Consider the following 72,089-nt stretch of genomic DNA (forward strand, 5'->3'; position numbering starts at 1 on the left):
GTAAAGAAGGCCATGCAATAGTACATTAAGGATGGAATATGGGCTTCTTCAGGTCGAGGTTTATAATGGGTTTTAAAGTACTGGTATAAAGAGATGATAGGAGGAGGGAGAATATCATTGGATAAACCCCTGGTTTGCCACCATTTTTTAAACCAGTTTGGAATTTTTAAATCAGTACGAAAAGACTGATCAAAATAAATCAACCACGAATGAGTAGCAGTGGGATTTTGAATATAAAAAACTTTTTCCCATGCTTCTTTATAGTCAAAATAATTATAAGTAGTACTATGCACATGCTTATATAAAACTTTGAATTTTACTGGAGTATAAAGGGATGGAGCAGGCCAATCTTTAGTATGAATAACTCTTTGGATTTTTGTGGAAGAATACAAAATAATTGATTTATTTTTAGAATCCAGATTATGTTTAATTTTGACAGATCCAGTATCAAGTAAAATATTATGGTAATACTCCTGAGGTTTTGAAAGATCATTTGGAGTAAAATACCAATCCTCAGGGTAATAATGTTTTAAAATTAACCAAGGATTAATATGATTATATCCATCCTCGATTTCAGTTTCATAATCAAAAATATTTTTAACAAACCATTTATGTATACTCGGAGGAGTATACTGGATTTTTGGCAAATCCACAGCCATCAACGGATTTGATAAGTCTTTACTGTCTACCGTTTGAGACAGACTAGCCGTACCATGAACGGGTACGATCGTTTTAGGTTTAGAGGACATACCTGCCTCTTCTGTAGAAGAAGATGCTATACTCTGCAATGCTTTTAGGACTTCAGGGGATTGACTGAGTTGTTCAATCCATTTTTGAAGATCTTTAGAGGTTTTAGTTTTTAAGGCTGGAGTTTTAGTAACATCTTCAGAATGCTCAGAAAGAGCTTTAGTGGGAGAGCCGGATTCTTCTTTTATGGCTTTACCCTTATCCTTTTTCTTGCCCATTGTTCTGTAAGAATTCACGAGTAAGAAAGTCTGGAATATTATTGGAAGTACCTTTAATAAATTCAATATCAAATTCAAATATACTTAAAAGTGCTTGCCATCGAGCAAAAATTTGTTTAGAGGCAAGATTTTGAACATCTTTTTGCAAAACATCCTTTGCAGATTTACAATCAATTCTGAGTAAAAATTTTTGATTTAGTAAATCAGATTGAAATTTATTTATACAAATAACAATACTTAAAATTTCTTTTTTAATAGTAGAATAGTTTAATTGTGTCGGAGTCTAATGTCCTGAAGTGTATTGGATAATCCGTTCCTTATTATCAATTTTTTGTTTTAAAATGCCCCCATAACCAATATTAGAAGCATCAGTCTCAACAATTTTAAAAGCAGTTGGATTAGGAATATACAAATAAGGAATTTCTTTTACTAAAGACTTTATCTGTTGAACTAATTGGGTATGTTTATCTGTCCAAGGACTAGCATTTTTACGTAAGCGATCATGTAAAGGTTTAAGCATACAATTTAAATTAGGATAGAAATCAATGACATAATTTAAACAACCAAGAAATCGTTGTAATTGGAGTTTATTAGTAATTTCATCGGGAAATTTTTCTCCAAATACTAAAGTTCTTTCTATGGGTTGAATTTTACCTTGTTCTATATAATGACCCAAAAATCTAATTTTAGTTTTAAATAAATCCATTTTAGTTTTACTTAATGCTAAACCATTTTGCCTTATGATCATGCAGAATGCTTTTAAATGTTTAAAATGTTCTTCAAGAATGTTACTAAAAATAAGTATATCATCAATATATACAATACAAAATTTAGAATAAGAGTTAAAAATATTATTCATGATCCTCTGAAATTCAGAAGGAGCATTTTTTAATCCAAAAGGCATCACATTACATTCGTATTGGCCAAATGGAACTGTAAATGCTGTTTTATATCTATCTTAAGGATCAATTTGAATTTGCCAATAACCAGATTTCATATCAAATTTACTAAAAATATTTGCATTATATAATTGCTTTAAAAGATCTTTTTTATTAGGAATTGGATACCTGATCCATTTTAAAGCTGTATTTAATGGTTTATAATTTATTACTAATCTGGGAACACCACGTTCTATCTCAGCATTTTTATTCACATAAAAAGCTGCACAAGACCATGGGCTTCTGGATTTAGAAATTAATTTTTTATTAAGTAAATCTTGAATTTCATTTTTACAATGATTTATTAATTCAGGATTCATTTGGATAGGTCTAGCTTTAGTTTTAATAGTTTTTTCATCAAAATCTTTTTCATATGGTAAATCCACCATGTATTGTTTACGATCCCAAAAAGCGTGTGGATGATCAGCACATAATTCTTTTTCCATTAATTCTTTTAGTGCTGTAATTTTATCTTGTATTTCCTTAGTTTCTAATTGGCTTTTAATTCTATTTAAACAAACATTATTTTTTACATCTTGTAGGTCTTCTTGTCTGGATTTTATTAAAGCATTAATTTCTAATTTTTTAATAGAATGAGCTTTTAAGAGATTTAATTGCTTCTTCTTAGGTTTTTCGGTGAATTCTAACCAAACTTTAGTATTTCTCACTTTAAATTTAATACAATCTTCTCTAACTGAATATGGTGTTATTAGGTTTATAAAAGGAGTTCCTAATATTACCATATAATTGATTTGTGGTGAAAGTAAAAATATTGTATTTATTTCTAAGTCTTGATTTACTATCATTGCTTCTGTTTTTCCAATAATTTCTAATTTAGATTTATTTGCAGTACTTAATTTTTCATGAGTTTTTGACCAATATCTTTTAGGGATTAAATCTGATTTTATACAATTTAAATCTGCACCTGTGTCAAACAGTGCAATTGCATTAATCTTAAAATTATTGATTTTGATGTTTATTTTTTCTAAATATTTTCTTGAAGTTATTTCTTGCAATAAATTCAGAAAATTAGAATCTACATCTTCATCTAATTGATTTATTTCATCTTTGTCTAATTCTGCTTCATCAGAAGAAGAGCTAGAAATAAGTTGAGATTCCAATGGTTTTATTAGTCTATCATGTAATTGAAATTGTTTCTTTAGTTCATCTACTTCTTGCTTTAAATTTTTAACTTCCTTTTTTAAATCTTGAGTAGAAACTTCTATGTCTGCACTTTTAATTTTATGTTTATTTTTATTTAATATAGTTGCGAGATCATAAGTGTTATTTTGAATTTTAGGAGTTATATCTTCTTTTACTTCCTTATCACCATCAAAACTTTTAATTAATTTCCTGAGAAGTTTTGCTTTAGTTTCCTGATCATCGATAGTATTTACTAATTCTAAAAGTGTGCTTTGGTCTTTAGTTAACATGTTTATAGAATATTCTGATGAACTAGTTGTTGTTCCTAATTCATCTATTTGATTATCACTTTCACTAATTTCAGGCTCGGAAGTATCAGAATCCAGATACAGTTCATAAATTTTGTTTAAAACTTCTTCTTCCAAATGTAATTCATTTAATTTTTGGTTAAATTTACAAAATTTAGAAGTATGTCCTTTTTTACCACAATTATAACAAGTTAAATCTTTAAAAGAAGTTTTATTGACAGTTTTAGATTGTTGCTTTCTTTTAGGCTTCCTATGGGGTTTATATTTTTCTTTCGAATAGAATTTATCTTCACTAGGTGTAGACCTATACTGTCTTTTATGATATTTATTTCTATGCTGTTTTTTAGGTTTAGGTATTTTTGAACATTGTCCATTACATTTCTGTGAAGTAGTTATGCTATAATCAAATTGTTTACAAAATGATCCTAACTATTTTTTGGTTTTCTGCATTTCATATTTTATTGTTCTCTGCAATTTTAAGTCATGACAAATCTGTAAGCCTTCTTTTTGAATTATACTAATTAATTGGCCATAAGTTAATTTAGTATATGGTATCGGTTGTCCATAGTGTTGTTTAATATTATTCCTAACTTTTTCTCCTAAGAAATAAGGTAATCCAGCCAAAAACTTTTCTTTCCAAAAGCTTTGGTTAGAGTCTTCCCTTAACATTAATCTAGTGAGAAAAGTCGTTTTATAATTTTGAAAATCACCTAAGTTTTTACATTTTAAATTACTAAGTAACTCTGCATTTTTATCTTTTAAATGAGATGGATCACCAATAAAATGAAGTGAAATAGTGAGAATTAAAGATGAAACTGCATCTTGAATTACTTCACCATTTTCATCATATAAAGGTTCACCTTCATCATTTATTTGAATTGAATTTAAGATTTCTAAATGTTGTTGGTTAGTGAGGTGATAATCCCACCAACCTTTTAATTGACCTGTAAAGCCAACAATTAGAATTTCTGCGATAGCTTTATCAGAGATAATTGACTGTGTTTTATAAGCATTTGCTGCCATTGTCATTTGTTGTAATATACTAAGAATATTATATTCACTTAAACCATCTATATTCCATTCATATATAGTGGTTGCATTATATTTAAATTGACTTATAGTATTTGGTTTATCAATTATACCTAAATCTGGGGCTCTATTTACTATTTCTCTATGATGATTTATTGGGTTTATTTCAAATTGTTTTACATCTTCTGAGTCAGGTTCACTAACGTCAGAATTAGAAGTTTCTTCTAAATTATTTATATTTCTTGATGCTTGAGGTGTGTCAGGAGCTACTTGTTGAGTAGTCGCTGCATGAAGTTCAAGTTTATTTAATTGATCTTTTAATTTGTTCACAAATTCATTTTGACTTGTTTTAGAAATCTGAAAAGGTTTAAACATGTGAGTTTTTACAGTTTCTTTACCTTTTATATTTTCTGTAACTAAAGGTTTATCTTCTAGTAGATGTTCTATACGTTTTAATTGTGAATTTAAACAAATTAAACTTGCATTACTAAAGTTATTTTGTTCAATGAGTTTACTATTTATATCATTTTCTCGAGCAACTTTATATGGTGCACATATAATTTCATTATCTTGATGTTTTAGTTTACTAATTGTTTTAGGAGGAAAATCACTTTTTATTGTTTGATTATTTACTATCCATTCTGGTCTTTTATCTCTAACAGTTATTGGGTTTAAACTTTTATCTGATTTGTTTTCTTTAATTAAGTTATACCAATCAAAGAATTTTATTTCAGTTTGGTTACTTAATTTATAATCTAAATATTCAGATTTTAATTCTTCAAAAGTATAATGTTTTAATATCTTTTTTATTTTAAGTAAATTTTTAGTTTTAGATATTTCTTTTATTAAACTTTTTTCAATATCATCTTTACTAAGAACATTTAATTCTCTATTTATATCACTAACATTTTCAGTTATAGCTGAAGCTGTTGGTGATTCTGGTGATGAGGTTACCAAATTAGATTGTTGATTTACATAATTATCTACAGGGTTATAAACTGCCTGTGGAATAGAATTACTATAATCAACACCCTTCATTTTACTAGGAATGTCCGAGGTAGAGTACCTAGGTTTTACCAGAGTTTGAATTATAGGTTTATGCTCAGGTTCTTTATATTTAGCATAAATCACAGAAGGTATGGAGGAACTAGGTTTATCGTTTTCATCTGTAGTAACAGAGGAAGATGACTCTGTATACCTCATACTTTGACTGCGATTGAATTTTAATGTGACTTTACCATCTTCAAATTGTTCAATTTTCTGTAAATTAACATTTGGTTTTACTGGGTCTGGAACAGGAGGAGGTACAACCCCTTCCAAAATCCATTCATCGGGAAGTGTGATATCCTTCCACTGAATAGTTTTAGGGATTACAGTGTTTGTTTTAGTTAAATCTGTTTGAAGAAAACGTGTTTCTCCAATTTTAGGTTGTAATTTATATTTAGTTCCAAAAGCTGAATTCATTGCTTTATAATGGATTTTATAAATTAAAGCTATAGGAATTGACCCTTGCTTCATCTTATAATTATGAGTTTTAATTTCCAAAACTATACTTTCCAAAATGTTTAAATCATTTAAGGAGACAGTCATATCTGGATAGACTTCAAAAGAAATCGGTCCTTCACTTAAACTAGTCTCAACAGATCCTAATAAAGAATCTTGAAAATTTAAAAATCTAGCATCTCTTACTACTGCAAGAATACTAGTGTTTAATCCTTCCCTTGTTAAAGGTTTTATTCCTACTTGAATTAATCCTATATGAATATATTTATATTTTTTACTTTTATGGTGTTGCAAAGTTTTAGAAGACAAAAGAGTTATTCTTTCAAAAGGTTTACTTAATTGAAAATCTCTTTCTTCGGTTTTAATTACATAATCGGTTTTAAATAAATTAAATTTAGAAATTTTATAAATTTGTTCTTTATCAACTTTAGAAATTTCCCATTCATCAATTGCTTTACTAAAATCTTGTAAAATTAATTCATTTCGATTTATAACCCTTTTAATTTCTGAGTTATCTGAGTCTTCAGATCTGTTACTGCTAGCCGATCTACATAGTAAAGGATCCATTTTATAATATACGATAAAGTTTTTTGACTACCTGGTTATACCCTTCTTGGTTATACCCTTCAGATGCCACGCACATGGGACTTACTCATGGGTTCAGTAGGCGTGGGTTCAGTAGGCAAAGCCAAAACCTTTTATTTCTATATCATAAAGTGAAGTCTTTATGTGTATATCTACCACGTAGAACTAAATCTTTTGGCTCTGATACCAACAAGGGGTGGGTCCTTTGCTTTTTGTTGGTATCAGAGCCAAAAGATTTAGATTTGCTTGTTGGTATACATATAAAGACTTCGTTTTATAATATATTATAAACAGTCTTGACTTTGTTCCGCTGAACCTATTTCGTCTGAACCCGTGAGTAAGACCCGTGTGTGTGGCATCGAAAGGGTATAACAGGAAGGGTATAACCGGACAGTTGTCATTAAGGTTTATAGTATCTTATAAAATGGATCCTTTATTATGTAGACTAGTTAGTAGTAATAAATCTGAAGACTCGGATAACTCAGAAATTAAAAGGATCATAAACAGAGAAGATATAGAAAAAGGTTTAATAAAAGAAATATCTAAAATAAAAAACTTAATAAAAATGAAAAAGATATTGAAAACTTATACTTTTGAAGAATTAAAATATGAATATTTAGACTATAAAATAAATGAACAATCTGACATTAAATTCTTTGATTGGTATAAATTAATTAAAGAAGATGAATCTAATAAAAGTTTAAACCCAATAACTATTAGAGATAAAAGACCAGAATGGATAGTAAATAATCAAACAATAAAAAGTGACTTTCCACCTAAAACAATTAGTAAATTAAAACATCAAGATAATGAAATTATATGTGCACCATATAAAGTTGCTAGAGAAAATGATATAAATAGTAAACTCATTGAACAAAATAATTTTAGTAATGCCAGTTTAATTTGTTTAAATACACAATTAAAAAGAATAGAAACTTTATTAGAAGATAAACCACAAGTAAATGAACAACCAGTAAAGGGTAAAGAAAAAATTCAATCTCACATCTTTAAACCATATCAAATTTCTCAATCTAGTCAAAAGGAATTTGTAAACAAATTAAAAGATCAATTAAGTAAACTTGAGGTACGCTCAGAAACTACTCAACAAGTAGCCCCTAACACCCCTCAGGCTTCTAGAAACATAAACACTATAGAAGAAAATAGTAATTCTGAGATTAGTGAACCTGACTCAGAAGATATTAAAAATTTTGAAATAAATCCTATAACACATAATGCAATAGTAAACAGGGCACCAGACCTAGGAATCATTGATAAACCTAATACTATAAATCAATTTAAATATAATGCTTTAACTATTTATGAATGGAATATAGATGGTCTAAGCGAATATAATATACTTAGTATATTGCAACAAATGACAATGGCAACTAATGCTTATAAAACTCAATCTATTATTTCAGATAAAGCTATAGCAGAAATACTTATAGCAGGCTTCACAGGCCAATTAAAAGGTTGGTGGGATTATCATCTTACTGACCAACAACATTTAGAAATCTTAAATTCAATTCAAGTAAATGATGAAGGTGAACCTATATATGATGAAAATGGTGAAGTAATTCAGGATGCTGTGTCATCTTTAATTCTAACTATTTCATTACATTTTATAGGAGATCCGTCCCACTTAAAAGATAAAAATGCAGAATTATTAAGTAATTTAAAATGTAGAACACTAGGTGAATTTCAAATTTATAAAACAACTTTCCTCACTCGATTAATGTTAAGAGAAGATTCAAACCAGAGCTTTTGGAAAGAAAAGTTCTTGGCAGGTCTACCTTATTTTTTGAGTGAAAAGGTAAGAAATAATATTAAACAGCAACATGGTAATCCTATACCTTATAGTAAACTGACATATGGTCAATTAATTAGTATAATTCATAAAGAAGGCTTACAAATATGTCATGACTTAAAGCTTCAAAGAACATTAAAGTATGAAATGAAGAAAACTAAAAAAGAATTAGGATCATTCTGTAAACAATTTGATTATGGCATAACATCTTCTCAAAGATGTGATGGCCAATGTTCAAAGACATATAAACCTAAAAAACATTATACCCATAGGTATTCTAAAAGAAAATATACTTCTAAACCTAGTAAAGAAGAATATTATCATAAAGATAAACCAAAAAATTATAGAAAGCATAAAGGGAAACAAACATATAAATCTTCTTTAAAAGACTTAACATGTTATAATTGTGGTAAAACAGGACATACATCTAAATTTTGTAAATTTAATAAAAAATTAAATGAATTAAATTTAGATGAAGAGGTAATAAATAAAATTCATGAATTATATCTTGATTCTGACTCTTCAGAATCTGAAACTATGAAAAGTGATAATCAAATAGATGAATTAGGTTCAACATCTAGTTCATCAGGAAAATCAATAAACATGTTAACTAAAGACCAGTATACACTTTTGGAAGTCGTCAGTAAATTAGATGATCAGGAAACTAAAACACAATTAATTAAACAATTAATAAAAAGTTTTGAAAATGAAAAGGAAGTAAAAGATATAACTCCTAAAATTCAAACTAATACTTATGATCTAACAGCAATTCTAAATAAAAACAAAAATAAAAATAAACCAAACAATGTGGAAATATCTAATCAACAATTAAAAAAAGAAATGAAAGCCTTACAACAAGAAGTAAGTGAATTAAAAGCTCAACTTATAAATAATAATCAAAGAATAAAGTTACTAGAATCTCAACTCATTTCTAGTTCTTCCTCAGAAGAAGAACCAGATGAAAAGAATGATATTAATCAATTAGTAAATGGAGAAATAGATAGTAATTTTCTAAATTTACTTCAAGAAATAACTTCAAGGAAGTATTTAGTAAAAATTAATATTCAAGTAAATGATTTCTTTATAGAAGCAATTGCACTGTTTGACACAGGTGCAGATTTAAATTGTATAAAATCAGATTTAATACCTAAAAGATATTGGTCTAAAACTAATGAAAAACTTAGTACAGCCAATAAATCTAAACTAGAAATCACTGGTAAAACAGATGCATTAATTGTAAATCAGGACTTAGAAATAAATACAGTATTTTTATTATCTCCTCAGATAAATTACATGGTAATATTAGGAACTCCTTTTATAAACCTAATAACACCATATTCTGTTAAAGAAGATTGTATTAAATTTAAAGTCAGAAATAATAAAGCTAAATTGGAATTCACAGAAAAACCTAAAAAGAAAATTTTAAATTTATTAAAAGCCCACTCTATTAAAATCTTAGAAATTAATTCTTTGATAAAATCTAAAGAAGAAGATTTAAAAGATTTAACAAACAATGTGCATTTAAACAGAATTAAAGAACAGTTAAACAGAGAAATTATTCAAGATAAAATAAACAAACTAAAAGCATTAATGGAGACACAGCTTTGTGCTAATCATCCAAATGCATTTTGGAATCGTAAACAACATATGGTAGATTTACCATATGAAAAAGATTTTGATGAAAAAACTATTAAAACTAAAGCTCGACCAATTCAGATGAATCCTGAATTGATTGAACATTGTAAAAAAGAAATTCAAGATTTAGTAAATAAAAAATTAATTAGTCAGTCAAGAAGCCCTTGGTCGTGTGCAGCTTTTTATGTCAATAAAAATGCTGAAATAGAACGAGGTGTTCCAAGATTAGTAATAAATTATAAACCATTAAATACAGCTTTAAAATGGATTAGGTATCCTATTCCAAATAAAAAAGATCTTTTAAAAAGATTATATAATGCAAATATCTTTAGTAAATTTGATATGAAATCTGGATATTGGCAAATTCAGATTGATCCTAAAGACAGATATAAAACAGCATTTACAGTTCCATTTGGACAATATGAATGGAATGTAATGCCTTTTGGTTTAAAAAATGCTCCTTCTGAATTTCAGAGGATCATGAACGATATTTTTAATCCTTATTCAAAATTTTGTATAGTCTATATTGATGATGTATTAATATTTAGTCAAACTATAGATGAGCATTTTAAACATCTAAAAACATTTTGTATGGTCATTCAACAAAATGGTTTAGCACTTAGTAAAACTAAAATGGATTTATTTAAAACTAAAATAAGATTTTTAGGTCACTATATTGAACAAGGTAAAATCCAACCTATAGAAAGAACACTTGTATTTGGCGAAAAATTTTCTAATGAAATTATGAATAAAACCCAATTACAAAGGTTTCTTGGATGTTTAAATTATGTTATAGATTTTTATCCAAATTTAAACTGCATGCTAAAACCATTGCATGACAGACTACGCAAAAATGCTAGTCCCTGGACTATGCAACATACTCAATTAGTAAAAAAGATAAAATCTTTAGTAAAAGAAATTCCATATTTATATATTCCTAATCCAGATGCATTTAAAATTATTGAAACTGATGCATCTAACATTGGTTATGGTGGTATTTTAAAACAAAGACTAAATGGTAAAGAACGGATAATCCAATCCACTTCAGGTCATTGGACTCCAGCTCAGATAAATTATTCTACAATTAAAAAAGAAATTTTAAGTATTGTTATTTGTATAAATAAATTTCAATCTGACTTATTAAATCAAAAGTTTTTACTCCGTATTGATTGTAAATCTGCAAAAGATGTTTTGCACAAAGATGTTAAAAACCTTGCCTCTAAACAAATTTTTGCTCGCTGGCAAGCGTTATTAAGTATTTTTGAATTTGATATTGAATTTATTAAAGGAGATTCAAATAATATACCAGACTTTCTGACCCGTGAATTCTTACAAGACAATGCGAAGGAAGAAAGATAAAGGGACAAAATCCCATGCCAGATTCCCCTAGTAAAGACTCACCCACTAAAACTCTTTCAGAGCACTCTGAAGACCTTGGTAAAACCTTAAACACTATACTTACCCCACTAAAAAGACCTTAAAAAATGGATTGAAGAATTATCTCAATCCCCTGACGTTCTTAAAGCGTTACAAGATATAGCCTCTTCTTCAGCGGAAGAGCCAGGTATGTCTTCTAAATCTAAAGCGATCGTATCCGCTCATGATACGGCTATTCTGCCTCAAACGGTAGACAGTAAAGAATTATCAAATCCGTTGATGGCTGTGGATTTGCCAAAAATCCAATATGGTAATACTAGTATGTTGATTACCAGTATAGTCTAAAAGAACACAGATTCCTATGTTGATAAGATAAAATGATGGGGATCATTTAAAATTCCACCACAAAAATTAAACTAAGTAAATGGACCCGCAGTAAAATGGCTAGCCCATCCATACCAACCCAATCACCTCTAACCTATGCTAATACATTAGCCCTTCAGGACCAACCTAAATTTGGTATCCAAAAGGCCCAATGCCAAGCCCGGTTAGCCGCTGCTAAAACACCTGAGGAATATAAACTGATTTGCCAAGAGATGTTTGAACAACTCTCAACAGGCCCAAATCAGCCCATAAACCCATCCACCAGTAAAGCCCAAAGTGCAATCTCCAGTAAATCCTCTTCGTCTACCAGTCATAAGGGCAACCATAAAATATCATCATCCTGGTGATAGTAATAATAATAGTAATAATAGTAACAGTAATACTGATATTCCTCCTTCAGTAAAGCAAGTCAAACGCTAAAGCCAAGCGAGAAAAAAGAAAAGAAAGGTAAAAGAAAAGAGCAGAGAGAAAATTTATGAAAGGTAAAAAGAAAAGAAGGACACATTATCGTCCTCATCTTATCACTGTAAATAAGGCAGAAGGAACCTTATTCCTTCACATTTCCAGTAAAACACCAAGTTATTATCTCTAAGTAATCAAGTGGCAGACCAAGACCTATTCATCTACAGTAAAGGTCAACCACTATTCAGCTACAGTAAAGGCCAAGCAATTATTGCTACAGTAAAAGCCAAGCACACTATGCTCAACAGTAAAAGTAAAGATTCCGTGGCAGACAGGTCACTGTTCATCCACAGTAAAAGGCAAACAGTAAAGATTCCGTGGCAGACAAGTCACTGTTCGTCAACAGTAAAAGACAAATAGTAAAGATTCTTCAATTTTCTATTTAAAGGGAGCCTCTCCCCTTGTGAAGGCAGAAGTTGGAATAAGCCTAGATTAGGATAAACACATAACCTCTCTCCTTCTCCTTCCAACGTTTTGTAAGGATTCAAGGTTTGAGATTTCATGTAAGTAAAATCTAGTTTAAGCTTCTCACTTAAATTTTAAATTTGTATATTTGTATCTTAAATTTTGTAATTTGTAATTATTCTCTTTTATAAATTAAACTTTTATATATATATATATATATATATATATATATATATACACGTATATTATTCAATTACAACCCATTTGGAATACAATTGCAGAACTTCATAATTTACAATCTTTTACATTTACATGCTTAAAACAACAATTATTAATTTTATATATTTGTATTTGATTCAATGGGATTCACAGGGTTCTTCTTTCTACCTATTACCTGAAAAAACAAAAAAAGGAGGCAAGGGTGAGCACCAAACTCAATGAGTAGGGTTAGATAACCCTCTCACTCCACACAATCACACAAATGCTAAAATAAATTAATATGGTCATCCGACTAGTTATATGATCATGCAGTTTGTCACCCAAATGATAATACAATAGCAACCACAAATATTATTACCTTCACATAATCACATCACGTGGAAATTAGTCTGTGGCAACACCGAAACCCTCGATGAGCCATCCTTTCACATGGCCCATCCTCTCATAACGTGTGCACCAGGGAGCCGATCCCCCATACCTGGCCGACCGGTCTAATCCTCACTTGACCAACTCTCTCATTATTTTTCCATTCTCTCTTTTCTTTTCCATACCAGCAGATGGCCACCCTGTGGTTTTTCCATATCATTAACATCATATCATTAGGTGACACGGGGGCATCGATCTCTCCATACCTGGCCTATGGTCAAATTCCATATTTTCATCATTTTCAGGATTCTTACTTTATAGACCGTCCTCACAAAACCATGGTGACCCATTTCATCCCAATTCCACACAAACAAGGCATAGAAATATCACAACACAAGTAATCAAACAATATTTAATAGCAACAAATAGTGCAGCACAAATAGCAATTCAACAAGTAAAGCATGATAACATTTAGCCATGAATGCATAACTGCAAAAATGTAGGTGGATGATGCGAATTATCTAACACCACTCACAGCTCATAGCTTAGCAAGAGGTGTGTTCCTTCTTCGGTATCTTGCCATCTGACACTTGGTTTCTTGGAATCCGTAATCGCATCTAAATAAAGAATTAAAATGAACTCTATCATTAATGAAGTCCAACGATTATATTTAGATTTTTAACTTTTCTTTTAATATTATTGTACCTATCTATTCTTGATCGTTCAATCTAGACATTCAAGATTTTCATAAGACTCTTATTTTGATTATCCTATACCCAAGTTATCTCTTCTAATCTCTATATATATTATAGATGTGCTAGCGTAAGTCCTGCATTTCAATCCAACTATTTTCGTTTTCCTAAAATGTTTGATTAATTTCGATTTCTTTATTGTTTCTCTAATTTATATTTCTTTGAGTCTAACCCTCTTGTTCCATATTATTCATCTAACTTGTGTAAAGTCACAAACCAATCAATATAATCACAGCCCAACCGATCTTAATTACAAATCTCATCCACCATCATCACATCATATATATGGATATCCACATATTGCATCATTATTACCATAATATTTCATTTTTATAGCATAAATGATCGCTATTTTCAATTCGGCATTATCATTAATTGCATCTGTTCTCAATTCATTAATATTTACATCATCACATTATCCATACTTTGATTACCAAATTTCAGTAACAAAATCATTTAACTAAAGATTTGTTTAATCAACACAGCCCATCTGTCAAGCAATCTAGCAATTTAACCCACCCGCCTTAGACAATATTCAATAATCATTCCCAACATCCAACCATCAATTTATAACTTACAATTACCTTCAATATGTCCCCAAGGATAATATCAATCATTCTCAATTTTATTATATCAATATCTAATTTCCAAGGCCTTCGATTAATTTGTAAGGCCTTCGATTAATTATCTGTTTGAAATCAATTAAATTTCCCAGTAAAGTTAAATTGAAATTTGTACATAAAAATGGGAAAGTAGGTCTTTGAGCGTAACGATCGAAAATCGAATGATATTTCCACGATCCTCATGAGGAGAGGAGAAATCTGCCTCTTGGGACCCACCGGAGTGTCGTTGGCCGATCGCCGGACGTCGCTGTGTACGGCCGGAATCCGAGGCTACTCGGAACCGAGCCCTCTTCACACCATCTGGCTTAATTTTTCCTCAAGGACTCATTTTTGGTGTTTATTGGGTGAGATCGGCACTCCAATTGGTCCGAGCGGGCTTGGTAGTGGTCTAATGCCACTGTCGTTGCCGTTGCCGCATCCAAGACAAACGACTGCAACTCACTCGTGTTCAGCGCTCGTCGTCGATGAAGGAGAAAACTGGAGCTGTTCGGGGGTCGCCGAAAATCGAGCAGGAGACGCGATTCCACGATCGACGAAAATCGCGACTCCCCTGCACGTGCTCACTAAGACAAAGAAGAGAGAAAGGAAAGGTGACGGGGCCACCGTTGTGGTGAGTCGACGGTGAGGAGATGGGCTTAGAGCAACTCAGGTGACCAGAAATTTCTTAAAAAAAAAAAACTTAGAAATTTTTCGTTTAGGATCTGCGATACTATACTTTGGACTTAGGCCTTGGACTTGGCCTCAACTGACGAATTTAAAAGCGGACTAAAATTACATAGTATTTACAGCCCACGCAATCATAATTTTTTATTTTTGATTAATAGAAATTCAAAAGTTTCAAAAAGAAAATTATGGGGTGTTTCATATAATTATATGTGAAATATAATTTTTATTAGTAAAAATATACGAGTGATATGAATTTTTATTATCTTTATAGATTTGATTTTTGAATTTATAGCTCTTCCTATGGCATATATTATTATTTGTATTATTTTTTTAACATACAATACTTCTATCATAAAAAAATTTTTTGAACTATTTTTTTATATTGAAAAATAACGAAAAAATCATGCACTATTTAAAATGAATAATTTATCTGAAAAAATTTGAAAAAAAAATAAAAACAATTTAAAAAAAAAGAGATAGTTAATCAATTAACTTTGCTGCTATAGCAGGTTTACCTGGTACATATCATTAAATTGTAAATTATGTATCCATACATAAGTATTTCTGTATAGTAGTAAAGCCTATATATATATATATATATATATATATATATATATATATATATATATATACCTCCATATTAATCATTTTCAATGATTTTCTTCCCTGGTTGTTTTTTTTATTTTTTTGTTGCTTTTCAATTCTCTGAGTTGTGAAGAATTTTCAGCTAAGTTATGCTATAGAAACAAAAGGAAGACTCTTGGATTTCTTCACTTCTACTAAGAAAATGTTCATTCTTCAGTTTATTTGCCCGTGAAAAAAGCCCCCACTGAACAGGACCGGTAGTCTCCATAGGGACTTTGCTATACCATAAGGGAAAGTACATAGACGGCATAATCAGATTGGTTTTTCTTTTGTTTGTGCAAAAAGTCACATGAATCGTAAATGCATGAATGTGATGTACTAAAAAATCTGCGGTTGTTGACGCGTAATTTTATGCCCCGCCTAACCCGGTGATGATATGAGGACAAGGGATAAAGTTTCACAGTTAACTAGGAATGTTTGAACCAAAAAACCTGAATCAAACCGCCCAAAGGAGCCTGACCCACATTAGGGCTGCATCACGCAGCTACAACCTGCGTGACGCCACTGTTAGCTGCGTCACGCAGCTCTAACGGGTCTGACACCCCTGGCGCGCGCCCGTGCAACGGCCTGCACTGTTTGTATGGATACGCGACAACAGTACGAAAAGTAAGTTGCGTCACGCAGGCTTACGGGTGCGTCACGCAGCTTCTACCAGCGTGACGCGACTGCTCTGTCGCCCTAGCCATATAAATACTGCATTACATAGCAAAAACGGGACTTTTGGCATTTTTAAGATTTTTGCTCTCGTTTTCCTCTAAGATATATAATTGTCTGAGTTTAGGTATCTAAAAACGACTAAAGCTCTTTCTCAAGAACTCATCTGAGTAAATTTGGGGTAGATCGAGTCATAGATATTTAGATTTAAAATCAAAGAAAAATAACAAAAAAAGAGAAGATAAAAAGAGGAAAAGAGAGGAAAATCGTTTTGTTTTCGTAAAAGAACTTGGTGATTACATTCCTGTGACTGTGAAACATTACTTCCAGATCAATACCAACGTATGCAATCCTCAAATCTGAGGGTTAGGTAACAATCTTAACCTTTCTCTTTCATTTCTAGTATTTTACCTCTTAAAATCCCATTTTCACATTATTTGATTGGACTGTTATTGATAAAACGCAAGTTTGCCTATTGTTGAACCCTTCTGGGTTGGTTCTAATCGCTTTAAACAAAAACAATACATAAAAAGGGTAGGTTTGAAAGGTAGTTGCGGACTAGAGCAGCCGTGTCACGCAGCTATTACCTGCGTGACGCGACTGTTCGTGTCCAAAATCCCTTTATTTTGGGTTAGACTACCTGCGTGATGCAGCTATTCAAGTACACAGTTTTTATTTCTTTTTATACTCTGTTTAGTGTTTCACTGTAAATAAATAATCGAAGTGTCTAGGCGTTTTGAATAAACTATGAATAGTTCCATCACGCGGCTAGAAGTTCCGTCACGCAACTGTTCTTCATAGAACAGCTGCGTGACGCGACTGTTCTAATCTACAAGACCGTAACTAGAGTTCCGTCACGCGACTGTTATTCGTAGAACAGCTGCGTGGCGCAACTGTTACAAGTTCCAGAATAAGAGACGAGAGTTGCGTCACGCGACTGTTCTTTGTAGGACACCCGCGTGACGCGACTGTCTCCCAGCTTCAATTTACTTATGATATTTTATTTAAATTTCATATCAATTAAGTAGATTTTAACCCTAATCCAGGAAATAATCAATTATGGGCAAACTAAGTTTTAATCAAACAAAGTCAATTAATTATTGATGATTATGAGCTTTTGAGGGATTTATTTCTTATTATTTACTATTGATTATATTTTTAGACTCGGTTTGTGGCCCGCCTTTAACCATAAGGCAAGAGTGGGTCTTTTATCTTATTTGATATGTATTATGGATGAATGATGGATGATATGATTTATTTGTGATGAATGCAATGAATGGACCTAAATGGGACGGTTAATTAATTTTCCACATAGGAACTCGGTTCGATTTATTCGGGTTGGGTTTAAATAATTGGCTTTTCTAAAATAAAATCAAATTAGAAATCGTAGGTTAAAAGATGCCGATTTTCCGGGCGTCGGCTTCCAACGGGCCGACGTACCCAACTCCCTTACCTAGAACCTCATTGGTTCGTCTGACCAGTTTTCTCAAATAAAAGGCCTTAAATAATATGGGTTAAAATGGAGTCACTTTTACAAAAATAAATTGGAAACGGTCCCATTGCCGAAATAATGGGTGGCGACTAAAAATAATTTATAAGACCGATCTGTCGGCATTCGCATCCTAAAAGATTTTTATCACCGCCTTTTCAAACAAATATTTAAAATACACAAAAAATACATTCGGATTTTCTCCGGGGAAAACAGCGGTTCCTAATAGAATCGGTAACAAAGCAACCTTGCCACCCGCTGCCGCTAAATCACCACCCCTCTCGAAGAGGGAAGCCCAACGAATGTCAGATGCAAAGCCCCGCACCTCATTAAGATCATATTGGCATACTCTCCCAAAAAAAAAAAAAAAAAAAAAAAAAAAAAAAAAAAAAAAGAGCAGACCCCATTGAAGACGAGAGTGAGGCCAATTCCTATTGATCCAATTGAAGAAAGACGAGAGCTGTGGTTGGTTGTTGACCAACAAATAAATGGGATTAGGAAGTAGTAGTATGTTAAGCAAGTTCATTTGTAAGCCAGTCATTCCGCGTAAGTTCCTTCGAGATTTTCCATTGGTCTTTTTTTTTTTTTTTTTAAATTACTTTATTTATTTATTTCTTTATTTGTATATATGTATTATTGTACCGTATGATAATAACAACTTCAGTCCAGATTTACCATTGCCTCTTCTTCTACCAAGGATGAGGTAACATTAAATCTTCGATCTTTTTTTTTCTTTTCAGATTTTTTAACTTTTTTGTGCATCCTGTGACTTCTCCTCTTTAATATTTATTTCTTTAATAATATTTTATTTGTGTCACCAATCATATGTATTATATGTGTCTAAGTGTAGGTACGAGAAATATCATATTGATGGAGATAAAAATGAAACAAAAGTTAACTAGAAATCCATTTATGTATTTTTTTTAAATTTATTATATTTTTACCAAATCATAGAAAACTATAATTTTTTTTAATTCATGCTTCATATTCATCTTACGTAAATTTTAATTATTCCTTGAATTCATGTAATTATTATTATAATAATGTATATATTTTTTAGTTTTAGATTGGATTGTTTAATTTTTTTTTGTCTCCATTTATTTATAATAATCGTCTATTTTTACCTCTATATATCTTCATTATAGATGGATTTTTCTATGTCTTTTAAATTTATAATTCTACAAAAATAATTTAACTAATGCTTATTGTCTTACGCTTTTATATTGTATGCATTTACCCTATTTTAGATTATATATATATATATATATATATTCTTCTTTTTATTTCTTTTTAAGTTGTAGGATTTATTTTTTATAAATATTTATTTTATATTTATAATAAAAAGTAACATCTAATATAATGTATAATAATAAAGTAATAAAGTAACTCGCACAGTTTGCGAGCGTTCACCTAGTTCTAAGTAATTCAACCTAAAGTCTTGAGAATTATATAAGGATGTGTTGTAAGAGTGAACAGTACTTTTTCGGTGGAATTGCTATAACAAGGGCATTCTTTTTAACAAGAACTATTTCATAGGATAATGGCTAAGGGGATTTGAAAGGCATTATTGTATTAAGATTTCTAAGTTTTTTAGCTAAGGATTTGCTCAAGACATCACTAACCATCATATTTAGTGTGGAGAATAGAAGGGCAAAGAGATTGGTGGAGAAAGCTCTCTTGGTCGCGATTGAATCTGCATTTGTTTATTAAAACAGAAAAAAAAAAAAAAAACTATGTTCTCCATATGAACTTTTATTATTTAATTTATTTAATTCAAATATTTTCAACATGATAAAAAAATTAAAACCTAAAAAAATTCAATCCCCTTATGAAGATTGAGAAAAAAAGGTAACTCATATGTTCTCCATAAGGAACAATAATTCGAGACCTTTTTGCTTAATGAGCAATTTTAGTTGACGAATTGCATGGGGGTTCCCAAGCCCCATGCAATTCCAAGCCAAGAGACTCATAATGCTTGGCGGGACCACTTAGTGGTTGCTGCTGTTACTTCTGTGAAATCAGCTACATCACATTTGGTTTTCTTGTAAATGGGATCGATCTCCATCTATGAAAACTATACTACATCAGTCTCTCCCTTCTGCTTACCAATTGTCAAAGGAGAAACCATGTTTTCAATTTTGCTCACGTTCCTAGCCTTCCTTTTCCAGCTTATCGTAACTATTTTTTAGGCACCAAATCGATACCAATACTGACCTTAATTAGGTTGGATAAGGATATGAGAGCATAAGGGGGGCAACAGACACGATAGCTGGCATGTAAGTTTGGGGTGGAGTAACTAATGAATAGGTGGGGGAATCCCAAAATCGGGAAAATTGGGTCTAGTGAGTATTAAGAATCGGGGATAAGGACATTATGATCGAAATCCATGGAAAGAGAAGGACAAAGCTAGAGGGGGTGTGGGGTGGCTAGGAGAGTTGGTTCATATGGGTCGGTAGGTTGAGTCCATGAATTGATTGGACAGATTGTGGTGCAAGGAATTCCTAAGAAGGTGTAGAATGGAAGGGCTATATTAGAGGTAAAATATTCACCGTGGTGGATGCTGTAACAATTTGAGGTAAATTGGATTTTGAGCTAGAGGTCCATGTATGTTTGGTTACTTTGGTTTAAAGTGCCTGGTCAGTGGTTCGAGCTTGAACATGCATACCCCTTAACTTGTTTAGAATAGTATCTTCCAATATTAAGTCAACCAACGAGCTAGTAAGAGACCCAGCAGGTTCTTCTGCGTGATTGAGAGATACCTTAGGCGAACAGGAACAGTCGGTATTGGTTTAAAAATCAACTTTTTCTTAGGATCCATGTTGACATTAGTAGAAAAGGTTACTTTACCACTCTGTCGCAAAGGAGACATCCTCAAACTATCACCATAAAGCATCAATAATAAGTCATCATCCATAGTAGTCTCAGAGTCATCTTACTGCTTAAATGAATGGCCACACCTACCACAGGTATAGCAGAAGGTAGCAAGCCTTCATACTTTAAAGGAACCTATATAGTGTTTCCCATGAACTTGATAGATGTACCCCTAAGGAGAGCTTTAGAAAGATCAATAGATATTATAAATTGAATGAATTTTCCCCAATCCTTGTCATCATCCTTAAACCATTGCAAAAACAAACCAATCTTCCCACTAATAAGCTTGGCTACCGAGCCCGTCATACATTATAGTGAGAGGTCCCATGCTCGAACCCATAGAGGAGAGTGAGAAAATTCTAGGGTTAATGGTTACTTAGTACCCTCAACTTTCTTCAAAATGAGAATATTCCTCTCAAAATGCCGTGGCTCATTCTCAAGCATAGACTGCATATCTTTCCAATGGGTGAATTGGAACAAGAATACATCCTTGCCCACTCTATGTAACAACACCATGCTAGGCTTTCCAAACTCGAACCATAGTGTCCATCAAAGAAAATTTGCCATAGATTCGGTCTATCCATAGCTTGCCAGCTAAGCAAAGGGTTTTCCTTGGTTCAACGAGTGATTCCAACTCCTCAGCAATATCAATAACATTCGCCTCCGCTGCAATTATATAAGAACTATGATTATTACTCATCTTCCACAGTCCACAATTGATTTATATCATGGGCATAAAGGCCAAATTATGCGAACAAGATTGCACCTGAGAAGGAAAACAAACAACGTAAGAACAAAAAATGCAATAACATAAATGCAAGGACCAAAAGAATGAGAAGAGGCAAAGAAACGAAAATGAAAAGAAAAAGGAAGAACAAAAATGATCAGGAAAGTAAAAACTGGACAACAAGCTACAAAGGCAGAGGAAAAAGCTCAAGACTAAAGACCCGATTAAGGGTCAGCAAACTTTGGAAAAAACCAAAAATCGAACCGAACTAAAATATTTTTAGTCTTTGATTCAATTATTTGGTTTTTGGTTTCGGATTCGATTTGAAATCTTCCGTAATTCCCATTTTCAGTCTTTAGATTGGTTATTCCAAAATATTTATTTTCTGAGTAAAACCGAACCGTTTGACCAAACTAATGCCTACTAAACCGAATTGATAAGTTTGGTTCAATTTTCAAATTTATTTCAGTTTGGTTTGATTTTAAAGAAAATCTATTTTCAATTTTCGAGTTTTGCGGTCCAATGAAACCAAACCACCCATTGATGCATCCCTAAACACAATCTCAACAAAGGAGAAACCCTAGTCATAAGGAGTGACAACCTAAACTCTTACATAGGAGAGGACTTTTCAAACTATAACTTTACATTAGTTAGTTAAATCACATTATTAATATCAGCTTAATATTAGCAACGGATCTGAGACCGATAGATATTGATCGCAAAATCCCTCGTCGCAAATCGTATTGCGACCGATGTTTTTGTCGGTCGCAAATTTGAATAGTCGGTCATAAAATTTGGTCGTGTTTCATTTGGAAACTCTGTCGCAAATTGGTCGCAGAAAAAATCTGTCGCAATTTTAAAATTCGATCGCAAATCGGTCGCAAAATTGAAAAAAATAAAAAAAATTAAATATTATTATGAAACCATAATTTTTTCGCACCTGTGAAAATTGACATATATACATATATATCACACACACAATTCAAGAACAATATAAAAATGTAATTTTTATTGTACTGAACAAAATATCAAAATACAAATGAAAAACTAAAAAGGTCCAAAATCAAATCTATGCTGCTGCTCATCTGCACGATCCGATGTCAGATCGCCGGGAGGAGTACCTGTAGGATGTGTTGTAGTGCCAGGAGGGGTGACCAAGGTATCATCTGCAGCATCGGGATCAGGAGCCGGTAGTGGCTGCTGCTGAGACGTCGAAACATTTCGGTCTGTAGCAGGCGCAGGATCACAGGAAGAAGTACCAGCACCGGGCTCACCAGACAGCCGCATCACATGCACTCTAAGCTCTGCAATCTGTTTCTGCTGATCATCAACACGAGCCCGTAATTCAGTATACTGCTCGTCAGTGTGCTCGGGCTGTGGTCCTGCGCTGGCTGTAGAAGCGTGAGCTGCTGAGCCGTAGTAAAACTGTGATGCCTGAGACCCGATGCCGTATACCTTCCTCTTCTTCTCGCCCCCTACAGCCTCGAGATAAAGTGTTACCTCGTCAATTCTTGACTCAGCTTCAGATTCATCAGTCTGAGAAGAAACAAGACGCTCCCGAGCTGTAGTATAGTTCTCCTGAAAACAAAAAATTAATTAATCAATGCAATTGTAAGCTTTATTATATTGAACTTTGTACATCTTCGCAACGAGTAGAGGGTAAATGTAAATATTATTCATTGTTACTTACATTGACGCTCACCGCATGTCTGTCGACAAACGTATTAAGATCGTGGTCCTTCGTGTGAGTGTATGTAAACACCTCAATCGGGTTTCGCTCATGACCTAATTGTTTAGCCTGTAATGAATTTTGTTGCATGATATATTAATATATATAGTGTCCTTTCATTAAACATCAGTTTCATATAAAGGGACTAGTTCAATTACTAATAATCGAGCTGTCTCTATAGCACATATTGATCTGCCTGTGTGTCGAGAAGGTCCTGCTCCATCACTGCTAGTCTCACTGTGCCTGTTTTATGCAAATATCTCCCGCTTTCTCTTGAATGCAGGATCCTCCCAAGCCTTTTGCCAGATCTCCCATATCTCCTAAGACACGCACTACTGCTTCTTACTGCTTCTTCTCATCCTATAGGTGAAGTCAGCATATCGATCAGCGTATATCTTCTCCCAGGCCACTTTCAGCATAGCCGTAATGGCCTCGTCCCATATGAAATGTTTCTGCAAAAAATGAAATATAGCGTTTCAATACTAAGGAGGTATCTTGATGAATTGTAAACATTGAATGATGATATAACTTAAACCAAAGAGTACCTGAAACTCCTCCCAATAAAAGTCTCTCGCCTCTTGTGGTACGGCATCCCATGTGTATCCTTCTTTATGCAGCTGTAGCTTGATTATCCTCAAAATTTGCCTTGCTGCTCGAGAAGATGGATATATGCTGAAAAAAAAACAGAAGTGAAATATAATTAGACGAAAGCATCACAATTTGAACAAAATATGCCTTTGGAAAAATTGAATAAGTACTTACTGTCCCGCTACCAAACTGAGGCTGATACGTGGATCTGATGAAGCTGCAAAAGAAGTGACAAATGCTATAAATGTAGATAATTAATATATAATTGAAATGACAGTAATGACATTTATGATTACCTTGCACAGTAGGTGACTGTGCAGCTGGGGGAGTCTGTACTGGTCCAGAAACGGGGGTAGAAGAGGAAGGAGCAGAAGGATGTGATGGTGGCAGTACTGGTCGCTGAGCAAAGGATGAAGCCCCAGACGTACCTGAAGAAGGATGTGATGGCGGTAGTACTAGTCGCTGAGCAGAGGATGAAGCCCCAGACGCACCTGAAGAAGGATGTGATGGCGGCAGTACTGGTCGCTGAGCAGAGGATGAAGCCCCAAACGTACCTGAAGAAGAAGGAGGGATCGACCCTCCTCGTCCATGGTCACTGCGTCCTGGGCCACGACCTCCACGCGAACCATTGTCGGACGCGTCTGAATCAAACGCTCTGCCTCTAGCCATATGTACTGCAGATATCAGAACCTAGATAAAATGAATTTATACAATTATATGAATTGTAGAACATGTGGTAAATATGAGTAAAGAAAGTTAATACCATTGAAATTCTTCATTAATAATATTAATTAGATATATATTTATCAAATTGTACCAGTAAAACTGCTCTAAGTTTTAAGTGTCTTCAATATCATCTGCTTCCTTCTCCTCTTCATCAGCTTCCTCTTCTTCATATTCGTCTTCTGAGGTACCCATGATGATTTGATCTTCTTCCTCTTCATCATCCGATGCTCCTATTTCAGCATAAGATCGGCTTTCATCATCCAATCTATCTGTTAAATCTTCAACAACTTGCATCGGTTGCGTGTCAACCATAACTTCTTGAAATGGCTCCGATACTGCAACTGAATCAGATTGTTTGGTTTCAAGTGCATGAACAACTGATCGAGCCTTGATTTAACACACTGCCATCCAATCGCAATGATCTCGTTTAAACGATGGATATGGGACATAGTACACCTGTGCAGCTTTCATTGCCAACACAAAAGGTTCATACTTTGAATATCTTCTTCTTTGATTAATATCTACCAGATTATACTTAGGATGAACCTTCGTGCCAATGTTTGGCATAGGATCAAACCATTCACATTTGAATAAGATTGTGCACTTCATTGGTAGGCCTGGATATTCTAACTCAAAAACCTCAACCAAGTTCCCATAAAAATCGCTTGACACGTCACTGTAGTTTGATCCCTTTATGCAAACACCACTGTTCATTGTCTTTCTGCTTTCCCATAACCCTCAGTGTGAAACTTGTAACCATTTACAAAGTAGCCAGAGTAGGCATTAGCAACCGGTAGTGGTCCTTTTGCTAGATCCGTAATGAATCTGTTACCAATATCGATTCCCGAGCTTCGAGCCTTTGGGAAATAGTAATGACATGAGTGAGATTTAATAAATCAACCAAGTTCCATGTTGTGTACATTGAAAGTAACTTACATAATATTTGAACCATTCTGCAAATTCGGAGTCCAGCTTTGCATCAACTGCAGTATAAGTCAAATTGGGATTTTGAAGCCGCAAAAGATTGATATATTTCCTATGTATCAACGAACCAAATAATTAGCATAAGTATGATTTAACAACAGTCCACATCGAGTTTAGACTGTCTACATTATGTATAGTTACTGTACGTATGGTGTAATCTCTTCGCAATTCAATAAAATATAGGTTTGAGCCGCTCGTATCTCTGCATCAATCAATCGTCTTTTTTTTTTATTTACCAATCGTACGCCTAGGATAGGTGAATATTTTTAGATTTCCTTCAAACTCAGATTGTATGCGATCTCCTCCATCATCGTTACGTGGCACTCTCCGATGCTTGGTGAAAACATGTTGGTCAAAGTAGTGTGAACAGAATGTGGAAGCTTCTTCCACCAAATATGCATTGCAAATTGATCCATCGACCTTTGCCTTATTACGCACGTTCTTTTTAATTTTCTGCAGGTGTCTGTCATTGTACAATGCCAATATGTGTGAGTTCAAATAAATGATGTAATGATTAAAATGAGATGTTAGTGATTCACATCTCAAATGGATACATCCATCGATATTGTACCGGTCCTGCTACACAACATTCATAGGGCAAATGAACCGGCAGATGTTCCATAGAATCAAAGAAGCCGGGTGGAAAAATTCGCTCCAATTTGCACATCACTACTGGGATTTCTCGCGCTAATTGGTCCATATCATCGCATCGGATAACAGTCATTGTCAATTCCTTGAAAAAGAGACTCAATTCTGTCATTGCTTCCCAAATTTTTCCTGGTAATAATTCCTGGAATGCCACAGGGATCAATCTTTGCATGAAAACATGGCAGTAATGGCTTTTCATGCCGAACAATCTGTACTTCCTCATGTCCACACATCTACCCATATTTGAATAGTATCCATCTGGAAACCTTAATGATCGTACCCATTCGCACAATAATTGCCTTTGAGGTTTATCTAAACAATAACATGCCTTTGGAAACTTACCAGTAAGTACAGATTGCTCGAGTTCTGGTCAACGACAAATTTCCTTCATGTCTGCTCTTGCTTTTGCATTATCCTTGGTTTTCCCTTCAATGTTCATGACAGTGTTGAACAGATTTTCAAACACATTTTTTTCTATGTGCATCACATCAAGGTTATGACGGATAAGAAGTGAACTCCAGTATGGCAAATCCCAGAAGATGCTTCGCTTTTCCACTGCTATTCCTGCCAATTCTTGTATTTGCCTCATCTGCACCTAACTCTGTAACTTTCATAAGCCCCACATCTTCAATTTCTTGTAATATTTCAGCTCCCGACTTCACAGGCGGAGGGGGTTCAACAATAGTCGTGTTCTTTCTAAAGCATTGTCGATTTCTCCTCCAAGGGTGAGATTCTAGTAAGAATTTGCGATGACAATCAAACCAACATTGTTTACCTCCATTCTTTAGTGTAAATGCATTAGTGTTTTCCATGCAATGAGGACAAGCCAATTTGCCAGCCGTACTCCACCCAGATAACATTCCAAATGCTGGAAAATCACTGATGGTCCAAAGCAAAGCAACTCGCATTATGAAATTCTGATTGGTCGAAATATCGAATGTTTCAACCCCATATTCCCATAAATAATTAAGTTTGGCAATCAAAGGCTGCAAAAACACATCAATTTTATGTTTTGGATTAGTAGGGCCAGGAACAATAACACACAAAAACATATATTCATCTTTCATACACATTGACGATGGTAGATTATATGGTGTGACAATGACAGGCCATGATGAATATTGTTGTCCTGATTGGCCAAACGGCTGAAACCCATCAGTACAAAGCCCCAATCTCACGTTTCTCATATCAGCAGCAAACACAGGATGAATGTTGTCAAAATGTTTCCACGCTTCAGAGTCTGACGGATGAGTCATTATACCATCCTCATATTCATGCAAAGCATGCCATGTCATGTGCTCAGTTGTCGTCTTAGATGCATATAACCTTTGAAGGCGAGGAATAAGAGGGAAATAATACATCTTCTTGAAAGCCTTCTCTCTTTGTACTCTACCAGTCCCTTGACCCCGCCGGTGATATCTTGGAAGATTACAAAACTTGCAGTCTCTGAATTTCGAGTCAACACCCCAGAATATCATACAATTATTACGACAACAATCAATCTTTTCTACGGGTAGTCCCAATCCCCGAACTAATTTTTTTGTTCGATAAAAATTATCAACCATTGAATGGCCTTCAGGCAACATTTCCTTTGCTAACTGCACAAAATCAGCGTAACACCTTTCTGAAAAATGGTGCTCCGCTTTCATGTGTAGTAATCATGCCACAACAGATAGAACTGAATGATTCTTGCATCCAGGCCACAGTTCACTGTTAGCTGTACTTAGCATGTCAAACAATTGTTGTGCTGCTACGTTTGGCAATTCCTCCATATTATCCCAATGACATTCTACTCTACTCATTCTACTCTACTCGCATCGAATACCATATCATTGCATTGATTACCATACAGAAATTGATAAGGCTGAACTTCTAAACTTACCGGAATGGAGTGGCCTGACCCACTGGCAACTCGAGGTTCACCATGATGTATCCATTCGTAATAATTTTCCACGAACCCATTTTTGCACAAATGAAGTTTCACTGTATCGATGTCTAAGAAGGCTCGATTTCGACACTTCTTGTGATTACATGGACACCTCAACTTATTACCATCCATAAAACTGGGATTACCAACTATAAACTGTATAAACGCCTCCAATCCTTGTCTTAATATCCCATTGACCTCGAACCTCCAATACATCCAATCTCGATTATTTCGCATTTTTTTTTACCTAATTAACACTATATTTATAAAGGGCAAATTATATGTAATTGCATTAGTCTAAACCATCCTTAAAACATGCCACAATGTAATGTTCAATTTACACTTATAACTAACTAAGGTTATTTCTATAATAAGGGTAACTATATATAAATGTAAAATCACTAAGTTCATTTATTCAATATATATATATATATATACACACACACACCTACTATAATAAACGTAAGTGTATTATTCTATATATTGAATTTGTTGGAAAAAAATTCGGCAGCATTTCAGCATAATACAATCAAATCTCAAATATAAAGACACTTCAATAAACACTTCTATATCATACCAACATTCTCCAAAGGCAAAATGGCCACTACTAGGCCTCAAATCCAAACTCATCATTCATTTCATAAAAACATATTTAAGAATAATAACAACAATAATATAAAATAAAGAAAAACACAGCCAAAACTTCTCAAGAAAGAGTTGCCAATAATTAAGAATATGCAATAACCTAACATTGCATTAAGTCTTTGATTATGTTTAAATTGCTCAACCGCCAATACCTACCCAGTACATTATCTTTTGGTACAAAATTAATGAATAAATTGTTCTCACTTTACTCTTTTTTTTCCTAGTAAATAGTCAAAAAGAACTCATTTCTGAAAAAAAATATATTTTTCATTAATTTGGTTCATAGATAGACTCGTAAATTGGGTATAAATAAGTTGTTATCATGCCGAAATTGAACAATTATTGAAGAAATTCGATTCTAAAAATTAAATTTTTCTGCTTCGTTATTATCCTTCATAGTTTTCATGAAGCTCAAGTTTGAGATTATTATATCTCTATATATTTGGAATTATTTATAAGTTGTTAATTTTCAAATAGGCTTCAGTCAATGATAAAGGCCCAAAATCTAAAACCTCTGAAATTGGCTACTTACAATTAAAAATTAAATATGTAGTCTTATTGAGGGAAAACACAATTAAAAATATACTTAAGTTGGGAAAAAATTAATTAAAAACTCTAATCTGTCTCTCTCCGTAGCACACCTGTCATGTGGACGTACAACTTGGAAGTATTTTTACATGTTTTATTTATTTGTATTAGCAGACATAATCATATTTTTGTAAGCTTCTTAAGCATATAAATTTGATAATGTTGGACCCATTTTACTCACCTAAACTCTAGAACCTATTTAATAATTGGATAAAACAAAACTATAATTAATTAATTACTTAAGCCCATTTCCATTTGTATGTTTGCGGGTTCATTTTTTTCATAACAGCTCCCTAGAACTGAAAAACCTATATTGTTGCTAATTTATATAAATAATAATTATAACTTTCTCCATCGTCAAACTCCATAAATTAATACTACATGCTATGTACGTATTATGTTCATTTTTGTCTCTACATGGGTTCCTAATTATCTAATCCAATTTTAAATATTTATATTAATTAAGCTTAAAATAGTTTATGATGACGTGTGTAGTGACTTCAAAAGATGATCCTTAAATACAATGGGATGTCGAGTTGTAATTAATCCAAGGGGAGTGTAATCTAAACAAGTTCTATTATTGGACTAATTTTGTTATTATATATGTTAATTAATTAATTTCCAAGTTAATCCATTTCATGTGTCTTTCGTATGAGCTTCTTATGAAATGTTATCAGCTGGGAAACTCATGCTCTACTGGTAGTTGTTAAACATTTTTAGTCAACTTGTATCTTGATGTACTCTAGCCACCCTTTTTAATAACATTTTCAGTCAACAACAATAACAATATTATTTTTCAAATAATAATAATAATAATAATAATAATAATAATAATAATAATAACAGTAACTGACAATTTATTTCGCAAGTGTACGAATCGCTACAAGTAATATATGATGAGTAAGATATCGTTCCCACGAGAATTGTAATCCAAGTACTAAAATTATGTTATCTTGTTATTATTTAAACGATAAATGAGGAAATTGTTTATAGAAATTAAATTCAACAAGTAAAAATAAGAAGTTAAGCAAGCAATTATTAATTAAAGAAATCAAGGAAGTAAAACTACTAGGGGTTTTGATTTCACTTAACTCTATCCAATTTATTTCATTAGTTCATTGATCAATTTAATTATTCAAGTAGGGGAAACAACCCAAAAATTACTAACAAGCTCTCCCGATGTATTGTTAGCTATTTTAACCCGGTCTAATTACATATCTTCCAATAGCGCAATCAAACATGAATTAAATCATTAAGTTTTATGGTTTGTTTTGTGAATTCATAACCTAAGGTCATTAACTTATGAAAACCCCCCATGAGTCAAACCGTATAGCTTCCGCATCAAGTTATTATTCTCATGTGTTTTATTAACCTTTTCATATCAAAGATCCTTCTTCCGATAGTGATAATTGAAATAAATCAATCTAGGGGAAAAATTCTGCCTAGAAGCATTAAATTCATCAATAAATCATAACTTGAATAAGGAAAAATAAATCTAATTCAATAAATTGGAAAAGAGATTAAGCTACATCAAACCCCCTAGTATAAGAGTTTAGTTGCACATAGTAATTAAATAAAACTCAGCAATACTTGATAAATATTCCTTGAATCTTGCACAACTCTTGCACACTTAACTTTAAAAGAAAATAAAACTAACTAATAAACTATAAAACTATAAGAGAAAAGAAATGATGTAGAGTGTAGGAAAAAATGGGATGAATGGATGCCTTTGGAATGGCTTCTTCTTCTCTTTATATAGACTTCTTGGGGGAACATTTCTCATGCTTTAATGAATAAAGTCCAACTTTATGAGGTGGAAAAGCTCTAAATCAATCCATAAATTGCTCTCAATTATGGCTGCCCATGTGCACACTTTGAAGCTTGACTGGCAAGTGAAGAAAGTATCCAAAGTGAGCTATGAAAATAGTAGGAATTAGTTGGCAACTTTTGACTCAAAATTCAGGATTTCTGCTTTGGCACGGGCGTGCTGCCTGGCACGGTCTGGGGCGTGCCAGGCTTTGGAGGTTTAGAGGCTTTGGCACGGGCCGTGTTCCGTAGCATGGTCTGGCCAGCTAGCGCGCACGGGCGTGCTGTCTGGCCGTGCAGTCTCCTGGAAGTCTGGGTGATAACGTGCACGGGCGTGCGGGATGGCACGGGCTGAGACGTGCATCTCTCTGGAAGTCTGGAACTTGTGTAGCACGGGCGTGTTTCAGCTGCACGGGCGAGGTCATCTTTACTCCAGTGCGCGCACGGCGTGTGGCTCTGCAGGGGCTGGGGCGTGTCAGGCTTTGGCTTTTTGACTTGTTTTGCCTTGTGCTAGGCACGGCCGTGCACTTTAGCACGGGCTGAGGCGTGCTTTTTAAATTTTTGCCTTTTCTTTATTCTTTTCTTGCAAAATCCTACAATATTCTTTTCAATGAAGTGAGTTGTAGTTCACGGAAACTTTTAATTAAAAACATATCAATATTACATAAAAACTAATAAAATAAATTAAAAGTAATAGAAATTTTAATCAAAATCACAATAAAAAATGCTATAAAAATAACACTTATCAGTAACAATTTTGTCTTGTCCAACAATTGGATCGAATTTAATTGAATGGATAGAGCTTGAAATGGCGTCATCTTCCATTTTCATTCAAGGTGATATCTAATTCTTTATTTGGTTTTTCTTAACCTTTTTGCATGCTTGTTTTACATAGAAGATATGAAAAGTTCTTTTACCTACTTTTCTCGTCATTTGTTAATTCACACATTGCTTTTGCTAATCCGAATTATTGAAAGTCTAATCTAAAAATCGGTGCATTTTCGATATCATATTATATAGTTTATGTATTATTTATTATTTCACATTTGAACATTGACTATGCAATTAAGTTATTAGTTCAATGGCATTATTTCTTAATAATAATTATGAAACTGATCAAGGATGAAGCAAAAGAGAGGCCACCCTTTTGACTTTTATTGGTATTTTCATTTAAAAATTGTTGCTTTTTTATTAGTATAAGTTGTTTGTTTCTTCTTTGGTTAAATTTCTGCAAACAACTTTTGTACATGAAGAAACCCTCAAAAAGCCAAAACTAGCAACCAACCAATTAGTATCTGTTTTGCAAATTGAAAGTTGATTACTAAAAAATTGCTGAAAATGGAAATTAGAGATTGGGTTCAATTAGTGAAATTAAACAACTTGAAAGAGGTTCAATTGAAGAAAATGAAAAGTCCAATGGCCTAACTTAATCATTTTTTAGCTTTGCCATGTTTTAGTTTCTTTTTTTAAATCAAGAATTGACAAACTAAAATATTATGAAAGTGTAAAATTACTGAGATAATTGCAATTAATTTAGGTTTATACATGTAGAAATTTTTGGTGTCTTTTGAATAACTGCAATTCCAAAAAGAAAAAAAAAGCATAATTGAAAATATAAGCAAATATAATTAAAAGAAAATTCATAATGGAATGGGTCATAGACTTGTTACTTGTTATAACCCTTCAAACGGGGAAGACTTGAGAAAATTAGTTTGACCTCCTACAGCCAGATGCAATGCCCTGAAGTCTGAACCATATGTCTATCCTTGAAATGAGGATGGTAAGTAGAAATCAAAGCAATGGTACCCTGGAGAGAATTGAGAGATTAGGGAGTCAGATGCAATATGGGCATTGGGTAAAGAAGATGATACTCATAATTGTTTGATTTGTTACTTTTTATTATTCTTTGTGAACTTTAGAGAGGAGATAAGAATTCTAGAAGGATCTCATCAAGGAGAAATTCAAAGCTATTGAACTGATATCCACTAACTTGTAATAATATAATCTGTTTGGTGTGCAACATATTTGAGGCATATGAAACTCACCTTAACAAAATTAGGAAGTTTCTTTCCATTTCTTTCTATTCTTTTATGGTCAGCAATCCATTTGAGTTGATGAATTATGCCTAATTTCTTGTTTTGATTTAATGTTTGTTTGTGCCTAGTATTGCCAATTCCAATACATGGAATGCACCTTTTATGCTCTTGAAAATGAGTAAAATGTTCAAAATATTGAATTCATTACAAAAAATTTTATGTCTTAAAACTTCTTTTTGTTAATTAATTTTTCAAAATCCTTTCAATTTTGTTAGTTGGGAATGCATTTCAGTATTGGCAAGTTTGTTGAAAATGGAAATACCACTTGCTTGCCGGAACTAGAAGATTGACAATATGTTAGAAAACTAGAATAAAAAACAAATAAGTCTTCCAGAAGGAAGCAAACGGGTAGACAGTAATTTATTCTACAGAGGATGAAAATTTGACCTTTCAATTTTATCAAAAATAAAAAAATTATCACTGATTTAATAAAAATTTTATTTAGCTTCATTGAATAAAAAAAATTATGCAATTTAAATATTTAAATATAACACTGCCACTCTTTTTGGCAACTAAAAGACAAGGTCAACGTCAACCCTATCTATCTATCTTTAGCACTGATCAGCGATTACTCTATTTGCCGGCAAAATTTATTAATATTAAACAATTCAGGTGGGCTGGAGCGGCGTCAGGAGGGGCTGGAGCGGCGCTGCGGACACAGGAGAGGAGAAGGAGAAAAAAGAAAGAAGAAGAAAAAAAAAAGGAGGGCGTCTGGCGTTTAAAGCCCTAAATTTTGTGACCGACGTATCGGTCGCAAATTTCATTAATATCGGTCGCAATTTTTAACACTGCGACGTCATTTTACTTCGGGACAAAATTGCGACCGATTTGCGACTCAAAAGGTCGGTTGCAAATAATCGATCGCAATTTTGTCGCCAATCAGTCTCAGAACTTATTCCTAATTTTGAAGCGTGCAATTTTGCGACGGACATATACTTAGTCGCAAATCGGTCACAAAATCGATCGCAAATCCATAGTACAGGGGTTGCAAACTGAAAACCAAACTCGCGGAAATTTTCAGCACTAAAATCTGCCACCGTTTGTCCTGGGGTCGCAAATCGGTCGCAAAATGGCGACCGATTTTAGTTGGTCGCAAAAATGGATCGCAATTTGGCATTTTTTTTGTAGTGTTATACTTATCTAATTTCTAACCTAATACATTGTGCTATAGTCGAACATATTTGTAGCCTAATTTATTATACCATGACCATATAAATAACTCTGAAAATATTATAAAGGGGGACGCAAACCAAATATATAACCTTTTTATGTTTTAATTTTTCTCATTAAACCTCAATTTCTCTCTAATACTTCTCAATCTCCTTCTCTTTGTATCCCTTGTGTTTTCCTTAGGATTAACGACATATACATATACATCACCAATTCAAATTAATGGTTTTTTGAAATCTATATATTTCTAGAGGCCCATTTTGACAATAGAGAAACTAGTCTGACAATCCCTTCGCAGTCTCTTGATTTTAATATTACTTTGACCGAAGTACTTATATTTTTAGTAAACAACATTTTAGCATGCTAAGTAGGACACATCAAATTAGTGAAAATCAATATCTTAAATGGTTAAAAACAACCAAAAGAGCCACGATCCAAATGATCTAGGGAAAACTCTATAAAAAAACATTTGATCGTAATTTTATAATAAAGAAATCAATGGTAAGTTTCATCTAAAACTTTGAACAAGGGAATGAGTATGTTCAGACCCTGGTCCAATAATCAATCTTGTAATTGCCAGAACAGACCTTAAGATATTTGCGCCCAAATAGTGGAGGAAAATCATGCCAAGTACTCTAGTATGGTGAATTAGAGCTTTAAGGTCATAAGACAATCCATCGTCAACAGCCAGCAGATGTAACAGGAGTTTCGTTAGGACATATGCAAACAAATGTAACAGTACTTTAGGAGTATTTAGATCCGCAAAAGCCCCGAATTTAGATATATTTTAGGTTTCGAATAAGCTCAGTCAAACTCAAACAATACCTAGCCGAACGTAAATCTATATGAAATGTTAAACCAGACCTTGCTTACTTTTTTCAAAAAAATTATAAGGCTAATGAAATATTTTCTTGTCAATTGTTCTAGAAATTTATTTGCAAAGTCGAAGAATTTTTTTTCTTATATAAGTATCTTAATAATTATTGGAAGTAAAATTATTAGCATTTTTCAAATTCTCATTAATTTTTTTCTGAAAAAAATATTTAAGCAAAGCTGAATTCCCATTAAATTTTTTTTTTATGAAAAATACATAAAGCTGGAACTGTGGCTAGGACCGTAAATTTCTAGAATCAAAACTGACAGTTTAAGAGTAATTTAAGTGGTTTAGTAAACCAAAAACTGGTGGATCATCAAATTAGCGACATCTACCAAATATAAACTTTATATTATAGTAGCATAAAAATAACCAAATGACCCAAGGTCATTTTAGCACAATTTATACTTCACGTACATTAAAATAAACTCTAAACATCATTTTAACTAGAGGCAAATCTAGAAAATCTAATAGGTAGAAGCAATTCATAAAGTGATCATTCAGTGGAATAAATACATATTAACATAATTATCAATAATCTATACTATATATATAAGTGGGAAAATAGAAGGGGATAATAAGATTTTCGATATCGCCTTTAATGAAATTCGAAATATTCTAAAATAATCTTCTTCATAGCCAATTAAAAAATTACATTTTATTAGTTGATTAGATATAATTTATAAAAATTATTTTTTAAATAAATACATATCAATAATTAAGAATTCCAAAATTTTTTTTTGAAAGAAAGAATTTCAAAATTTTAAGTTTTAATTTTTTTTTAAAATTTATTTTTTAATAAATATATATGATAAAGTGACATTTGAAAATTTTATATTTTATTTTTAAAAGTTTTGATTTTATTTTGATTATAATTTAAAATATTTTATTTAGAAAAGAGATAAGACGAGAAAAAAGTATATTCTTTTTTTTTTTATATTCATATGATTTGATTGGAGATATTTTTGAAGAAATAAATTTTCAAATACAATGTACATAATATTTTATTTAGAAGAGAGATAAAAAAGAAAAAACTATATTTTTGGAAAAATTATTTTTGGGTCTCTGAAGTTTTACAAAATATATGACTTCGTCTTTGCTGCTTATATAAATTATTCCACAATTCTCATGTATGACTCCGTCTGACTTTCTGGTTCTTCCGTAAAAAAATTAACATTTTTTCTGTTAATTTTACTTCAAAAGACAGCAATAAAAATCATTTCTTTGAATGTTGGTATAGGTAACTTTTCTATGCTCTTGATTTGATTATTTTTATGAATTTCATTTTGTTGTAATTTATTATAGTGTATGTAAAAGTATGGTAGAGGGAACATTTGTTTCCAAAATGTCCATACTAGGTTGAAAATATTTTGAAAATTTTTAATTTTAATGGTTGAAAAAATAAAGGTAATTTAATTTTGATTGATTATCAGTTTTTCTATTTAAATATAAATTCTTTAGTCAGTATATATGCCTACTAAATTTATGTACTGATTCTATTTGTTGAAAAAAATAAAGATAATTTAATTTAATTGGTTATTAATTTTCCTATTTAAATATAATAAACATGTGATAAGAATATAATTAGCTGTATCAAATTGATATTATTTTATTACTATTTATGATTTGCATCTATGATATTAATTTATTACTAAAGTTTTTTATTACGTTTGATTAGTATATATAAATAATTAATATTTATTCAAATAAATATGTTCTATTAAGGACAAGTTGATATATATTTATTTACAATAAATTCTATTAAGGGTAAGTTGATAACATATTATTTTATATACTATAAATTATATTATTTTAATATTATAAATATATTAAATCAACTATATATTAGGAATGATTGAGAAGTTTTGTTTAATTCTAATTAGGAACTTGAATTCTATTGTGGAAAAGTTTTGTCATGTCATATCACTATATATAGTTTTAATTGCTTTTGCTTATCAATAATTTATTTATTTTTGCTATTAATAAATTTTGGTTTTGCTATCGAATAATATTTAATATGGAATATTTGGAAAATGTCTCTTGAGGGTGAGACTAATAGGCCATGTATAGTGGATAAGCTTCTTGACGCACACATGAAGCGAGGATAGGTCATATGTGAATATGGTCCACAGGGGGATACGGCGACGCCACAGGCTAACTTTCACTTGTTGTGATTATGTGAAGATCTTATTGTTTGTATATGCTATTGTTGTGTATTGCTGGATTGACAGCGTGTTCATTTTCAAATTGGAACATGTCATGTAATTTTATGAGTTTTATATTATTTATTATTTTTTACTGAATTGACATACTCGTTACAGTTTTAATTAATTTTTCAGGAAGCAGTTTTTTTCCTTACTTTTGCTATAGCTCTGTTTCCTTCAACCACAGAGCTCAGAATATAATAATTTCTTTTCAGTACTTGTTCTTTTAATGTGGCTAGTATTAATATAATATAATTGTATTTTAATTAATTTCTTTTCGGTACTTGTTCTTTCAATGTGTTTAGTATTAATATAATAAAGATTATATTTTAATTTTAGTTGAACTCTGCACTTAGCAGGTTTTTCTAAGATACTTATTTATTAGTTTTAATGAAATATATAATTTCCTATGTGAGAATTCTGTTGAATTTTTATTTTTATTATATTATGTGACGTTCGTATTGTGATTGTTATGTTTATGGGCCATGATTTACATTTGATTATCATATAATATCCATGGGATATCTGCCCCCTAATTAATTGGATCAAATTCAGATTTAGATCGAGATTGAATCATATATTGGATTTTGGTTAAAAAATAAATATAATAACTACAAAAAGTTTACTTTATAAAAAAGAAAAAATAATAATAATTAAATTAGATTAATACGAGCACAATGTGCAGTTAATTATCATAAATTATATATTTATAAATATAATTTTGAAGTTGTGTCATGATATAATAGAATTTAACATTTTATAATAAAAGTTTATATATGATATTTTATATTTATTGACTTTATAAATAATAATTTAACTTGTAGACAATATTATAAATATTATATTGTCATTATCATATACATATACTTTATAATAACCGTAATAGTATCTGTACAGTTTGATAGCAAATGTAAATATTTGTGTTATCAAACAAATTCAAATATATTTTTCAATTGAAAATCTATATATGTTTGATTTTGTTTAGTTGGCACAATTTTATTATAAATTTTTTAACAATACAATTTTATTGTCAACCTAAAATATTTTTAAAAAACAATAATAATTAATAAAATAATTGATGAAATTATATACATATTTGATCCATATTTAATTGGATATACCTTCATTGGATCTGATAATCCTAATACTTGTGTCAGCCCATTTCTTACCTTCTCTCTTCCGTAGACATATTTTCTTCGTCCTCTTTGTAAATGGGCGAGTCTAAATGAGACCAAATCCCTTCACGCCATTATCAAATTTGTCCCAAAGGCTCTATCCAAGATTGGGTCTTTCGCTTTAATTTCATAATATTATCCAAGATGCTCTCAACCACCAGCAGATGCCTTACTAATTTTCGGCTTCATCGGCTATTGGGTTTTTTTGATTCGGTTTCTTATACTAGTTCTACCAGTACACACGCCAGAGGTAAAAGCAAATCTTATTCATTCGATAACATTGATGAAGCTTTGGCTTCTTTCCAGTTGATGCTTCATAGTAATCCCTCACCATCTATTGTGGAATTTAATAAATTATTATCTGCACTTGTTCGAATGAAACGTTATGAGACTGTAATTTCTCTTTACAAACAGATGGAATTGTTTGGAATTTCACTCGATATCTGTTGTATAAATATTTTGACTAATTGCTTTTGCCATCTGGACCGCGTGGATTTTGGGTTCTCTCTTTTGGGGAAAATCTTCAAACTTGGTTTTCAGCCTACCATTACAACGCTTACTACATTGATCCATGGGCTTTGTAGAGATGATAGATTTGATGAAGCTGTGGAATTATTTGATGAAATCGTTGCAAAAGGGTATAAACCTGATGTCTATAGCTATAACGTGATTGTGAATGGTCTGTGTAAAATTGGAAAAACCAATGTGGCCTTGGGTATTCTGAAAAGAATGGTCGAGGAAGGTTGTGAACCTGATGTGGTGTCATTTACTGCTATCATTGACAGCCTTTTTAAGGATAGATTGGTGACTGAGGCATTAGAGCTCTTCTTCAAAATGTTGAAAGCCGACATCAGGCCAGATCAAATTACCTTCAATATATTGGTTGATGGTCTTTGTAAGTGTGGAATGGTTTCAAAGGCTTGTGGTATTGTCAAATTGATGATTCAGAGAGAAATAAAGCCTAATGTTGTGACTTACAGCTCTTTAATCTATGGTCTGTGCAATTCAGGCCGATGGGAAGAAGCTTCTATGCAGCTCGATGAAATGTTGAAAGCGAGCATCGCACCAAATTTAATTACCTTCAACATATTGGTTGATGGACTTTGTAAGGAAGGAAGGGTTGCAAAGGCTCATGGTATAGTCAAATGGATGATTCAAAGAGGAATAAAGCCTGATGTTGTGACTTACAACTCTTTAATCCACGGTCTGTGCAACTCAGGCCGATGGGAGGAAGCTTCTATACAGCTCAATGAAATGTTGGAAGCAAACATCACTCCAGATTTAATTACCTTCAAAATATTGGTTGATGGACTTTGTAAAGAAGGAAGGGTTTCTAAAGCTCATGGCATAGTCAAATGGATGATTCAAAGAGGAATAAAGCCTAATGTTGTGATTTATAACTCTTTGATGGATGGATATTGTCTACTCAACAAAATGGATCAAGCTAGGGAAGTTTTTGACATGATGCTAAGCAAGGGCGATACACCTAATGCTGTTACCTACAGTATGTTGATTGACTGTTACTGTAGGAGAAAAAGGATAGATGAAGCGATGAGGCTTCTTGATGAAATGTCTTGCAAAGGATTGATTCCTGATCATGTCACTTATGGTTCTCTTATAGGTGGCTTGTGTAAAGCAAAGAGCCCTCAGGCTGCATATAAGTTTTTTAAAACCTTGTGTGCTAGTGGCCATTCTCCAGATGTGGTAACTTACTCGAGTTTGATCGATGGCTTCTGTAAGCATCGGTGTCTAGATATGGCGTTGACCCTATTTCATCAAATGCAAAATAATTTATTGAAGCCTGATCTTATTGTCTATAATACCTTAATTAATGGTATGTTCAAAGTTGGAAAAGTTGAAGATGCAAAGGAACTGTTTTCTAGACTTTCCATAGAAGGGTTGCAGCCTGATGATTTCACATACAATATAATGATCAATGGACTTTGTAAAGAAAGATTACTAGATGAAGCATTCAAGGTGTTCAGGAAAATGGAAGGGAATGGTTGCTTGCCAAATAGTTGCTCTTATAACGTGATTATCCAGAGATGTCTCCGGCATAATGATTCGTCCATGGCAAACCAACTTATTGATGAAATGGTTGGCAAGGGGTTCTCCGCGGATGCCACTACCACGGAGTTGGTAATGAATTTAGTTTTGAACAAGCCTGATGATCCTCTTGTGCAAAAGTTGCTAGGCTGCTCTAAACATTCTCAAGGTGTAAACTTGAAGTGAGATTTTAGGATAGAACAACTGCTATACTGTTGCAAGAGGTTTTTGTCATATTTCTAGTTATGCCACTGCAATTTGTCTCGAAAACATGTTCTATTTTCTGCAATTCAATCTTTAAATGATGGTTGAATTCAGTATTTTTTGCAATTCAATATTTGTATCAGACTTCTGCAATTCTTCCTGTGTTAGTTGAAGAATTCATTATTTATGCATACATAAAGAAAACTCAGTAATAAAGCAAACATACTCATCGCTTGACAGTCAGGTGATCCTTTTCAACTCTCATTCTTCATGAGTTCAGGTCCACCAAACACTACTGCTCTGTTTTATTTCGATTAGTATTTTGGTTGTTAAAATTATACCTAGTGTGATTGAGTTGCATAACCTTCTGCATCGAAATCGACATTAAACAAGCACAAAAACTGGGCCTTGGTTTGCAAAATGGTTGATAAATGAGTGGCTCTTCAGTATGACTAGTTACACAGGTTGATAAATACTTGTTCTTCATACAGGTTTTCGTTTTTGGTTGAAAAAGGCTTACCATTCCTTTTTTTTTTTTTTTTTTTTTTTTTTTTTTTTTTTTTTTTTTTTTTTTTTTTTTTAATATAAGCAAGCAAGAAGTGAATTCCATTAAAAGCTATGCTATATTGATAGTTTAAAAATAAAATAAAATATTATCATTTTATTTTATTTTATTTTTTTTTTTGATTTGGTTGGTTATTTTGGTTTCCCATCAAAATAAAAATTCTATTTTACGCAGGAATATACTTAAAAAAAGAAAATTAAATCAAAAAAAATTATCTTTTCTTTATTTTGACAATCCTACATATAGCTATGGAGGTTGCATTAAAAAGTTAAAAAATATTATTGATTCGTTTAACATATATTTATTATTATGTAGAATAATAGTTATAATAATTGGTATTATTATCTCAATTAGAAATATTAATTTAATAAGGAATTTCAATTAGGAATCCAATAAATTAGATTACCATTATGATTTATTTTTTATATTTGTATATTTATTTTTAATTTATATTAGAATTATTTGTAGTATATTCTTTCTAAAAAATTTGCTGATGCTTGATGTGAAAATATTATTATCGTTATGACAAATGATTCTACATTTACAATTGTATTAGTACTTTTTTTGGTGTAAAACTGTTTATGACTATAATTTTAATTTTTTATATTAAGTAAAAAAATAAAAAAATTTAGTTGAACCGAATTGATTCAATTCAATATCAATGTAGTCTTCTTATCGATCGTATGTATATATGTATGTATGTATCAAATGCTTCTATGAATAGGTTTAGAGTTTAGACCCTAAAATCATAAATATACTTAATAATTTAATTTTTTCAAATTTTTAATTTAATTTTTTTCAAATTTTGTAAATTGAACGCAACCGCTAACTTTTGAAAACCACAGTTACTTAGGATTGTAATAAACTGTAGCTTTTTTTTTTTTTTTTTTGAGACTAATAATCAAAAGTTCATTACTGAAAACCAGTGGATTGATAGAAGATGGTACCTCTTCTATCTAGATTTGCTCTTCCATCTCAAGCGAAAGAACTAATTTTGCTAATGAATGAGCTACTTTTGTATCCTTCCTAACTACATGTGAAATTAAAATGGAGTCACACTGATTCAAGAGCATGCAACAGTTCTATTCCGTAAGCTGAATACCAAGGATTGACAATCTGATTCTATCTCAATAGCTCTGACTCCTAGCTCCAAGGCCTTTGAGATAGCAAAAGAGACAGCCTCTATTTCGGCTTCTTCCGGCGAAAGCACATGAGAACACTTGTGAGAGCCACTAGCCACTATATCACCACTTGAGTTTCTTATAATAATTCCAAAGCCAATTCTCCCATCAGCACCAAGCGTAGCATCACCATTCACTTTAAAATTACCTTCCACCAAACATTCCTACCAACAGAGCTGCTACCCGATTGGCCCTGTTGCTGTCCCTTGTAATCAGACCATAGAGACAAAGCTTATCCCACTACCTGCACTTCATTGAGCTTCTTTTGTTGGAGCAGTAGCACGTTCCTCTCCCTCGAAATAGACCAGGATATCATATACGAAATTTCCATCTGCTCAGGCTGAAAATTTGTAGAAATTGACTTGATCCACTCCAACGCCGACCCTGCTTTCGAAGATGGCCTTAGTCTCAGTGGGCACAAAAGCCAAATTTATTGATATTTTGGGCAGTTAACGAGCATATGAAGTGTTGTTTCTTCCTCCTCTCCATACCAATCACAAACAGAATCCACATCAGTTTTCAGCCAAATCAGTTCCACTTTAGTTGGGAGTAAATTTTGACAAACTCGAATCATAACGTGTTTAACTTGAGGCGGAACATTTTGTTTCCAAAGGAGCTTCCAAAAGGAGTTATTTGAAAGCACGAATGAGCTAGCAATGTCGCACAAAATTTTTGAATGAAAAGCAATGTGATAAGCAGTTTTAACAGAGTAAAGGCCATGTCTAGTGCTTGGCCATGTGAGGAGGTCAAAATCCCGATTTGGACTTGGAGGAATACACAAATCTCCGTAGCTTTATGAGGTTCGAAAGGAAACTCAACAAGGGTAATATCCCAATAACCCGTTTTAGGAAGAAGAAGGTCCTGAACTGTAGCATTAGCGTCAAGTATAGCAGGGGCCGAATGAACACGAAATTGCGGTTGCCTCGGTGACCAATTGTCCTTCCATGTTCAAACCCCTCTACCATTTCCAATAATCCGTCGAGAACCCTTTTGAATTAATCATCTTGCCTCCATCAGACTTCTGCATGAAAAACTCAATCTGTATCCCAATTTTTACATCCATAAAAAAGTTATTTGGATAATATCTTGATTTTAAGAATTTAGCTAATAATGGCGAATGGTCTGTAGCCAATCGCCAACATTGCCTTGCAAGCATTGCCAAATTGAAGCAATGTAAATTCTTAAAACCCAGACCCCACCCACACCACCCCCCCCCCCCCCCCCCCCTCTCTCTTTCCGATTAAGCCATAAGGGATTCAATATTATTGCAAAGGGGACACCCTCAAACTATCACTATAAAACATCAATATTGAGTCATCAACTGTAGTAGTCTCAAAGTCATCATATTGCTTAAATGAATGGCCACACCTACCACATGTATAATAGAAGGTAGGTAAGCCTTCATACTTTAAAGGTACCTATATAGTGTTTCCCATGAACTTGATAGATGTACCCCTAAGGAGAGCTTTAGAAAGATCAACAAAGACTCTAAATCGAATGAACTTTCCCTAACCCTTGTCATCATCCTTAAACCAATCCAAAAACAAATCAATCTTCCCATTAATAAGCTTAGTTACTGACTCCGTCATACATCGTAGTGGGAAGTCATATGCTTGAACCCATAGATGAGTGAGAAAATTTTATGGTTGATGGTTGCTCAGTACCCTCAACTTTCTTCAAAACGAGAATATTCCTCTCAAAATGCCGTGGCTCATTCTCAAGCACAGACCGCATATCTTTCCAATGGGTGATTTGGTACAAGAACACATCCTTGCCCCACTCCTTGACAACAAAACCATGCTAGGGAATGAGTATGTTCGGACCACCGGTCCAAGAATCAATCTTGTACTAGCTGGAATAGACCTTAAGCTATTTGCGCTTAGATGGCGGATGAAAATCATGCCAAGTACTCTAGTATGGTGAGATAGATCTTTAAGGTCATGAGACAGTCCATCGTCAACATCCAATAAATGCAATTGGGGTTTCGGCAGGACATACGCATGCAAATGTACCAACAGTTTAGAAGTATTAAGATCCTCAAAAGCCTTGAATTTAGGTATATTTTAGGTTTCGACTAAGCTAAGTCAAGTTCAGACAATACCTAGCCGAGCGTAAATCTACATGAAATGTTAAACCAGACAATAATATCCCTGCTTACTTTTTAAAAAAGAAAATTGTAAGGCTAATGAAAATTTTCCTTGTCAATTTTTCTAAAAATTTATTTACAAAGTTGACGATTTTTTTTTTCTTGTATAAATTTCTTAAATAATTATTTGAAGTAAAATTATAAGCATTTTTCAAATTCTCATTAATTTTTTTCTGAAAAAATATTTAAGCGAAATTGAATTCCCATTAAACTTTTTTTAGAGAAAAAATACGAAATGTTGGAACTATGGCTAGAATCGTAAATCGTTGGAATCAAAACTAATGGCTTAAGAGCCAACTTAAGTGGTTTAGTAAACCAACAACCGGTGGACAATCAACCTAGCGATACCTACCAAATATAAACCTTATGTTATAGTAGCATAAAAATAACTCGCTTAACACATTGTTTCACCTTGAACTTTAGATTTTGTTGCAATTTCACTCCAATTTGACTTTTACGCCAATTTCACCATGAACTTTAATTTTTATTGCAGTTTCACTCCAATTTGACTTTTATACCAATATGACCCTGAACTTTGACATTTTGTTGCAATAGCACCTTAAATTATAATTAGAACTTAAATTGTAAATAAAAAATAGATTCACTTTTGATCTTGAGCTTCGATTAACTTAATACATTTGTGTGAATGAAGGAGTTTGGGTTAATAGAATGGACAATCTCTATTATTATTTTTAATGTTTTTATATAGTTCCTTTAATTGATAATAAATAATATTTAAAAATTAATTTTTTGATACATGAATGCTTTTTAAAAAAATTAATAATTATATTCCATTTTTTTTAAAACATTCATATATCAAATAATTAATTTTTAGATATTACTTATTATCAATAAAAGAAAGAATTTAAAACTATCAACAATAATAATAGAAATTGTCCTTACTATTAACTTAAACTCCCTCATTCACACAAATATAATAAGTTAATCTAAACCCGAGGTCAAGAGTGAATCTATTTTTTATTTACAATTTAAGTCTTAATTATAATTTAGGGTGTTATTGCAACAAAATGTTAAAATTCAGGGTGAAATTAGTATAAATGCCAAATTGGAGTGAAATTACAATAAAAAGTTAAAGTTCAGGGTGAACTTGGCATAAAGATCAAATCAGAGTGCAACAAAACTTAATGATGATGGTGAAATAATATGTTAAGCCAAAATAACTATTTTGGCATAATTTATACTTAACATACATCCAAATAAACTCCAAACATCATTTTAACTAGAGACAAATCCTTTAACATTTCTAATACCAGCTAATTCATTCGGGCGAGACATCGTAAGATGTCATGATGCGCCCATTCCTATGGCCATTCCTTTAATACTTCTGGCTCTCGGGAGTCTCTTTGTAGGATACTTGGCCAAAGTGTGACCCGTTAGCCCATAAGTAAGTACTGTGACGAAGCGGCTGTTGCTCACCCGACACGATCGTACGAGGTCACAATTCACCCAAGACGATCATACGGGGTGAACAAGAAAATCTAATGAATGGAAGCAATTCATAAAAGTAATCATTCAGTGGAATAAATACATATTAACATGATTATCTATAATTTATACCATATATAAATATAGGAATAGGGGAGAATAATAGATTTTCGATATTGCCCTTAAAATTTTTAGAATATCCTAAAATAGCCTTATTTATAGTCAATTAAAAAATTACATTTTATCAATTGATTGGATATAATTTATAAAAATTATTTTTAAATAAATACATATAGATAATTAAGAATTTCAAAATTTTAAGTTTTATCTTTTTTTAAATTTATTTTTTTAATAAATATACATGATAATGAGACATTTGAAAATGTTTATATTTTATTTTTAAATATTTAATTTGATTTAATTATAATTTAAAATATTTATTTATGAGAGAGATAAAAAATTATATTTTTTGAATATTCTTTGTTTTCTTTGTGTTTGTATGATTTACATAATATTTTATTTATGAGAGAGATAAAAGGAAAAAAATATTTTTAGGAAAATTCAAGGTTTATTTGGATATAATAAAACATTTCTTTTATATAATCTTTTTATTTAATTAATTTTAAATTTGCAATTTGGAGCAATAGAGAAACAAAATTTACTTTGTAACAAAATTTGAATAAACTCATTAACTAATCAATATTTAGATCCTAGTACGATTTACTTCGTAATACATTTATTAACTTGGCTTTAGTCAAAATTTGAATAAACTCATTAACTAATCAATATGTAATCTTTTTTTTTTTTTTTTTTTTTGTCCATCAACATTAAATTTCATTAAATTATGGGCTTTTTAGTTGAAGAAGTGGTTAAATTTTAAAGTTCAAATTGGTAATTTTAATATAATTGGTAATATAATTTTAATATATAATTGATCTAGTTGATTTGTTCAAACTAAATAAAAACCCAAATGACCTAAACTCAAATCCTTGAATCCAAACCAACTTCTTAAAGAAGCTTTACAAAACCCAAAAAAAAAAAGGGAGGTAAATAGTAAATAAACAAATAATAGTTATAATTTTATTTAACCTAAAACTACTTCTTATTAAGTTTTTAGTCATATAATAATAATAATAATAATAATAATAATAATAATAATATTTTTTATCCTAAAATTGCTACCTAGATCCCACGAATTCCCCGCCCCTTTATCTTTCTTTTGGTTTTGGAAAAATTATTTTCGGGTCCCTGAGATTTTACAAAATATATGACTTCGCCCTCACTATTTACACAAATTATTCTGCAGTCCCTCATGTAAGACTCCAACTGACTTTTTGGTCCTTCTGTAAAAAGAGTAAAATTTTTTCTGTTAATTTTACTTAAAAAGACAGCAATAAAAATCATTTCTTTGAATGTTGGTATAGGTAACTATTCCGCCCCTTGATTTGATTATTTTTATGAATATTATTTTGTTGTAATTTATTATAGTATATATAAAAGTTCGACAAAAAGATTATATGGTTTCAACATTCCTTTTTGAGGATGATAACTATTATAAGCAAATTCAATCAATGGCAAATGTGAATCCCAGTTTCCTTTAAAATCTAAAACGCACACTCTAAGCATGTCTTCCAAGGTATGTATAATTCGTTTCGATTGTCCATCCATTTGAGGATGAAAAGCCGTGCTGAAATCAAGTCTCGTACCCAAAGCTGCCTATACGGCCTTCCAAAAATTAGAGGTGAACTGGGTCCCTCTATCAGAGATAATTGAGACATAAATTCCATGTAATTTCACGATCTTTGAAATATAGAACTCTAGTAACTTATTAACCGTGTATTTAGTTTTAACTAGTAGGAAGTAAGCTGATTTGGTAAGTCGATCTACTATAACCCATACAGATTCATACCCTTTCAAGGTTTTGGGTAAACCTATAACAAAATCCATAGTGATCTTTCCCACTTTCATTTCGGTAAGGGCAATTCTTGTGTATGTCCAGGGGGTCCCTGATGTTCAGCCTTTACTTGATGGCAAGTAAGACATTTAGATACAAACTCGATCACATCCTTCTTCATTTCGTGCCGCCAATAATTGTCCTTCAACCCTTGATACATTTTGGTGGTTCAAGGATGTACATTGTAAGCAATGTAATGAGTTTCATCCATAATATCCTTCTTAAGATCTTCTACATCTGGTACAAATAATCTAGTCCCTTTTCTAAGAATTCCATTACTAGCAACCATGAAGTCACTAGATCCGCCTGTAGCCACTTCTTGCATAATTCTTTGCAACTTAGGATCACGTGGCTATGCAACCTTGATCTTGTCTAGCAATAATGGTCTAATTCTAAAATGAGCTAAATAAATATTATTAGGATGGGAAACCTCTAACCTAAGTCCCTCATCAAACATTTCATTTAGCTCGCGCACTAATGGTCTTCTTTCTACAGCAATGCTACTCAAACTTCCCATGGACTTTCGACTCAAAGCATCTGCCACTACATTAGCTTCCCTGAATGATACTGAATCTTGCAATCATAATCTTTAAGATACTCCATCCATCATCTTTACCTCAAATTTAAATCCCGTTGGTCAAATATGCACTTTAAGCTTTTATGATCTGTGAAAATCTCACAAATGACACCATATAAATAGTGCCTCCATATCTTAAGAGCAAATATGATTGCTGCCATTTCCAAATCATGAGTAGGATAGTTTCATTCATGTTTCTTCAATTACCGTGAAGCATAACAATCACTCTACCATGTTGCATTAATACTCAACCTAACCCTATTCTGGAGGCATCATAGAATACAGTATAACCTTTTGAACCTAATGGTAGGCTAATACTGGAGCAGTGGTTAGGCATCCTTAAACTTTTGAAAGCTTGCTTCACATGCTTTAATCCAAATGAATTTTGCATTCTTTTGCATCAACTTGGTCAAAGGAGTCGTAATTCAAGAGAAGTTTTGCACAAACTGACGGTAATATCCTGCTAGACCTAGAAAACTACATATTTCTTTAATTATAATGGTTTTACGCTAGTTGGTAATTGCTTCGATCTTCTTAGGATCAACCATTAGACCATCTTTGAAGATTACGTGTCCCAAAAAGTTCACACTTTCTAACCAAAATTCACAGTTGGAGAGCTTTGCATAAAGCTTGTATTCCCGCAAGGTCCGCAACACCATTCTCAAATGTTGAGAATGCTCTACTTTATCTTTAGAATAAATCAATGTGTCGTTAATAAAGACAATCACGAACCAATCTAAGTATGGCTTGAATACTCGATTCATTAAATCCATGAAAGCTGTAGGAGCATTGGTAAGTCCAACTCATAATGGTCGTATCTAGTTCCAAAAGCTATTTTAGGAATATCTTGCTCAAGAATCTTCAATTGATGATAGCCTGATCTAAGATTAATCTTGGAGAAGCAAGTGGCTCCTTGAAGTTGATTGAATAAATCATCAATTCTAGGGAGTGGATACGTGTTCTTGACAATCACCTTCTTAAGTTGTCTATAATTGATGCATAAACGCAAAGTTTCACCCTTTTTCTTTACAAAATCAACTGGCCTAAGGTGATGTACTTGGCCTAATGAAACCTTTATTGAGCAATTCTTGCAATTGGATTTTGAGTTCTTTTAACTCTGTAGGTGCCATCTTATAAGGAGGCATGGCGATAGGTTCTGTTCCATGAGCAACGTCGACATAGAATTCAATTTCCCTATTAGGAGGTAATCCTGGTAGTTCTTCTAGAAAGACATCCAAAAATTCTTTCACAATAGGTATATCTTTTAATTTAGTTGTGCCTATATTGGTATCCCTTATTAATGTTATATATCCTTTGCAGCCTTTCCTTAGCATTTTCCTAACACTGATAGCATATATCAAGCCATAAGAAGTAGTCTCCTTATCTGCTTTATAAGTAAACTTCACATCTCCAAGCAATTTGAAAGTTACTTCTTTACTTAAACACTTCACATTAGCATTATGTCTCCCTAACCAATTCATTCTTAGGATCACATCAAAGTCCATTACATATAAAAGAATTAAATCTGCAGCTAATTCTCATCCTTCTATCCTAATTGGACAATCCAAATAAACGCAATCCGCTATTACAGGATCACTTAATGGGGTGATAATAGAAATTTTCTCATCTAACCTCTCTGACATCCTGTCAATCTTCAATGCAAAATTAAGAGATATAAATGAATGCGTAGCACCCGGGTCAATCAAAGCTCGTGCTTCAAGAGAGCATATAGTAAGAGTACCTGCAATTACGACATTAGAAGCTTGAACATCTCCCTAAGTCAGACGAAACAATCGAGCCTGAGTTCCAATAGCTTGAGGAGTAGTTTGAGCGATCCCTAGTGGTCTACCTCTATTAAAGTTGCCCCAATTTTGTTGAGCAAAGAATCGAGATATCCAGAACAACTAGAAGCATTCGGGAAAGATGGTTAAGCGACACTGCCTGATGAAGGTTGTGTAGGAACTCACTGTATTGGAAAATGTGGGAATTCTCTAGCAAAATGTCATGATTCGTGACACCTAAAACATGTTCCCAATCCAAAATTACATGCTCCTTTATGTATTCTCCCACATCTAGGACAAGTTGCGCTGCTAGATCTGGTACTTTTGAACCTAAAGCTATGTCCTCTACTACCGCTTCTAGAATTTTTGGGTCACACTTTGACTAAAGCTTCTTCTATCTCTTCTACCATTAAACTTCTTCTTACCACTAAATGTCGAGTCAACAGGAGAAGTCCCACCTGAAGTTTGCATAACAAGACTCCTAGATGGAGCAAAAAGTCTACCCAAGCTCCTTTTCTAGTCTCCATTTGTCTGGCAAAATCAACCACTAAGTGAAAGTCTAGACTCTTCTATGGGAGAAAAGAGAAAAGTACAGAGGATTTAGACCATTGATGAATCTTTATATCTTAGTGTCCTCATCAGGTACAGTGTTCTAGGCATATTTAATAAGATCGAGGATCTTGGTAGCGTAATCGTCCACCGACATATCCTCTTGGGCCAAAAGTTCAAATTCTCTTGCATTAGCTCTCTTCATCCCTTATGGTATAAAACTAGTAATAAACGTCATAGAGAAATGGTTCCATGTCATCCTCGTTAGAGCTGGTTGGATGTTATCTCTAAACCAGGTGTCTGTCATCCCTTCCATTCAACGTCCAGCAAAAGTGATAGCTCACTCATCACTGCAATTTAGGTCATTACGAAATTCCCTAGTCCTTAGCCAAAAAGAAGTATGGGTCTTCAATGCCTATGAACTTAGGCGGCTTAAGCCTAATAAACCTCTCAGATATGGCCTCAGCAATTGCTACAGGAACTGCTGGTGGAACTGGTGATATGGGTTGTGTCACAAGTGGTGGTATTGATTGTGGTGCAAGAGGAGGAGGTACTTGTTGTGCTTACTGGTTCTGGAAGAATTGTTGCTATTGCACAACCAAATTATCGATGGCAGCAATGACTTGCTGTAAACCCGTCATAAACCTATCAGCTAGAGGACTATTATTGTTTTCATTCCCCTGTGTTCATTCTGATCATCCATATTCTGGACTTCCATGTTCCTAGCTGGCCTACCCCTACCCCGTCTAGGAGGTGTACGAGACCCTGTAGATTCTTCATCAGGAGCATTCTGGTCCTGATTAACAATTGCTCTTCTTTGAGAACTCACCATACCGGGGCAAGAAAGTCCAGATATTCAAAATATAATAAATACCACAATACTTATCATATATCATAGCATCCTAACCCTATCACTAACATGTTTCTAATAACAATTAAGTTGAATAATAAAAGAGGCAAGGAAAACCATTTTCAAGACGTGATAGGAACTTAAAAAGAGTCTGCAGTTACTTTCTAAGACTCTAGGATTTTTGCTCTGATACCACCTTTGTCACGATCCGTTTCCATGGGTCGGACCGGCACTAGAATCCAGGTAAGCATAAGGCCATCGAGACCCGTAGTAAGCCTAAGAATCACTAAGCCCAAATTCCAAGCCCAATTAAGAATTCACCTGTTCGTATATCGATAGCATTTTAAAGGCCCATATATTTTATAATCATATATCTTATGAAGCCCAAGTCCATATTTCTTAATAAATTATACAAGCACCACGATCCATATAAATTTCAGGAATAATAGTAAAATAAATACAAATATTATATCCAATCCGAAGCATGTAAATATAATCAATAATCATAATTAGACCCATCCATGGCACCATCAACCATATTGTCTTAATATATGGACTTGTTCATTCATAAGGACCAACAAAGATTTTAAGTTTATTACAAAAATATTTGAGTAGCTAACTCCCCCATTCATACCCAATTAGTCCTAAGTAACTGGTTGAGCACCACCGGAGGAGGAAGAACATTCCACTCTATCACCAACTAAAGAAATAAATAAGCTTAAATTAATAACTATTTCTACTTATTTATAAAATTCCTATACTTGGAATAATAGTCTAAAAATTCTACCAAAAATTCAGCAGAGTTTCCCTTAAAAGTTTGACTTTTCCCCTAATAAAATATCCACAAATCTCATTACCATATAAAGCCCATCTATCGGGCAATATTCACATCAATGAAACCCGTCTGCCGTTAACAATATTCATCAAAATCTCATCCTTAATATCCAAACATACATTTTGATTTAAACAACGTCAATATCCAATAAAATTTACATTTCCAACTTCAAATACATATATATCAAAGAATTCAATGACTGTGGATTCTAAACTAATAATTAAGCACAACTTTTTAACATACATATTACATACTACAAAGCTTAATTTTATTTTAAAAAGGGATAAAATATTCTACTTGTATATAAACCTATCTAAATAATTTAAATCTTATTATTTTATTGTACCTAATTTGATAATTAATCAATATAAGTTTGCTAAGATCACAAAATCGACCAATAAGTCACATTTCTGCAATGTTTCGGCTTAAAATCTGAATTTCCAAATTTGAATCGAATAATTGTATGACGGTCAAACAAGCTCAGATTGCAAAACTAATTATATATCTATAATCTACACAAGAAGGGGAATATTCTGTCTCTTTGGAGTTCCGGTCACCGGAACCACCGTCGGCCACTGGCACCGCCGCCGTACACTGTGGCCGAAGTGGCGGCAGGCTTGGAATCAAGCATTCTCGACACCAAAATGATCCAAAATTCACATAGAGTCTTAATTTCATATTAATTTCTACTAATTAAATCGATTTAACCTAAACTCTCAAATTTAATCATTTTAATCCCTATGTTCTAAATCCTTCAATACTTCATTTAAGGATCAAATTAATTAAAGAAGAACTAACTAAGAGTAACGGGGATTGATTTCCAACTAACCTAAGTGAAAAGGACTTGCCGAAAAATAAAACTCGCCCGCGTGAAGTCGAGTTTACAACGCAAAGCGACAGCTCGAGCTAGCTAAGAGAGAACGAGAGAGAGACAGTTGAGCTCCTTTCCCATCACCGATAATCCCTTTTTCTGATTGGCAGGAGTAGTTTTTCGGTGAATTAAAGAGAGTAATGTTGTTGTCGTGAAAGGGAAAGGAGATGAAAAGGAAATAAAGAAAATAAAAGAAAAGAAAGAAGGGAATAATAAAGAAAGAAAAAAATCGATGAAATGGGGAGGGTCACATGGGTCTTGGGTAGTCTAGGTCCTTCTTTTCTTTATTATTATTATTTAAATAATTTTTTTTTTATTTTTGTAAACTTCATTAGAAAGTGGGAAAATTATTATTTAGTCCCTCAGGTTTTACATAATTATCCAACTAATCTCAAGGTTTGCGCTAATATATAACTAGTCCCTCAGGTTTAACTCCGTCTAATTAAAAGGTCCTTCCGTCCGAAAAGTGGGTTTTTTTTCGTTAATTGAAGACTAAAAGAATAAAACACCCCTCCCTTCACTTCTTTGAAGTCTCCAATGCCTCGACTTTCTTCTTTACAACTGATTAATTGCACCAGTCGTTCTTCAATTTGGAATTAACACACCTTATCATTTCTAAATATTAATTTTGTATTTCTAGAGATATTTTTTTTGGTATTGTGTTATGTTTAGGTATGTCCTAAGTTTTGCTGCGGAGACCTTGACTTTTATATTAAATAAAAATTCCTGATTTGGTGATTGAAAGAAACGAGAATAATAACAAAAGAAAAAGGGGAAAGAGGAAAGAACTCGTTATTTCTGGTAAAAAAAAGACCAAGAAATATTTAAGGTCAAGGGCAGGAAGGAATTAGTTATATCATGAAACTGAAGCTGCAATAGTTCTAATTGATTTACTCATTCAGGTTCTAATACTGGATAAGCAAGATGCTAACGGATTGAGCAAGGACGTTTATAAGATTTAGCATCCGCCCACGAGATTAAATATATACCCATTCTTCTATTCCTTATATTTAGGCAAGTCGAATTATGAGTTGCGTCAAGTTTTCTTCAAAGAAAAAAAAAAGGAAAAAAATATGCTTGAATTTGGCAAAAAAAAAAAAAAAAGGGGGATATGGTTTTTATTTTTAACTTGTCTCATTTGGACCGATTTCGGACAGGTATCCAACGACGCAGACAAAATTGCAATATGATGCACAAGAAAGACCAGTACATCGGTGTGGCGATTCTGGCTTCTTTCGGTGACTATTTAGTTATGCCTTGTGTGGCGATTCTGGCTTCATACTGGTCCACGTTAGCGAGGGAGGGGTGTTTTAGTCTTTTAATCTTCAATTAACGGAAAACAACCCACTTTTCGGACGGAAGGACCTTTTAATTAGATGGAGTTAAACCTGAGGGACTAGTTATATATTAGCGCAAATCTTGAGATTAGTTGGATAATTATGTAAAACCTGAGGGACTAAATAATAATTTTCCCTTAGAAAGTTGATTTGGTTTTTTTAGGAAGAGTTTGGACTATTTGAGTTTCACTTGATTTATTTGAATTGATCCGGTTAAAATGATTTGATTCAAAGGACATTATTTACGTACCTTTTAAAATTAAATTAAATTTGATTGGTTTTGAAAATAAAATTGTTGGTCATTCCATAAGCATAACAAAAAATAATTTTAGATAATTAATTTTGTAAAAAATTACAAATGATTTTAATACCTTATTAAAATTTTCAAAAATTTAAAATTTTATATTAGTTCTGATATAATATATAATATGTGATTTTAAAAAAATATAAATAAATTTAAGTCAAAAACTAGAATTAATTAGAAGTCACAAGATATTATTTACATGGTTCAATTTATATAATTAGATTTTACAAAAGTGAGAAATTTTATAAGTCAAATATTTAAGTTATTATATAATTTAATTTTATTAATTAAAAACTATTCTATTAATAAGATAATTGGGATTTCATGTATATAATATAATTTCAATTGTATAAATACATGATACATGTTTTAACAATAACATAAATAAAAATTTATAATTATTTATTACAATTTTAAAAATTTATTTGGGCAAATAAAATTTGACATATTAGTAACTATTTTATGTTTAAAACTTTTATTTTTATAATTGTGTCGAAAAGAGTTATTTTTTTATTTACACAATTAAATAGTGACATTATATATTTTTTTTATTTTGAGTGTTGTGAGAGGGAATTCGAACTTGAATCTATTGTCGGATCGTATATGCACTTATTAATAAGTTGTGCCTTGGTGTGCAATAGTAACATTATATTTAATAATGAAATAAATATTTTATTTTTAATGACCTATTACATAGGTAATAAGTTATTAGAGCCATTTTGAATATAATAGTTTATATTTAACTACTTTAAATCTAATCGTAAAAACAGTTTCTGCATTAATACAGAATTTTTAAAAATGTATGGTCGTTTTACCTATGACTCATTTCCAATGACTTTCTTCCGTGGTTGTTTTCTTATTTTTTGTTGTTTTTCAATCCTCTAGGTTTTGATTTTTTTTTTTTTAATTACTTTATTTATTTATTTGTATATATGTATTATTATAACATAGGACAGTAGCAACTTCAATCCAAATATATCATTGCCTCCTCTTCAACCAAGATAACATCAACTCTTCAATCTTTTTTTTTTTCAGATTTTTTAATTTTTTTGTGTAATTTTTTAAATTTTTCTTTTTCTTTTTATGTGCATCCTGGGGCTTTTTTTTCTCTTTAACCTTTATTTCTTTAATAATATCTTATTTATGTCACCGATCATATGTATCATATGTGAAAAAGAGTGCGGATATGAGAAATATCATATTGATGGAGATGAAGAGAAAAGAAAAGCTAATTATAAATCAATTTATATATATTTTTAAATTTATTAGTATATTTTTAGCAAATCGTAAAAAACTGTAAATTTTTTTATTCATGCTTCATATTCATATATATATGTAAATGTTAATTATTATTTTAATTCATGTAATTATTATTATAGATTGGATTGTTTAATTTTTTTTTTTTTTTTGTCTCCATTCATTTACAATAATTGTCTACTTTTACATCTACTAGTTTTTAATTACATGCATTGCACGTTGTTCATTGTCTATACTCGTTAATTCTTTATAATATAACAATTTCTTTATAATATAATGATAGCCTAAATTTTTATAATGTTAGAGTATATTCAATATTGTTTATATAAAAATAAATACAATAGTTAATTTATATTAGCTTATATAATAATTACAATATATACTTATTTTTAAAATTTTTCATTACATATTTGTAAAAAAGGCAAAATATATATCATAAATAATATATATCTTTCACATATGTCTTCACATCTTGATTCTAGTTCCATTTTAGTTCCATATAAAAGACAATTAAACAATGAGTAAGAAAATAAACTATAAAAAAAATTGATAGCAAGATATAATATTTACCTTGAAATTAATTAATATTTTCTTTCAAAAATATTTATTCTTTTCTTAGTTCTAGAGAGCTCCATTGAAAGACAATCAAATATAAGTATTCTCACATTGAAAATTGTAAATTGTTCATAAAACTGAAATTGAAAATTTAAATTAATTGAAAAATACAAGCAATGAGTTTAATTACTAATATTAGCAAATAAAACATAAGTTAAGTAGCCAAATTAACAAAGAAAAATTTTATATTCACAAATTCTCAAAAATTCCTAAATAGAGGGAGACTAAATTGAGGAATTTTCTCTTTAGAATTATATTAAACTTTCTAATATAATTGAGATTCAAAAAAGAAATTAACATAACTAATTAAAACTAAACTCTCTTTATTTTCAACCAGTAGAATTAAAGTCATCAATGATATTTTTATCGATCCATAAATTTAACAGAGATATTTTTATTTAGTATAGAAATATTTATTTTTTCAATCAATAAAATTAAAGTCTTAAATTATATTTTTGTCGATCCATAATTTAGCATGGACATTTTAAGAACCCAATATTCCCTATTCGTATTTTATTTCAGTGGATAATTTATTGTTTTATCAATTTAATTTATTCTCGGACATACTTTTCATGTTTTCCATGCTGAGGATCCAATAGAATACAAGCAACTATGCTAATCATTGCTATTTTTTTCATCTTATGTACGAAAAAAAAAAACTAATCAAAGGTACATTTAATTTTGTACGTCGTTTATGATTGATATTTATGTTATTTTAAATTTAAAATCACATTAACCAATTTAATTACAATTTATGATATTTATGTTATTATGTAGCTACTCTAATTTTGTAACACCCCTTCCCGGTCCACCCGTTAACCCGAATGAACCGAGTCGAGATGCTACAACACTGGTTGACTGTATGATTAGACATGCTGATATCAGAATAATGAATATTTATATATATACCGATACCGTTTACATTACTAGTGTACTGAATATTTATATACATTATACAAGTGTTCAAAATGAGATGGGCCCAACTGTGTGCCCTGTACATGCCATGAAAGAATAATAAAAGATACATATCAAAATAGGGAGCTACCCTGAAGATTTAGTCTTCTGTAGATGAACGTCAGCAGTTGTAATCCGACTCTCTATGAACCAGTCTCAAAACCTGCGAGTTAAACAAGTAACTCGCTGAGCTATTACAGCTCAGTGGATATCTCAATATAGAAAGACATAATTAAGCACACATATATGCAGAAAGAATTATGTAAGTACATATAATCTCACATAACATATGGCTTTCATTTCACCTTAATGATCTTTCTTATTGTTTATTTTACTGTCTGTTTCATGCAATAGCAAGTTAAAATATCTGTATGGCTCCATAAGGTTATAGTGAAACCGAAGTGATAAGATACACTGTATGAAACTGGATGAAACTGTATGCTATAGGCCCCGAACCGGATTCGCCTATGCCAATATTGTCCGTTTTGGTGCCCCTAACCGGATTTGCACCGCACGGTTTAATCATATCCACTCAACGGCCTGTAGCCGGAGTTCCAAACTATATGGGGCGCAGATCTGCTATTCTATGTCGCGACATAGCCTTATCTACATGGTTTCTACCCAACCTCAATGGAGCTTCATATTAGCATATCAACAATGTAACACAATAGCACATAAATGGTTTTACAACTTCATAGTTCATCATATTGATTTGATTTCACACCATATAAATGCTTACATGTTGTTTTAATCCATGTTCTTATCTTATATTTTTGTTTTACAATGATTGGATGCATGCATGTTGAGCAAAGGAATGTAATTGTATAGAAAATGAAGTCCAAAATGCATGAAAAACACAAGTCGCGAGCGCGCAGGGAGAAGTCGCGAGCGCGAGATGCTTCCCAGGGAGAAGTCGCGAGCGCGTCTTCAAACCTCGCGAGCGCGAGAAGTGCAATCGAGAGTCAGAGAGCTTTCTGGCTCAAGTCGCGAGCGCGAGATGAAGTCGCGAGCGCGCTTGTGGAGTTCGCGAGCGCGAGATGCGCACACTGAGAGTCAGAGAGCTTCTGGCCAAAGTCGCGACCGCGCATGTGATCCTCGCGAGCGCGAGTTGTGCAATTGAGAGTCAGAGAGCTACCTGACTCAAGTCGCGAGCGCGCAATGGGAAGTCGCGAGCGCGACGTGCTTTCCAGCATGCGCGAGCGCGCGACGTGTTTCCAGATTGTGCAGTCTGTGTTCTTTTGGCCATAACTCTCAATATACAACTTCAAATTGAGTGATTCAAAAGCCCACGTAAATATAACACATAGAGGAACAAATAACTCTTCTATGACACTTCCTAATTCCCTCATTAAATAGGGTCAAAATCAAGATGAAGTCCTCCCCTGTTTTCAACATAAACTCAATACCTCCCCTGTTTTCTCACCACTACCATTCTCCAACATAAAGCAATATATTGTCTCAATAGCAACACACCACACAAACTCTCATGCAAAGACAATAATAAAAATCAAGAGATATCAAACCTTTACTCCAAAAACGCGTGAGCTCTGTTCTAGCTTCTCTTCTCTACACTCTTTGAACTTCCTTCACCTATAATAAAAATTCTTATCACTTATCTACGATATAACTCAATTAGAGGTTGAATAGCATAAAGCTTCAAGAAATTCTACTTACTTGGAGAACTAGAGGTTGCCTTAATGCTTAACTACCATGAAAATGGATGGAGAAGGGAAAGAGATGAAGAGAAAGATGAAGGAGATAAAGAGGAAGATGAAGATGAAGAAAACGTTGAAGATGAAGGTGAAGAAAATGAAGAACGCAAGGTCAAATGGAAGGCTCGTATACTTCCCAACCATCTCTTTAATTGTATGATGCAATTACCAAATAAGACCTACATTTCTACATGTTACCTTTTAATACCTCAACTTAATATTCTAGGGCAAGTAAATCCACTTATAAACCCATTCTACCCCAACCGGGTTTGGTTCAACCCGACTCAACTCAAGAGGATGTTACAGTTCTTCCCTTCTAAATAAAAACTTCGTCCTGAAGTTTACCTGTTGTGAACAATTGCGGATACTGTTGTCGCATGATGTCTTCAGATTCCCAAGTTGCTTCTTCTGTCTTATGATTCCTCCAAAGAACTTTTACCAATGCTATTTTCTTGTTCCGCAATTCTTTAGTTTCTTTGGCTAGGATCTGAACTGGTTCTTCTTCATACGTGAGATCCGGCTGAATTTCAATCTCGTCTGCTGATAACACATGTGAGGGGTCTGATCTGTATCTTCTCAACATGGATACATGAAATACATTATGGATTCGATCTAAGGTTGGAGGTAATGCTAGGCGATAGGCTAATGGTCCTACGCGTTCAACAATCTCGTATGGACCAATGAACCTAGGACTTAGCTTACCCTTTTGTCCAAACCTTAGGATCTTCTTCCATGGTGAAACCTTCAAAAATACTTTATCCCCAACGGAATACTCAATGTCTTTTCTCTTTAAATCCGCATAGGATTTCTGTCGATCACTTGCTTCCTTCAGCCGTCTTCTGATGAGTTCTACTTTCTCTTCTGTGTCTCTTACCAAATCTGGACCCAAAATCTTCTTCTCACTAAGTTCTGTCCAACATACAGGTGTTCTGCATCTTCTACCATACAATGCTTCATAGGGTGCCATCTTGATGCTCGCTTGATAGCTGTTGTTGTAGGCAAACTCCATGAGAGATACATATTTGTCCCAACTGCCTTCAAATTCTATGACACATGCTCTCATCATGTCTTCCAGGATTTGAATCACTCTCTCTGATTGCCCATCTGTCTGCGGATGAAATGCAGTGCTGAAATGCAGTTTCGTTCCTAATGCCTCTTGAAGTTTACCCCAGAACTTCGATGTAAACCTTGGATCACGATCAGAGATAATGGATGATGGAACTCCATGTAGTCGAACTATCTCACTAACATAAATTTCTGCTAACTTGTCCAAAGAATAGTCCGTCTTAACTGGTAGGAAATGAGCAGACTTGGTTAATCTATCCACAATTACCCATACTGCATCATGCTTCCGCTGTGTCTGAGGTAAGCCAGTAACAAAGTCCATCGTGATCTGATCCCATTTCCATGTTGGCACTATTATGGGATGAAGTAACCCGGATGGCAGTTGATGTTCTGCTTTTACTTGTTGACATGTTAAACATCTTGTTACAACATCTCCGATGTCTCTCTTCATGCCTGGCCACCAGTAGCCTTTCTTCAAATCTTGATACATCTTGGTGCTACCTGGATGCATTGTATATGGACTGTTATGAGCTTCATGCAGAATCTTTTGTCTGACCTCCCCTGTCTGTGGTACAACAATTCTATCTGCATAAAACAAAACTCCATTGCTATCCAATCTAAATTTCCCACCATGATCTGCCTGGACTTGTTTAACCCATAGGGCTATTTGTGCATCTTTCTTCTGTGCTTCTGAAACTTCCTGAAGCCAAGATGGTTGTACTTGCATCTGTGCGAGAATAGCTCCTTGCTGTTGTAACTCCATACTAATTCTCATTAAGCTCAAAGCATACAAGGATTTCCGGCTAAGGGCATCCGCTACCACATTAGCCTTGCCCGGATGATAATTAATGACATAATCATAATTAGCCAGAATCTGCATCCACTTCCGTTGTCTTGAATTCAAGTCCTTCTGTGTTGGTAAGTACTTTAAACTCTGATGATCTGTGTAAATGTAACACTTTTCACCATATAGATAATGCCGCCCTACTTTGAATGCTAGAACAATGGCTGCCAGTTCTAAATCATGGGTTGGATAATTCAACTCATGTGGTTTCAATTGTCTGGAGACATAGGCGACCACTTTCTTATCTTGCATGAGTACACATCCCAACCCAGTATGAGAGGCATCACTGTAAATCTCAAAGTCTTTACCTGACACTGGCTGAGTTAACACTGGTGCTTCAGTCAACTTTCTCTTCAAAGTGTCAAAACTCTGCTGACATCTAGCATCCCATTGAAATACAACCTCTTTTTTCAATAGTCGTGTTAAAGGTGATGCAATGATAGAGAATCCTTTTACAAACCTTCTGTAATAACCGGCTAAACCCAGAAAACTTCGAACTTCTGTGACATTTCTGGGTGGTCTCCAATCAACAATAGCTTCAATCTTCTTAGGATCCACTCTGATACCCTCCGATGACACCACATGTCCTAAGAAAGAAACTTCTTCTAGCCAAAACTCACACTTACTGAGCTTAGCATACAGCTGTTTATCTCTCAATGTCTGAAGTACAATCCGTAAATGCTTATCATGTTCTGCCCTGTCTCTGGAGTAGACCAAAATGTCATCTATAAACACCACCACAAACTGATCCAGGTATGAATGAAATACGCGGTTCATGAGATCCATGAAAACCGCCGGTGCATTTGTGAGCCCGAATGGCATGACTAAAAATTCAAAGTGACCATATCGGGTCCTGAATGCAGTCTTAGCGATATCTTCTTCCTTTATCCGCACCTGATGGTATCCCGACCTGAGGTCGATCTTAGAAAACATACCTGCACCTTTTAACTGATCAAACAAATCATCGATTCGAGGCAATGGATACTTATTCTTGATTGTCAGTTTATTCAGCTGTCTGTAATCAATGCACAGTCTGAGTGATCCATCTTTCTTCTTTACAAATAAAACCGGTGCTCCCCAAGGTGATACACTGGGTCTGATAAAGCCTTTATCCAATAACTCCTGTAGCTGAATCTTTAACTCTTTTAACTCTGCTGGTGCCATTCTGTAAGGTGCAATAGATACTGGTGCTGCTCCAGGATAGACATCTATGGTAAACTCCACTTCCCTCCTTGGTGGTAACCCTGGTAACTCTTCTGGAAATACATCTGGATAATCACACACTGTTGGTATGTCTTCCACTTTCGACTTTTCTTTCTCTGCGTGTAATGCACATACCAAGTATGCTTCACAACCCTTCTGAATTAATCTCTTTGCTGTTATGGCTGATATCACGTTACTCAAAAAATCTCGCCGCTTCCCAACTACTGTAATCTCTTCCCCTGCTGGTGTATATAATGTCACCCTTTTCTTTGCACAATCAACTAAAGCATTATGTCTAGATAGCCAATCCATACCCAAAATAACATCAAATTCTCTAAATGGCAACTCCATAAGATCTCCTAGAAATTCCTTTCCATGAATAACAATTGGACAGTCTTTGATCACTGTATGAGTTGTTACTACATCACCTAATGGATTGGTAACCAACATACCCTGACCTACATGTGCAACCGCTAACCCTTTAACCCAAGGTGTAGGCAGACTAATGTATGAATGAGATGAGCCAGGATCAATTAAAGCATAAACTCCATGATCACATAAAGAAAACTCACCAACTATGACATCTGGAGCTTCCTCATCTTCTCTGGCTCGCATGGCATAAACCCTGGCTAGACCCCTGGTCTCAGGCCTGTCCACAGTCTCTGACTGCTGTCTCTGCACTCCGGAGGTCTCGCCTCGACCTCGGCCTGCTATGAACGGTGTAGGAACTCTTGCCCTTTTAGGACAATCCTTCTTCTGATGGTCTGAGGCTCCGCATGTCCAACATTTACCAGTCACCAACCAACAATCTCCACCATGTCGTCTGCCACAATGCTCACAAGGTGACGAAGTATAACCGGCTGACTCTGCACCTCTACCAGTGCCTCTACCAGAACCTCTGCCTGAACCTCGACTCCCACTGGTAGAACTAGCCACCACTGATGCTGCTGGCATATTAGTGCCCCTGACTAAGCCTTGACTAAAAGGAGGCCTAGAACCAGATGAACTACTTGCACCTCTGAATTTCTTGCTCTCCGGCTGATGTGTACTGGGTGCACTCTGAGTCTGGTCTCTTCTCTGCTGAGACCGCTGGCGTCTAGAACGCTGATTGGCCTGTATTCGCTCTATCTCTTGAGCTGCCTCTACCAAGGCTGAGAATTCTCTGAATCTGGAAGCTACCACTCCCATCTGAATCTCATCATTCAAGCCTTCTTGAAACTTTTTACACCTTTCGGCTTCTGTAGCCACTATCTGCTTACCATACCTGTTGAATCTCGTAAATTCTCTTTCATATTCAGCTACAGACATTCTGTTCTGTCGCAGGTATAAGAATTCTTTCCTTCTCGCATCTAGGTAAGCCTCGGTAATGAACTTCTTCTTGAATTCATCCAAGAAGAATTGCCAAGTACGCTGATCTGCTGTTACTCTCTGTTGCACAGTGGTCCACCATGTATATGCCTCCTCTATCAGCAATGAAGTGGCACAAATCAACTTGTCTTCGACTGTACACTGCAATTGTTCTAGGACTCTCGATGTCCCATCTAGCCAATACTCAGCTACTTCGGGACTATCATCTTTGCTCGCTTTGAATTCCTTTGCACCATATTTTCTAAGCTTCTCCAATGGGGGTTTTCTCTCTCTCTCCACCACTACTGGTGCTTGAGGCATCACCCCTGCAATCTGTCGAAAAGTATCTGCCAGTTGTTTTAACAGCACCTCTTGACCTAGTGCTCTTGAAGCCTCACCCTCCACTGTTCTAGCTTGACCTGGTGCTGCTGGAGCCTCACCCTCCACTGCTCTGGAGGCGTGTGACTCACTTTCACCTTCCTGAGACATCCTCCTAAAATAATAACAACTGCTTAGTTCATCAGGGTAGTCATGGCATGTACATATACTGACTTATGCATTCAAGCCCGGGGAAATTAAACCTCGGGCTCTGATACCAAAATTTGTAACACCCCTTCCCGGTCCACCCGTTAACCCGAATGAACCGAGTCGAGATGCTACAACACTGGTTGACTGTATGATTAGACATGCTGATATCAGAATAATTAATATTTATATATATACCGATACCGTTTACATTACTAGTGTACTGAATATTTATATACATTATACAAGTGTTCAAAATGAGATGGGCCCAACTGTGTGCCCTGTACATGCCATGAAAGAATAATAAAAGATACATATCAAAATAGGGAGCTACCCTGAAGATTTAGTCTTCTGTAGATGAACGTCAGCAGTTGTAATCCGACTCTCTATGAACCAGTCTCAAAACCTGCGAGTTAAACAAGTAACTCGCTGAGCTATTACAGCTCAGTGGATATCTCAATATAGAAAGACATAATTAAGCACACATATATGCAGAAAGAATTATGTAAGTACATATAATCTCACATAACATATGGCTTTCATTTCACCTTAATGATCTTTCTTATTGTTTATTTTACTGTCTGTTTCATGCAATAGCAAGTTAAAATATCTGTATGGCTCCATAAGGTTATAGTGAAACCGAAGTGATAAGATACACTGTATGAAACTGGATGAAACTGTATGCTATAGGCCCCGAACCGGATTCGCCTATGCCAATATTGTCCGTTTTGGTGCCCCTAACCGGATTTGCACCGCACGGTTTAATCATATCCACTCAACGGCCTGTAGCCGGAGTTCCAAACTATATGGGGCGCAGATCTGCTATTCTATGTCGCGACATAGCCTTATCTACATGGTTTCTACCCAACCTCAATGGAGCTTCATATTAGCATATCAACAATGTAACACAATAGCACATAAATGGTTTTACAACTTCATAGTTCATCATATTGATTTGATTTCACACCATATAAATGCTTACATGTTGTTTTAATCCATGTTCTTATCTTATATTTTTGTTTTACAATGATTGGATGCATGCATGTTGAGCAAAGGAATGTAATTGTATAGAAAATGAAGTCCAAAATGCATGAAAAACACAAGTCGCGAGCGCGCAGGGAGAAGTCGCGAGCGCGAGATGCTTCCCAGGGAGAAGTCGCGAGCGCGTCTTCAAACCTCGCGAGCGCGAGAAGTGCAATCGAGAGTCAGAGAGCTTTCTGGCTCAAGTCGCGAGCGCGAGATGAAGTCGCGAGCGCGCTTGTGGAGTTCGCGAGCGCGAGATGCGCACACTGAGAGTCAGAGAGCTTCTGGCCAAAGTCGCGACCGCGCATGTGATCCTCGCGAGCGCGAGTTGTGCAATTGAGAGTCAGAGAGCTACCTGACTCAAGTCGCGAGCGCGCAATGGGAAGTCGCGAGCGCGACGTGCTTTCCAGCATGCGCGAGCGCGCGACGTGTTTCCAGATTGTGCAGTCTGTGTTCTTTTGGCCATAACTCTCAATATACAACTTCAAATTGAGTGATTCAAAAGCCCACGTAAAGATAACACATAGAGGAACAAATAACTCTTCTATGACACTTCCTAATTCCCTCATTAAATAGGGTCAAAATCAAGATGAAGTCCTCCCCTGTTTTCAACATAAACTCAATACCTCCCCTGTTTTCTCACCACTACCATTCTCCAACATAAAGCAATATATTGTCTCAATAGCAACACACCACACAAACTCTCATGCAAAGACAATAATAAAAATCAAGAGATATCAAACCTTTACTCCAAAAACGCGTGAGCTCTGTTCTAGCTTCTCTTCTCTACACTCTTTGAACTTCCTTCACCTATAATAAAAATTCTTATCACTTATCTACGATATAACTCAATTAGAGGTTGAATAGCATAAAGCTTCAAGAAATTCTACTTACTTGGAGAACTAGAGGTTGCCTTAATGCTTAACTACCATGAAAATGGATGGAGAAGGGAAAGAGATGAAGAGAAAGATGAAGGAGATAAAGAGGAAGATGAAGATGAAGAAAACGTTGAAGATGAAGGTGAAGAAAATGAAGAACGCAAGGTCAAATGGAAGGCTCGTATACTTCCCAACCATCTCTTTAATTGTATGATGCAATTACCAAATAAGACCTACATTTCTACATGTTACCTTTTAATACCTCAACTTAATATTCTAGGGCAAGTAAATCCACTTATAAACCCATTCTACCCCAACCGGGTTTGGTTCAACCCGACTCAACTCAAGAGGATGTTACAAATTTTATGCTATTTTAAGTTTAAAATCAAATTAATCAATTTAATTGCATATTGCGTAGCCACTTTAATTAGGAAGTTTAATATAATTAGAAATTTTATTATATTTACTTCTTCATTATAGTAGTGTTTGCAAATTTTTATACACTTAAAAAATAGTATATTAGAAAATTTAATTATTATAGAATATTTAATTTTCAAACCAATAAAATTAAGGTCTTAAATAACAATTTTCTGTTTAGAATTAGATTAAACTTGAAAGATAATTAATATAACCAATCAAAATTAAATTAATTTTATTTTTCAACCAATGAAATTAAAGGTCTCGATAATATTTTTATAGATTTATAAACTTAGCCGAGCATCAATATTCCCTAAATTCGTATTTTTAGATATATTATAGATTTTCATCCAAAATATTCATTAAATTAACTTTATATTAATTTATATAATATGTACTACTATAAATTAATATATCGCATGAAAATAGTAGAAATTATTATATAAAAAATAAAATAAAATGAAAATTTATATCTAAAAAAAAAAACATACTGAGAAATAGCTAAATGTGAATTATGCTTCCACCCGCCACTGTCCATCTGGAGCTCCTTCTTCACTTCTAGCAAATCCCCCTTAAGTGAAGCAAAGTGGGTTGCAAACTCTTCGCTCAATGATTCCATCCTCTCCTTTATCTCATGTCTGGTAACAGCAATAGCAGCAACTAAGCCCTCTGACACGTACTCCTTGATGTCAGCTATGTCATTCCTCAACTTCAATTTTCCTCAATCATCTGTTCCAACTTCACTTTTCTCCACCCAAACATACTCTTATGCTGAATCCATTAGTTTCCAATTATGATGGTTGAGAACTTCATCATGCCACACCCCAAAATCACAACTTCTATTCTGGAAATATGCCAAAACAAATGAAAATACAACAACACAAACCGAAGAAAAGGCAAAGAAATTAAAAACAAGCTACATTTTAAAGATCTCAGCAAACGAAAACCCGACAGTTGAAAATTACCCTAATGTCAGAGCATTTATGCAAGATACAACCTGGCCACTCCACACTCTTCGATACGAAGCTTACACAAGGCCTCCCACAAAGACACAGTATGACGAATTTCTTCTTCCCTACATTTGGAACATCGGAGGATGACATCTTGATAAAGCCTTCAACGAGAAAGAAAGGAATGTGCTTGTGCTATAGGATTTGCTTCTAGGGTTAACGAAGACAAGTTCCTTATCTGTTGATGGAAGGACAGTAGCCTGATTTAGGGTTATATTGAAATTATTTCATGGAAAAATAGCATTATTTCGATAGTGGAGGGGGTTGATTTTTGTTAATGAAACGGTGGTATTTTGAATGGCAACGGCGCACTAACGCCAGACGCGCTCCTTTTGTGAGCTGATACCATGCTCCGTCAAACTTTCAGCAAAAGGGCCGCACGTGACACACGCACGAAGTTCGGGTGCGCAACAGGTAAATGTTTCAAAAAAAGGTTAAATTGAAAATTTTGTGAAAGTTGAGGGTAAAAATATGTGTTTAGCCAACAAAACTGTTATAAAAATGTCTAATATAGCCTATAAGTTTATATTCCTTATTAGTCTACAAGTCTATATTCCTATTTAATGTAGAAGTTTATTTTCCTAATTATGTAGCATTCATGTATCTATAAATGTGTGGCTTCTCATCAATAAAATACACACAAGCTCATACCTTTCTCTTTATTATTTTTAGTTTTATATTATTTTATAACACGTTATCAACACGATTTTCTTCTATCAAATAAGATTCAAGTGTTGTTGGATTTGTTTACCCTTAAGGTATGTCTTGCACCTCCTTGGGAATTTTATTATTATTAATCATGGATAAATATTTAGTTATGGTATAATTAAATTAATCTTCTATTACATAGTAGTATGCTTGTTTTTGTTGATGCTTATTAAGCACTAACAGTTATTCTTTATCATTTCACTGGCTTTAAAGTAATATTGCCACATGGGTATGCAAAGATTTATTAATCAAAAGCTTTATATTTGATATAATATTAAACATATTCGTAACTAAACGTGTCGAGCAAACTTTCTTTTATAACATATGATTTTGTTTTATATATATATATATATATATATATAAGGCTTAATGACTAAAAAATATCTGAACTATGGCTTTTTTTAATAATTTTAGCCAATTTTTTTAATTGTTACAATTGATACTGTGGAGTATTTTTTTTTCTTAACAATTGAGGCCTTCGTTCATTAACCTTTACTATTATGCTGTTAGTGAGACTCTTGTCATAACATGTCACTTCCTGACCATAAATTTGCAAGGTATAATTATTAAAAGAATTTGCTAAAATTATTAAAATACCAAAGTTTAGGAATTTTTTTTAGTCAATTTTAGAAAAAAAAGTGCTAGTTTTTTTTTAGTCATTCGAAATTCTCAACACTTATGTTATAATAATTAAATTTTAAAGAAGAACTAATATTTTAATAAAATTATCAACACAGTAAGAGAGCAAAAACCAAATGTTGTATAATTAAGCAATCGTAATTCCACTTTAATTCCAAAAGTAATAATATTATTTATAGGAACCTCTTCAACAACATTATTAATTTACTTAAACTTGTTCTTTTCTTTAGAAATATCAACTTCAATACCTTTACACTAATCTTTCTTGAGAAATTTATGCATGAATGTAAATTTTTATCAATCTTCATTGTTGAAATTTATTATATTTTAATTATAAAGTTTAGCACCTTTTGAATTTTCAAATTATAATCTCCTTTTCAAAATTTTTCCCCTTTATTTTGTTTCATATAATTATTATTTTCAATTAATCTATATATATATATATATATATATATATATATATATATATATATATAATCCTGAAATAAAAAAAAAAATTTCAGACAACTTACTTGGCACTCTCTCCTTCAAATATTTCTATTTTTCTTTTTTTTTATAAATTTTCTCATTTTCTAATTAATTTTTAAACATTTCTTTTTTTATATTAATCTAATATATATAATATCTAAAATTTTAAATAATTAATACTTTAAAATTTTTTGAAGTTTGAAATTAAAACTTTTTAAATTTTGAATTTTTTTTCTTACTTATATATATATCAATTCCAATTATTTTCTTTCAAAGTGGTTTTCTCTTTTCTCTTTTGTTGCTTTTCAATTCTCTAAGTTTTGATTATTACTTTATTTATTTATTTATTTATTTATTTATTTATTTATATACATGTATGTTCAATTCAGATATGTCATTGCCTTCTTTTTCGATTGATGTAATATTCTTCTTCCATTGAGGTAATGTTAACTTTTTTTATCTCTTTTTTTCTTTTTTTTCTTTTTAAGATTTTTTATCTTTTTGTGTAATTTTTTATGGTCTCCTTTTTTTTCATCCCATGACTTTTCTTCTCTTTAATCTTATTTTTTCCATAATATTTTCTTACCAATCATATGTGTGTAAGTACATGTATAAAAAATATCATGTTGATTGGGATGAAGATGAGGACGAGCTAACTACAAATCCATTTATGCATTTTTTTTTTATATTTATTACATTTTTAGCAAATCGTAGAAAACTATAAATTGTAAATTTTTTTCACTCATTGCTTCATATTCATATATGTTTATGTAAATTTTTAATTATTTTTAATTATTTTGATTCATGTGTTATTATTATAATAATTTTTTTTTTCTTTCAATTGTTGAGTTAGTGTATACAATGCAAGTATTTCATATTAAAATTAGAGAGGAAATATAAGTATAATCTATATTTTTATTTATTTATTGTTATTATTATTACTAGTATTATTATTATTTTACCATTTACATCAACCAGTAAATCTCTTTACTATTGAAGTTATATATATATATATATAGCAAAGTGAATATTTACATGATTTAAAAGAAAAAAGGAAAAAAAAACATTAAATTCAATAAATATATTTAAAATAACAAAGGAATCTTACAAATTAAAAAAATTATTCTAATAATTATATTTTAAAAATCCATATTCATTTACAATGAATGTCTCTATCTATATTTCAATTTTGAATTTGTAATTTTTTTATTATATCACCAAAGATATTCTTTTAAAGTTTAAAAATTATTAGTTATTTAAAATAAGTAACAATATTTATATTTATATTTGAATATTTGAATTTCTTTTAGTTTTAGATTTGATTTTTTTTTGTGTTTTTATTTGTAATAATTATCTATGTTTACATTTTTTTTTTTTTTTTGAAGAGGATCTATTTTTACATCTATATATCTTTACTATTGTCTTCAAATTTATTTTTATATATACAACAAAAAATAATCTCTAATACTATATACAATAGCAAAGTAATAATCAACTTACGCAACATGCGGGCTTCCTCCTAGTTCTTATTAAAATGAAATAACTTTTTTTTTTTAGCATAATATGACCCAACCTTCAATTTCATCCCTAACTTTTTGAATAGTTTAAATTTCACTCTAAATCAATCTTTGTATTCTGGACACCCTTAACTTATTAAACTAGTTGCAACTACATCATAATTTGCTTTTATGGTGCAGTTGCACCCTAAAAGTGAATTACAATACCCTGAACTTGTCAATTTGTTGCAATTGCACTCTAAAAGTAAACTAAGGGTGGAATTTTAATAAAAATAATATAAAAAAGGACTCCATATCCAAATATGAAACACCCTTAATTTTTATTTTCGAAACTTTTGAATTTTTATTAAAACAAAAATCTGAATTTTCGACTGTCTGGACTACAAATACTGTTTAATTCTAATTCGAGCCCAAGTTTACGGAGTTGGGCTCAAGCCCAAATCATATTATTAAATATTTGTCGAGTGGAGAACCTTTAGAAATTTTTAAGAGTAACTAAGGAGCATTAATTATTAAGTTATTAAAAATATATATGTATATGTGTGTAA

The 72,089-nt window shown here is 32.8% G+C and overlaps 1 protein-coding gene across 1 annotated transcript; it reads left to right on the plus strand.

Annotated features, from left to right (window-relative positions):
• The first annotated feature begins 38,677 nt into the window (after nucleotides 1-38,677).
• Nucleotides 38,678-41,116, plus strand: LOC105629559 (uncharacterized). Its single transcript, XM_089718670.1, has one exon. It carries the CDS (start codon nucleotides 38,858-38,860, stop codon nucleotides 40,943-40,945), a length of 2,088 nt encoding a protein of 695 aa, XP_089574796.1. The 5' UTR covers nucleotides 38,678-38,857; the 3' UTR covers nucleotides 40,946-41,116.
• The last annotated feature ends 30,973 nt before the right edge of the window (nucleotides 41,117-72,089 follow it).

The sequence above is a fragment of the Jatropha curcas genome, chromosome 3 (genome assembly GCF_041381405.1).
Source record: "Jatropha curcas cultivar XTBG-Jc1 chromosome 3, XTBG_Jcur_1.0, whole genome shotgun sequence".
Lineage (NCBI taxonomy): Eukaryota > Viridiplantae > Streptophyta > Magnoliopsida > Malpighiales > Euphorbiaceae > Jatropha > Jatropha curcas.

Bases quoted from the DNA above. Each gene is read 5' to 3' on its own strand.
- LOC105629559 (XM_089718670.1), top strand. From the start codon at position 38,858: ATGCTCTCAACCACCAGCAGATGCCTTACTAATTTTCGGCTTCATCGG.